Source organism: Monodelphis domestica, chromosome 4 (assembly GCF_027887165.1).
Source record: "Monodelphis domestica isolate mMonDom1 chromosome 4, mMonDom1.pri, whole genome shotgun sequence".
NCBI classification, from domain to species: Eukaryota; Metazoa; Chordata; class Mammalia; order Didelphimorphia; family Didelphidae; genus Monodelphis; species Monodelphis domestica.
The window spans coordinates 254,134,559-254,206,647 of NC_077230.1; the positions used below are offsets into that span (position 1 = coordinate 254,134,559).

At 36.4% G+C, this 72,089-nt stretch overlaps 1 protein-coding gene and 1 pseudogene across 1 annotated transcript; both read left to right on the forward strand.

Annotated features, from left to right (window-relative positions):
- Window positions 1–41,393: 41,393 nt before the first annotated feature.
- MMP7 (matrix metallopeptidase 7) lies at window positions 41,394–55,445 on the forward strand. Its single transcript, XM_007494974.3, has 6 exons — window positions 41,394–41,734; window positions 45,034–45,257; window positions 45,342–45,490; window positions 49,922–50,050; window positions 50,994–51,155; window positions 54,959–55,445. The coding sequence occupies exons 1-6, from the start codon at window positions 41,543–41,545 to the stop codon at window positions 54,970–54,972; spliced, it is 870 nt and encodes a 289-aa protein (XP_007495036.3). The 5' UTR covers window positions 41,394–41,542; the 3' UTR covers window positions 54,973–55,445.
- A 14,316-nt stretch (window positions 55,446–69,761) lies between these two features.
- Window positions 69,762–70,921, forward strand: LOC100618122 (RWD domain-containing protein 4-like; annotated as a pseudogene).
- Window positions 70,922–72,089: the final 1,168 nt, after the last annotated feature.

Sequence of the window (72,089 nt, forward strand, 5' to 3'; positions counted from 1 at the left end):
TGAGAGCCACTGCTCTAAACAGATCTACAGAGGGAAACCAGTGTTGGACGTACCAAGATTTGACTTTACTTGAGGCCAAAGAAAGGTTCTCTCTTAAAGCTCCTTCTCCCAAAACCCCCTTAACCTTCTAACTATTATCTGACTGCGTTTGATTAGTAATTCAAAGATGTTTAATATAAAATTAGCAAGGGGATTGTTGGGGAAAGAGGGAAGCAGGAAATCCCTAAGCTAAAATGTCCAGACTGGACTTTAGTCCCCGGTTTTGGCCAACAGCTGAAACCAGTCTGGAAACCAATTCTTTCTTTTCTCTTATGCTATATTATCTTGAACCAATGTCTAAGTAGTAGTTTGAGTTTTTACGGTATGTTGCCACCAAAGCAGATGCTTTATCTTCAGGACTGAAAACACAGCCTGCCTTCCATGGAACAATCCCTCTTGGGCTAAGTTGAAATGTCCAGCCAGTCCACTAAGATCTTGATAAGATGAGAATCAGAACTGTTTATAGACACTAAGGATGTTGAAGTCAATTGAGGACACTTCTGGGAAACAGATGGGATTCAAAATCCAGAGCTTGGGAAAATCTCTTCACCCTCCCAGGCTCAGAACCGAACCTCCAGTCAGTTGGTACCCTTCCCAGAAGTCCCCTCTCCAATGTTCCAACTCCCTGTCTGTCACTCATGTCTCTTGCCCTATTCCATTTCCACTCTGTATTAACATCTCCTCTTAACATGGAGGACACACCATTGTATGAGTCCTAAGCCCTACCCTCAAGGCATTCAAACTGGTGTAGAGAAGAAGGGGCACAAGTGTAAATATAGACCTGAATGTGAAGAAATTTTGGCATAACCAAAGTAACTAGAGGGAAATAGAGTCACTAAAGGAAAATTTCACAAAGTAAGTTGATTTAGTTTCAAAATGGGGAAATATATGGTATGGCTATAAATATAGAGAAGATTCCACATATGTATTTGAACCCAGACTGTTATTTACCTTTACAGACTGTAATATCGGACCAGAATGAGGTCACTTACACTCCCACTGGAGAACTAGTGAGAGAAGGGTATGAAAGAGCTAAAGAAATGCAGAGAGGGGAGAGTTGATCCTCCTCTCTCTTCCCCTTGGGGAAGGTAGCACAAATTGTCTTCTATAGAGATAGAATATGTCTCCTCAGAGACTGGGTTGAATATGGAGGTTAAAGACTAGAGCTAATTCTCCTCCTTGGGGAAAAAGGTAAGATTCCCCCCAAATCTTCAGTCCCCTTCCATGATGTTAGAAAACAGGTACACCTGATTTTAAACAGGATAATACTTTATTCTTGGGGACATACAAGGCAGGGAGAATGGGGTTGTTGGGTGAGGAAAGTAGGAGATGGGAATCCCTATAACTGACAATTGACCTCCCCCCACAAGTCTTGAGAGGTTCAGGCTATCTGCCTGCCCCTCCTTTAGGTCAGTTGTTGGGTATGTCCTTGCTCCTAAGTTGATCTTGCTATGAGATGAAGTCCAAGGAAAATTTTGGGGATAGAGAGAAATCTTCTTTAGTAGATGGTTTTCTACAAAGTCCCAGTCTACTTTTTGTCTTCAGCTGGAAACAGAGAGATTTAGGGGTATTACAGTTAAGATAGGGGTTCACTGGAAGGTAGTCAATGTCCAGAGCGATCCTCTATCTCAGAGGTCCTCTCTCAGACCATCCACTCCAGGAGGGCTCGCAAGAAGAAGTGATCTGGCAGTTTCAACTTCCCCAGCTCCTCTGTTCCTTTCTGGAAACTTGGATCTTTTTTTTCCCCATCTCTCACTTGGGCTGTTCCTTTGCATTGCTAGATCTGATTTTCTCTCTTACAAGACTTAGGCATAGGTTCCATATTCAATTATACTAAATTCTTTCTGATAGTCAGCCCCCCCCCCCAAGAATACACAGATTCATGAATACTAAAGTAGGTTCTAAATTTTTTTTTAATTTAACCTTTCCTAAAGAAGAAAATTACTCATTTACCTCTTCCTGGTATTAGTCTTTTGTTCCTTTGTTCTTTTGATTTTTTCTTCTGTTCTTCCTCATTCTTTCTAGCCCTGCCTATATCTTTATTACAGTGCTGATGGGAATCCCTTTAGAAGAGACTAAAAGACTCATTGCGGTATTATCTAATTTGCAAGATAAATCTGTCCATAAACAACTTTGCCTATATTTATCTCTAATGTTATATATTTCTGGTCTTTAAACTCTTTTAGAAAATAAGGTAAGGTGAATGACTTGAATATAAAGAAGGAAACTATAAGCAAATTAGGTGAACACAGAATAGTATACATGTCAGATCTTTGGGAAAGGAAAGACTTTAAAACTAAGCAAGAGCTGGAAAAAATTTAAAAATGTAAAATCAATAATTTTGATTATATCAAATTAAAAAGTTTTTGTACAAACAAAACTAATGCAACCAAAATTAGAAGGGAAGCAACAAATTGGGAAACAATCTTCATAACAAAAACCTCTGACAAAGGTCAAATTACTCATAATTTGACTAAAGAACTAAACCAATTGAACAAAAAAATCAAGCCATTCTCCAATTGATAAATGGGCAAGGGATATGAATAGGCAATTTTCAGTTAAAGAAATCAAAACTATTAATCAGCACATGAAAAAGTGTTCTAAATCTCTTATAATCAGAGAGATGCAAATTAAAACAACTCACCTCACACCTAGCATATTGGCTAACATGACAGCAAAGGAAAATAATGAATGCTGGAGGGGATGTGGCAAAGTTGGGACATTAATGCATTGCTGGTAGAGTTGTGAATTGATCCAACCATTCTGGAGGGCAATTTGGAACTATGCCCAAAGGGCACTAAAAGACTGTCTGCCCCTTTGATCCAGCCATATCACTGCTGGGTTTATACGTGTCAGCATGGAAATATAGAGATCCCCAGTTTATTTAGTTTGAGTGTAGAAACCCCAGGTTTTGACCTTGTCACCGGAGAGGTTTCCCCCTGAGGGAAGGTCCCTCTTCACCAGACAATAGACATCCACTTCAGCTTTGGTGCAGTAGGTAGTGCTTCAGTCTCCCAAGCTGAAGGTCTGGAGTTCAATCCTCAGTAAAGGAGGGTGTGATATACTGGGAGAAGACCTCCCCACCTGAAGTGGATATCTATTCTCTGGTGAAGAGGACCTTCCCTCAGGGGGAAACCTCTCCTGTGACAGGGTCAAAACCTGGGGTTTCTACACTCAAACTAAATAAACTGGGAATCTCTATATTTCCATGTTGACATACCCTAAGCAATAACAAGGAAAAAGATCTGTACAAGAATATTCATAGCTGTGCTCTTTGTGGTAGCAAAAAAATTGAAAAATGAGGGGATGCTCTTCAATTGGGGAATAGCTGAACAAATTGTAGTATATCTTGGTGATGGAATAATGGAGGAATAATTCCATGTGAACTGGAACGACCTCCAGTAATTGATGCAGAGTGAGAGGAGCAGAACCAGGAGAGCATGGTACACAGAGACTGATACACAGTGGTACAATTGAATGTAATGGACTTCTCCATTAGTGGCAATGCAGTGATCCTGAACAATTTGGAAGAATCTATGAGAAAAAACACCATCCACATTCAGAGGAAAAACTGTGGGAGTAGAAACACAGAAGAAAAACAACTTCTTGAATACATGGGTTGAGGGGATATGACTGGGGATGTCGACTCTAAATAAACATCCTAATGCAAACACCAACCACATGGAAATAGGTTCTGATCAAGGACACATGTAACAACCAATGAAATTGCGCATCAGCTGCTGAAAGGGCTGGGGGAGGAGAGGGAGGGAAATAATGTGACTCTTGTAACCAAGGAATAATGTTCTAAATTGACTAAATAATTTAAAAAAGAAAGAAAATAAGATGAGGATAGAACCAAGCAATGTGCTTTCCCTGTCATTCCCAAATATAGTGGCAGCCACCTAATGCCTCCAGCCCTTGCTTCTCTATGTTCTTTTAAGAATATCCTTTTAAAAAGTGCTGTTAAGTGTCTTTGTACACAAAAACACACAAAGACAATCGTCATCCTCGGTTACCGAGAGACTACTACCACCATCAGTTACTGTATCCTCTTTGCCCACATTTAATAAATTGCCAATTCTTACTGACTGGAGTTTTAGCAATAACTTCCTAATTGCTCCCTTCCTTTCTACTCCTCCAAATGCCCTGCTAAGCCTGAAATGCTTTCCCTCCTCATTTCTACCTTCTAATTTATATGATTTCTTTCAAGTCTCAGCTAAAGACCCCCTTCTGCAAGAAGCCATAAGATATGATGAGCAGGATAATTTTGGAAAAACAAGGAAAGACCTTCATGAAGTTATAAAGAGTGAAATGAGCAGAAACAACAGAAATAATGTTTGAAAAATGACTTCTGGATGTCCATCTCCAGTATGTTAGCCATACCTTCCCAGGTATCTAGCCCCATAGACTGGAGTTGAACTAGTGAGAGAAGAAACACCAGAAACAATCACTTCCCTGGTGTCTGAGTGAGAGAGACACAATGAGAACCTGAGGAGGGGACACAGAATGTTTATTCTCAGCAGAATGGCATGTATGCAGGGCTCCTTGAGAGTAGGAACTGTGTGTTTGTTTTTCGCCTTTCTTTGTATCTCCAGCACTTAGCACAGTGCTTGGCATATTGTAGGTGCTTAATAAATAGTTGACTGACTAATCCTTAGAACCTGATACCTGAATTATTATGATAGTCTAGTTAATCTCCCTTTAGAATCGTTGTCCTTTAAGCCATCTCACACATTATGTGAAACTAATTGATTAATCTTCATAAAGTCTTACTTTGTTTGACCTTGTTTTCAAATCTATACTATCTTTTAAAACATTTTTTACCTTTGTGATAACAAGTGCTCTGTATTTATTTAACTATTTATTTTCAGTTGGGAGGAAAGTGAGAAAAAAATGCAAATACTTGAAAAATTAAAAAATAATAATGATTTTTAAAATCAATATAATACTTTTTTTAAAAAGGAAAACCAAGTAGAGTGATATGTTCTATTCCTTAGAGGTAACAGAATAAGAAACTCTGGAATGGTTCGAAAGAGAAATAAAACTCCTAAAAGAAAAAATTAGAATGGTAATTAAGTTAGAAATCATAGTACTCAAATAAATAAATATGAGTAAGAAAGTAAATAGCTCTGAGCACACAAAATCCTGCAAAACAGAAGGGACTGGGGGCAGCTGGGTAGCTCAGTGGATTGAGAGTCAGGCCTAGAGATGAGAGGTCCTAGGTTCAAATCTGGCCTCAAACACTTCCCAGCTGTGTGACCCTGGGCAAGTTACTTGACCCCCATTGCCTAGCCCTTACCACTCTTCTGCCTTGGAGCCAAGTCAGAAGGGAAGGGTTTAAAAAACAAAACAAAACAAAAACCAGAAAGGACTGAACAGAATGGCAGATCTAGAACTCAGCAAGATAAAAATAGAAGGAAAGTTAGTTACCAGAAGAAAAGCAAAAGAGAAAAACTTTAAAATAACACATGAATCACATAAAGACCAAAAGGATTGACCTTCCTCTAAGACCAGATAAACAGACACCATTTAAGGATCATAGACCTACCAGAAAAAAAAAAAACTACAGGAAAGAATACAATAAAATTGCAAAATCCTAGAGAATTGTCTAACCTTTGCTTGAAAATTACTAATGGGAAATCTATTTTCTCCCAAGGCAGTTTATTTTACTTTTGGATAGCTCCAATTTTTAAGAATGTCCCTTAAATATGTACTAGAGATAATAATCACTAAAACTCTTCAAGCATAAATTGTATAATCACTTGTTAGCTCTATCATGGATGAATCTTCTATAAATGAAATCACAGATCCAGTCTCTATCCCTATCCTAAGTTACATGATCCATAGAGCTGGTCCATTAGCTTGTACATTTTGCACAAATTGATGGCTGACCAATGAGTTGGACCCAGAATAGAAAGAAGGGGTCAGACCTGAATCATCTTCAGGAAACTGCACACTTATTTTGGACCTCAAGCTTCTTCCTGAAATCAAGGCCCATCTTTTTGCCACTGATATTCTTCTATTGATGCTTTATGACTATGAGTTATAGAATACCAGTTACTAAAAAATTAAGTTTAGGATAACCCAAAAGACAGTTGATAAAAGTATGTCTGCAACATATTTTCTCTAAAAACTTACTCCAAAGAAGTAACATACAGGGTGAGAAATTAGAGAAATATATGACAAGAGAAGGTAGGCTGGAGAGAACTAATTTATATCATGTGATACTATGTGTATCAGGACCCAGGATAGTGTCTCCCAGGATAGTGGTTGGACTCTATGCTAGACAGAAAGGAGGATGTAGTTATAAACTGCATGGAGAATCTAAAGCTGCATGGAGTAAGAAGCCATGGATGGTTTGGGGTCTGTACCACCAAAAACAATGTACACAGATATGAGAACATAATTAAATAAAATTTTAAAGAACTGTTGTTTCACTTTGGCTTCTACATTCCATACTTATATGACTGATTTTTTAAAATTTAAATGTAGTACTTTACTTTAATCTCTATTTTCATCTATTTTTATTCATCCCATTCTTCTAAACCAAAGATTCTTAATTTGGAGTCCATTTTTTTATAGCTTCATATATATATTTGGATACAAGTGATTTCCCTTATAATTATATGTGTGTGTTATGCATTGTTATGATTATCTTGAGAAACTGATTTGGGGTAAAAAAATATCAGTTTATTGAATATATATTCATTTACTGGTTAGGCCAGCATCATAACTGATAAAGGGACATATTTGCCTGTAGCCCTCTAAAATAACTCCTGGTCTGGAAGCTGAGCCAGGCAACTTAATAAATAGTTTTTGATGCTCATTATTAAGCCCCTCCCTTAAACATCTCAAGACATTCATAATTGGTAGATAGCCAATTAAGAGGTAATCTATCAAACCATCCATTCTTCCCCATCCCTACAGGTAAACAGGCAAACAGGTGAGGGGTTTGTCACATTCACTGGAAAAGTATCTTTTCCCTCTTCATTTATTAACCAAATTCTGTTTAAAAGAAATCTATTCTTCAGGATTCCTAAGGACGAAGGAAGCACAAAAAGACAGTAGATTGGATGGAATCTCCGACCCAGACCCTAGACACAAAAATACACAATAATTCTCCTTAAGATATAGGAATTGATTTAGGACATTTCTACCCTAGAACCTTGATATAAGATTTTAATACAGTTTATGAAAAATAAATTCTCACATTTAAAGTATTTTAACAAAAATGTTTAACAAAAGAAAAAAATATTTAACAAAAGATCAGTTTCACTAGACTGGCAAAAGGGTCTATTGCACACAAAAAAAAGTTTAATAATCCCTGATCTATATTATGGGAATTTTTGGAGTCTGTCTATCATTGAATGGTGTTAGCTAGCCCTCCCAACTTTTTTTCATCTTCAAATTTTATTTTTCTTAATTTAAAATCCAATTATAATCAAATTAATGAATAATTAATAATAAATAATTATGCCACCTTCTTTTATATCACTGGTCAAATTACTGAAACCCTGCTCATTCTCAGTAGTGCTTTGATTCCAATTATCCTCCTCTTTCCAGTTATAAATATTGTTCTTTTTCTGAAATCTCTCCCATCAATGTCGGCAGATATTGACATCTCCCTTCTAGATGACCTCAAGGTTTCCTTACAACTCTAAATTCTATGATCTTGTGAATTGAATGTTAGTGTCATCTTAAAGATCTCTATTTAACTGAATATAGAAGTGTTTCATTCACCACAAATGAATGTTAACTGCCTTAAAATAACATCAGCCCTTTTTTTAAAAAAATGTAAATTTAGGATTATATATGTTGTTGCTTAGTTGTTTTAATTGTTTCTAACCGTGATGCCATTTGGGGTCTTCTTGGCAAAGATGATGAAGTGTCTTGCTATTTTCTTCTCCAGCTCATTTTACAGATGAGGAAAGTTAAACACAACAAGTCTGTGTCTAAGACCAGATCTAAACACTGGAAGATGACTTGAGGAGGGAGAGAAAATGAATCATGTAACCATGGAAAAATATTTAAAAATTAAAAAATAATTTTAAAATTAAAAAATAATAAACTCTGGAAGAGGAGTCTTTCTGACCCCAGGTGCCATTCTCTTTCCACTCTAGGACATAGCTATCCAGAATTACACACACACATTTGTGTCTATGCATCTGTATGTGTGTAATTAACATTCAGTTTAGAATCATACACACCCACACCTCTGTGTCTATGTGTATAATAAACATTCAGTTTAGAATTATATGCACATACACACACACATGTGTGGGTGTCTATGCTGAGGTTTAGAATTTTAGCTTCTTTTTTAAATGCCACTCATTTGGGGTAACAATTTAAAGGAACTAACTAGGTGGAGAGCATGAAGAGGAGGGCAACCAGAATGGTGAAGGACGTTAAGTCCCTATTGTGTGGCACCTAGTTGAAGGAACTGGAAGAGAGCAGTCTAGAGAAGCAAGACTTGAGGGCACTTGATAGCAAGCTATAAATATTTGAAGGGTTGTCATATGCAAGAGGAATTGAACTCTTATTTCTTGGTCCCAGAGGGGAGTATTAGAAGGAATGGGTTACCTTGGAGAGGTAGTGAGTTGCCCTTTCCTGGAAGCCTTCAAGCAAAAGCTGAATAATCATTTATTGGACATTTGGTCAAGGATGTTCTTATTCAGATATAAGTTGGACGGGATGGTGACTAAGGCCACTCTGATGTTCTGTGATACTGAAGAACGATTGGGGAAATGCAATTTGTTCTGAGTGAAGCAGAGGATTTTTCTCTAGTGTGTTTCCTAATTTAGTTATGACTCAAATTAAGGGGAAATTTTCAGAAAACATGTGATGCTCTCAGTAAATGACACTTTTTGGCAGTCAAGTGAGAAAGGAAGGGGAATTTGAAGACCATATCACTGTTGTCTTTAGCAAAGCTCCCCTCAAAATCATTCAACCAGTGACTGGAATTTTTAAGCATTTGTGGAAGCCTTGCAAAGACACCCATAAAATTATTTCTCAGATAGTGGATACTGATGTATTTTATATTCATGTTTATAATGACTTAATCCTATAAGTGTACATATATGTGATGGGTGTATACACATACATGTTTTATATATATATATGTATATATATATATGTAATATAGTCTTGCAGAATTCTTCAAATCCATGGAGAGGGACTTGCTATAGAATGTTGCAGCTCCTATCAAAAATATGTGAATTTTATACCAAGGGACACTCTATTTTAAAATTTCTGGAGATTTCAAAGCAGGAATAATTTGCTCATAGAAGATATAATCTACTTAGAAAACTTCCAGAACTCCAGAACTTCCAGGTAGGTATTATAATTATTCCCAGAAGAAAATGAGGCTGAGAGAAATTAATTGATTTGTTTAGGATCACAAAACTTTTAAATGCCTGACATATTTAATCCCATGTCTTTCTTATTCCATGTCCAGCACTCTATCCAATGTACCATCTAGCTGATTACCAAGAGAAACATTTTGGTAAAAACTGGGTAACCTTCAGTATCTTTTCACCAATCACTTAAAAATTGTAAAAATAGGATATAACCATAAATTTTGGTGCATAAAGTAAATATTATGAAGCAATTCAATTAAAGTGGGTGGTAAGGAGGATAAGATTGAGAAAAATGCTAAAAAGGTGGCTTTTATCTTTTGCAAAATCAAGAAACTTAGCAAACCTGGTGCTCAGTCATCTGCAACACTAGATTTAAGTGGAGTCATAGAACATTAGGCTGGAGTAAAGAAACTCTGAGTTTAAGTCTTTGTCTCAATCATTTACTACACTTCTAACCTTGGGAAAATCCCTCAACACAGATATCTTATAGCAACAGTGCTCAAGGTCTGGTCCTCAGACTCCTGGGGATACCCTAGACCTTTTTCTGGGGATTTACAAGGTCAAAGATTATTATTTGCATTTTTCACTCTCATCCTCTCATGAGAGTAAGTGAAGTTTTCCAGAGGCTAAGTGATCTGTGAATTAAAGATTTAAATACAAACATGAACACTGAGTTAATATCTTATCTACAGAATTGTATTTTTGCCTTACAAATGAATGAATCTATAGATATGACTGGACTTGCTATCTTCCTTGTATTCATCCAAAAAGATCTTTTATGTGAATGCTTGGCAACTTACAAAAGTGGTACAGAAATTATTGAATCTCATGGTTTATCCAGGAATTACTATGTTGACCTGTTTACTGATACAAAAAAAAATTGTCAATTTTACTTATGGATGACTTCCAAGAGGAAATGAAAATTAATGTTATTAAATCCTGACCCTTGGATGTATATCTTTTTAATAATCTATATGACAAAATGGTAAATAGATATAAAGTGTTTTTACAGAATACAGAAACATGATGGTTGTTTCAAGGGAAGCAATTTGTGCCTGAATTTTTGACTTAAAATCTAAATAATTGGTCACCAGAGATGATTCCCAAATAATAAAATACCCAAATCAGCTGGGAATTATGGAGATTTTAGTTAATATAGAGAGAAGGAATTAAGGAATAGAGAGAGGGGGGGGCAGAGAAAAAGAGAGAGAGAGAGAGAGAGAGAGAGAGAGAGAGAGAGAGAGAGAGAGAGAGAGAGAGAGAGAGAGAGAGAGAGAGAGAGAGAGAGAGAGAGAATTAATTTAAACTGCTCTGGCTCAGGCTGAGGCAGGCAGTAGTTAAAGGCCTTGGCCAAAGTGGCCTTCCTGAGTCTAAAGGAAAGGGAGTCAGTCTTATCACTCTACCACAAGATTGTCTCCAAGGAAGCTCCAGTCCTCCACTGAACTCAATCTCCTGAATCCAATTCCACTCCGAACTGAATTGCCTGAACTGACTTTTTTAGCCTTCTTTTAAAGAAATTTTCTCTTATGTCACCTCCCCTAAATTTTCACATCTACCAATCACAGTAGACGCTTTTTTCCAAGACTGCCCATTCTTAGTTCTCACCACTCTTTAGTTCTCACATTCTCTGGTTAGATTATATCTTCTGAGGACTTCACTCTTCTTTGTTAAGCTTGTCTTTTGTGAGTTACTTGAACTTTTTGTGATTAATTTATTATTGTATTAGATTATGGATATAGATATAGATTAGATTAATGTATTAGATCTAAAAATAGACCTAGCTTAAGGTTCTAGCTTCACTATAAGGTATGAGTTAAGTACCTTCATTCTTTAATCAGGAGTTTACAACTTTATCTTCCCCTAAAGTATGTCTAAGTATGGGTGGAGTAATGTAAAGTTCCCAAGGCATTCCTGATTATTGTTAGACCAAGTGTCTCCATTGTTACAATAAGGAAATAGCTCAATCAAATCTTCTAAAGTACAGTCTGAGTAGTTTTTAAGATTCCCAGAACATAACTTTTATTTGAAAGAATAACTGACAAACTATGATTATTCTGACTTGGGCATTCGGCAGACATTTTCTCAAAAATGAAAGAAAGAGAACTTATTCTTCAGAGAAAACAAATTATAATATTTGTTGCCAATAATAAATTTGAGCTTTGAAAAGAGAGTTAGAATTTTGGAAAATGTGTATTTGTCACATTGAGCTTGACAGTTTCTCAATCCTTAAAGACATTTCTGATGAGATCAGTAGTGATATTAATAAATGTGATTTAGATATCATACAGCAAAATATGTCAACATTTGGAAAAGCAATATAACTGGCTGAAGCAATATTTTTCAAATGACCAATGCATGATGTTGAAAGATCATACATGGGTAAAAGATCCAAACAAAACACAAGATAGAACAATGAATTTTAATATTAACAGAGAACAAAAAGTTCATTGCTGTTGTTTCAGATTACATATCACAGGTACTTATTAGGCAACTACTATTTGTCAAGTTGTGCTGCAGTGTTAAAGAATATTCACAATTATCTGAAAAGATTATTAAAATACTCTTCTCTTTTCTCCCTACATATCTGTGTAAGTTCAGATTTTCTCCATATATTTTAACCAAAAGTATCACAAGAGCTATCTTCTATTAAAGTATACATTAAGAAAATTTACCAAAAAAGTTTAAAATGTCATATTTCTTACAAATATTTTTATTTTTTAAATATAAAACATTGAATGGGTTTGTTATTGCTATTTTAAATGAATTTGTAAACGCTTTAATTCCTGCTATTATAGCATCAGTAGATATAACCCAAACAAAGTTATTTTAAGTCCTCAATTATATATATATATGTATATATATATATGTATATATATATATATATAATTTTATTTAGTTAATGTAGAACATTATTCCTTGGTTACAAGAATAATATTCTTTCCTTCCCTCCCCTCCTCCACCTCTTCCCATAGCCAACACACAATTCCACTGGGTTTTACATGTGTCTTGATCAGAAACTATTTCCATGTTGTTGATATTTGCAATAGGATGATTATTTAGAGTCTACATCCCCAATCATATCCCCCTGGACCCATGTAATCAAGCAGTTGTTTTTCTTCTGTGTTTCTGCTCTCACAGTGTTTCCTCTGAATGTGGATAGTGTTCTTTCTTATAAATCCCTACAAGTTGTTCTGGATCACTGCATTGCCACTAATGGAGAAATCCATTACTTTCAATTGTACCACAGCGTATCAGTCTCTATGTATAATGTTCTCCTGGTTCTGCTCCTCTCACTCTGCATCAATTCCTGGAGGTCATTCCAGTTCACATGGAATTCCCCCAGTTTATTATTCCTTGGAGCACAATAGTATTCCATCACCAACATATACCACAATTTGTTCAACTATTCCCCAATTGAAGGGCATCCCCTCATTTTCCAATGTTTTGCCACCACAAAGAGCACAGCTATGAATATTCTTGTACAGGTCTTTTTCTTATTATCACTTTAGGGTATAAAGCCAGTAGTGCTATGGCTGGATCAAAGGGCAGACAGTCTTTTAGTGCCCTTTGGGCATAGTTCCAAATTGCCCTGCAGAATGGTTGGATCAATTCACAACTCTACCAGCAGTGCATTAATGTCCCAACTTTGCCACACTCCCTCCAACATTCATTACCTTCCTTTGTTGTCATGTTAGCCAATCTGCTAGGTGTGAGGTGATACCTCGGAGTTGTTTTGATTTGCATTTCTCTGATTAGAAGAGATTTAGAACACTTTTTCATGTGGTTTTTAATAGTGTTGATTTCTTTATCTGAAAAATTGCCTATTCATGTCCCTTGCCCATTTATCTGTTGGGGAATGGCTTGATTTTTTTGTACAACTGGTTTAGCTCTTTATAAATTTGAGTGATTAGACCTTTGTCAGAGGTTTTTGTTATGAAGATTATTTCTCAATTTGTTGGTTCCCTTCTAATTTTGGTTGCATTGGCTTTGTTGATCCTCCTGATCTTCAGCTCCAATCCTAAATCAGCCTCCGCCCCAACCTGACCCTGATTGCTGTTGCTGCCCCTGCTGGGCTGATCACTGCCACTGAGAAGCTAGGAGTCCTTGGAGTCTCTCCTCAGGGCAGATGATTAAAAAAAACAACAACAACATGGAGTTTCTTTTTCCTTAGGCAATGATTAGCCTCCTAATTCTCTCTGAGGAAACTAGCATTTTACCTCAGGGGGGATGGGGAGAAGAAAGAGACTCTTCCAAACAAGAAGTTGATTACAATCATGGCGTATTCTATGAAAGAGTACTGCATTACCTATTTCAAACAGCTTCCAGCTTTAGGGTGTTTTTTCCTTCTACCACTGATCCTTTCAGTTATCTTGCCCGAGATTCAGGGGAGAAATTCATCTCCCTACAACCCTTTGCCATTTGGGCCTGCCCAGTCTCTAAGATTCATCCAGTTTGAGATTCCTAAAGCCCATGTTCTCCCTCACTGTGTGGGATCCCACCGTGCTGACAATAGGGATCTGAATTTTAGAAAAAGCAACTTTAAAGGATCTGGAGGTGAAATTTTAAGCCTTTTCAGACTCTATTTTTTTTGTGTGTTTTTTTTTATTTTAATATTATTTTATTTGGTCGTTTTCATACATTATTCACTGGAAACAAAGATCGTTTTCTTTTCCTCCCCTCCCCTCCCCCCCCCCCCCGCCTTTCCCTCTCCCATAGCCGACGCATGATTCCACTGGTTATCACATGTGTTCTTGACTCGAACCCATTTCCCTGTTGTTGGAGTTTGCATTATAGTGTTCATTTAGAGTCTCTCCTCAGTCTTATCTCCTCCAACCCTGTAGTCAAGCAGTTGCTTTTCAGCGGTGTTTTTACTCCCACAGTTTATCCTCTGCTTGTGGGTAGTATTTTTTTTTAGATCCCTGCAGATTGTTCAGGGATTGCATTGATACTAATGGAGAAGTCCATCACCTTCGATTGTACCACAATGTATCAGTCTCTGTGTACAATGTTTTCCTGGTTCTGCTCCTCTCGCTCTGCATTACTTCCTGGAGGTTGTTCCAGTCTCCATGGAACTTCTCCACTTTATTATTCCTTTTAGCACAATAGTATTCCATCACCAACATATACCACAATTTGTTCAGCCATTCCCCAATTGAGGGGCATCCCCTCATTTTCCAATTTTTGGCCACCACAAAGAGCGCAGCTATGAATATTTTTGTACAAGTCTTTTTGTCCATTATCTCTTTGGGGTACAAGCCCAGCAGTGCTATGGCTGGATCAAAGGGCAGACAGTCTTTTATCGCCCTTTGGACATAGTTCCAAATTGCCCTCCAGAATGGTTGGATCAATTCACAACTCCACCAGCAATGAATTAATGTCCCCACTTTGCCACATCCCCTCCAGCATTCATTACTTTGTATAGCTGTCATGTTAGCCAATCTGCTAGGTGTGAGATGATACCTCAGAGTTGTTTTGATTTGCATCTCTCTGATTATAAGAGATGTAGAGCACTTTTTCATGTGCTTATTAATAGTTTTGATTTCTTTGGCTGAGAATTGCCTGTTCATGTCCCTTGCCCATTTGTCAATTGGAGAATGGCTTGATTTTTTGTACAATTGATTTAGTTCTTTATAAATTTTAGTAATTAAACCCTTGTCAGAGGTTTTTATGAAGATTGTTTCCCAATTTGTTGCTACCCTTCTGATTTTGGTTACATTGGTTTTGTTTGTACAAAAACTTTTTAATATGATGTAATCCAGATTATTTATTTTGCATTTTGTAATTCTTTCTAATTCTTGCTTGGTTTTGAAGTATTTCCCTTCCCAAAGGTCTGACATGTATACTATTCTGTGTTCGCCTAATTTTCTTATAGTTTCCTTCTTTATGTTCAAGTCATTCATCCATTTTGAATTTATCTTGGTGTAGGGTGTGAGGTGTTGATCTAAGCCTAATCTTTCCCACACTGTCCTCCAATTTTCCCAACAGTTTTTATGAAATAGTGGATTTTTGTCCCAAAAGCTGGGATCTTTGGGTTTGTCATATACTGTCTTGCTGAGGTTGCTTGCCCCCAGTCTATTCCACTGATCCTCCTTTCTGTCTCTTAGCCAGTACCAAATTGTTTTGATGACCGCTGCTTTATAATATATTCTGAGATCTGGGACTGCAAGACCCCCTTCCTTTGTATTTTTTTTTTCATTAATTCCCTGGGTATCCTTGATCTTTTGTTCTTCCAAATGAACTTTGTTATGTTTTTTTCTAAATCAGTAAAAAAAATTTTTGGAAGTTCCATGGGTATGGCACTAAATAGATAGATGAGTTTGGGTAGGATGGTCATTTTTATTATATTGGCTCGTCCTACCCATGAGCAGTTAATGTTCTTCCAATTGTTCAAGTCTAGTTTTAGTTGTGTGGAAAGTGTTTTGTAGTTGTGTTCATATAGATCCTGTGTTTGTCTCGGGAGATAGATTCCTAAGTATTTTATTTTGTCTTGGGTAATTTTGAATGGGATTTCTCTTTCTAGTTCTTGCTGCTGAGCTGTGTTGGAATTATATAGAAATGCTGATGACTTACGTGGGTTTATTTTGTATCCTGCAACTTTGCTAAAGTTGTTGATTATTTCAATTAGCTTTTTGGTTGAGTCTCTAGGATTCTTTAAGTAGACCATCATGTCATCTGCAAAGAGTGATAATTTGGTCTCCTCCTTGCCTATTTTGATGCCTTCAATTTCTTTTTCTTCTCTAATTGCTACTGCTAGTGTTTCTAATACAATGTCAAATAATAGAGGTGATAATGGGCATCCTTGTTTCACTCCTGATCTTAATGGGAATGGATTTAGTTTATCCCCATTGCAGATGATATTAGCTGATGGTTTTAGATATATACTGTTTATTATTTTTAGGAATGACCCTTCTATTCCTATGCTTTCTAGTGTTTTTAGTAGGAATGGGTGTTGTATTTTATCAAAGGCTTTTTCTGCATCTATTGAGATAATCATGTGATTCTTGTTGGTTTGCTTGTTGATGTGGTCAATTATGTGGATAGTTTTCCTAATGTTGAACCAGCCCTGCATCCCTGGTATGAATCTTACTTGATCATGGTGGATGACCCTTCTAATCACTTGCTGGAGTCTTTTTGCTAGTATCCTATTTAAGATTTTTGCATCTATATTCATTAGGGAGATTGGCCTATAGTTTTCTTTCTCTGTTTTTGGCCTGCCTGGCTTTGGAATTAGTACCATGCTTGTGTCATAAAAGGAGTTTGGTAGGACTCCCTCTTTGCTTATTATGTCAAATAGTTTGTATAATATTGGGGTTAACTGTTCTCTGAATGTTTGATAGAATTCACTGGTGAATCCATCAGGCCCTGGGGATTTTTTCTTAGGCAGTTCTTTGATGGCTTGATGGATTTCAATTTCTGATATGGGATTATTTAAGAAAACTATTTCTTCTTCTGTTAGTCTAGGCAATTTATATTTTTGTAAATATTCATCCATATCACCTAGGTTGGTATTTTTATTGCCATATAGTTGGGCAAAGTAGTTTTTAATGATTGCCTTAATTTCCTCTTCATTTGAGGTGAGATCCCCCTTTTCATCCTTGATGCTATTAATTTGCCTTTCTTCTTTCCTTTTTTTAATTAAATTAACCAGTACTTTGTCTATTTTGTCTGTTTTTTCAAAGTACCAGCTTCTAGTCTTGTTTATTAGCTCAATAGTTCTGTCACTTTCTATTTTATTAATTTCTCCCTTAATTTTTAGGATCTCTAGTATGGTTTTCTTCTGGGGGTTTTTAATTTGTTCATTCTCAAGTTTTTTTATTAGCATTTCCAATTCCTTGGTCTCTGTCCTCCCTAATTTGTTAATATATGCACTCAGGGATATGAATTTTCCTCTAAGTACTGCCTTGGCTGCATCCCATAAGGTTTGAAAGGATGTTTCGCCGTTGTCATTTTCTTCAACGAAATTGTTAATTGTTTCTATGATTTCTTCTCTAACTATCCGATTTTGGAGTATCATGTTATTTAATTTCCAATTAATTTTTGATTTGGGTCTCCATGTACCCTTGCCGATCAATATTTTAATTGCCTTGTGATCTGAAAAGGCTGCAGTTAATATTTCTGCTTTTCTGCATTTAAGTGCCATGTTTCTATGACCTAGTGTATGATCTATTTTTGTGAATGTGCCATGTGGTGCTGAAAAGAAGGTGTATTCTTTTTTGTCCCTATTTATTTTTCTCCATATGTCTATAAATTAAATTTTCTAAGATTTCATTCACCTCTTTTACCTCTTTCTTATTTATTTTTTGATTTGATTTATCTAAATTTGATAGTGGTTGGTTCAAGTCTCCCACTAATATGGTTTTACTGTCTAATTCCTCCTTCAATTCTCCTAGTTTCTCTATTAAAAATTTGGATGCTATACCATTTGGTGCATACATGTTGATTAGTGATATTTCCTCATTGTCTATACTTCCTTTTAGCAGAATATATTTACCTTCCCTGTCCCTTTTGATCAGGTCTATTTGTACTTTGGCTTTGTCAGATATCATGATTGCAACTCCTGCCTTCTTTCTATTGGTTGAGGCCCAAAAGGTCTTACTCCAACCTTTAATTCTAACCTTGTGAGTGTCAACCCGTCTCATATGTGTTTCTTGAAGACAACATATGGTAGGGTTTTGTGTTCTAATCCAATCTGCTATTTGTCTGCGTTTTATGGGTGAGTTCATCCCATTCACGTTCAAAGTTATGATTGTTATTTGTGGATTCGCTGGCATTTTGATGTCTTCCCCTAGTTCTGACCTTTTTTCTTTAGCTTTCTCCTTTTGAACCAGTGATTTACTTTAGGTCAGTCCCCCTAGTCCCCTCCCTTGAGATGCTTCCCTTTCTAGCCCCTCCCTTTTTATGCTCCCTTCCCCTACCCCCTCTCCTTCCCTCCCTTTTTGTACTCCCTCCCCCCTCCCCCTCCTTAATTTTCCTTTCTTTCTTGCCCTAATGGATAAGATAGAATTCAGGATCCCACTGGATCTAGATGTTCTTCCCTCTCAGATTTGATTTCACTGAGAGTAAGGTTTAAGTAATTCCACTTCACGCTCTCTTCCTCTCCTTCTCATATGAGAGTTCTTCCCCTCCCCTTCCCATGTGTATCTTTATATGGGAAAGTTTATTCTATTGATTCCCCCCCTATTTCTTGAAGTTAATCTTAGTATTATCACGGTTCCCCCCTTCCTTTTCCTTTTTTTGCCCCAACTTTCCCCAAATCTTCTTAATTCCCCAATCTTTCCCTATGCATGTTCCTTCTAACTACTCTTATGATGATACAATTTATGAGAGTTACACAAAACATTTTCCCCACATATTAATATATATAATTAGATGTAAATGTAGTCCTTATAGAAGAGAGTTTGACTTAAAGAGAAAGATAAGATTTATCTCCTTTTCCCTTTCTTTCATATTTACCTTTTCATGTTTCTCTTGCTTTCTGTGCTTGGATATCGAACTTTCCACAGAGCTCTGGTCTTTTCTTAGCAAATGCTTGGAAATCTTCTATTTTGTTGAATGCCCATACTTTCCCCTGGAAGTATATAGTCAGTTTTGCTGGGTAGTTGATTCTTGGTTGGAGACCCAGCTCTCTTGCCTTTCTAAATATCGTGTTCCATGCTTTGCGGTCTCTTAGTGTATTAGCCGCTAAGTCGTGTGTGATCCTTATGGGAGCCCCCTTATATCTGAAGCTCTTCTTCTTGGCTTCTTGTAGGATTTTCTCCTTTACTTGGAAGCTCTTGAATTTGGCAATTACATTCCTAGGCGTTGTCTTTTGGGGATTTAGTATAGAAGGTGTTCTATGAATCCTTTCTATTTCTATTTTGCTCCCTTGCTCCAGAACGTGGGGGCAATTTTCTTTTATAATCTCCTCTAGAATAATATCCAATTTGTTGTTTACCTCTGGTTTTTCTGGGAGACCGATGATACGGAGATTTTCTCGTCTTCCTCTGTTCTCCAGGTCCGTGACCTTCTCAGTGAAATATTTTATGTTTTCTTCCAATTCATTAATTATTTGGGTTTGCTTTATTGATTCTTGCTGTTTTATCATCTCACTTTCTTCGAGGTGCTTAATTCTGGTCATTAGGGACTGGATTTGCTTTTCAGCCTTGTCTGCCCTTCTATTGGATGCTTCGAGTTCTTTTTCCAATTGAGCAGTCTTATCTGTCAGACAGCTGATCTCTTTCTCCCATTTTTCTTTCCAGAAGGTTTCCATCTTTTGGATAAGTTCCAGTTTGAGATCTTCCAGAGCTTGTTGATAGTTTCCATTTTGGGAGGCGTGTTCTGAATTTTTTTGGATTTCCTCCTCATTCTCCTCTTTTCCTTGGGTACTTCCACCATAAAAGTTTTCAATAGTCACTTTTTTCCCTTTCTTCCTGGAGGCTTGATTTTGGGCCATGTGAGCCATCCCTTTGGTGGTTTTATTTCCCTTTCCTTTTTGGTCTGGGGTCTGGGTTATAAGAGCGGTTTTTCTGTGAATTTAGGTTGCTTCAGACTAGTTCTTCCCAGCCTCCGAGCCCAGGTATTCAGCTCCGCCCAGATAATCAGCGCGCCTTGTTCAGCGCAGCCCGCCCCAAGTCCAGGTCCGCTGGATTCTCCAGTGAAAGCGCCCTGAGACGTTTTTTCCTGGCAGTCCCCAGATCCCAAGGACCCTGGAGTGCCCCCCCAGACAGAGACGCTCCCCACTCACTCGCTGTCCCGGTGAGCGCTCAGGTAGCTCACTCTGGTTTAGTGGGGGAGGTGGGGTGGGGGAAGGGCGGCTCAGTTCACTTTTCTGTGCAAGCTTTTCCTTCTTATTTTAGTGTGGAAATGTTCAAGCCCCACGTACCTTTGCCTCTGTGGGGTACTGGGGAGTCCTTCTGTTCCTCCAAAGGTGATTTTATGCTCCTTTGATGTAGTCTATTTCGTTCGGTGCTGGGGAGAGGAAGCGTGCGGCGTCTAGATTGCAGCCATGATTACCCGGAAGTCCAGACTCTATTTTTTTAATGAAAGTCTCTATCTTATTGTATTTTGCTGATTGTTTTGTTTAAGATTTAATATTGTTGTTTTAAGTTCATATATTAATGTATTTGATACTGTTCTATTACACTGAATCATTTTAATCTACTGTGTTTTAACTATTAGATATATTCTGTTACCTTTCCCTTATGACTACTGAGCAAAACTATTGTAAAATATTGTAAAAGCCCATAAGCAGTCTTTTTTTTCCCATTTTACATTTATTAATTGTCACATAGATGATGGATGGACTCAACCTGGCTAACAACCTTTACAGAATTTAATAAGCTAAGAATTTAATTGTAATGTTAATGAAATAATTCTTTTTTATATTGATATTTTAAAGAATGCTGTATTAAAGGTAGAGAAACAAAAAAAAAATGTTCCTAACAAGGTATTTCTATGAAGCAGGAATCCAAAAAAAGCTCCTGCAAAATTCTTCAGTTTAATTGACTTCCACCAGAACAATCTAGATTTCTTGGTGATGTACTAGACCCAAATAAGTTTTACTTAAAAATATATTTACTGAGGTTGAAACATTTGCCAAATCTGGAAAAATTGTGACAAATATCCATCAGTTCATAGTTTTTTTTTTGTTTGTTTGTTTGGGGGTTTTTTTGTCATAGAGCAACTTATATGAAATATGATAGTGGTTTCATTTGCTATTGTAATTAAATGGGCTATTATAACTCTGGGGATATTGATACTTTTTGAATGTGCATTACATGTTGTACTATTGTTCTTTATAAAAAACTGTTACATTGTGAAAATCATTTGCTTTGCACTCACAGTGGATCATGGCCAGGTATGAAGAGGAAATGGATCTCATTTTTGGTGTGAAACCTTGTATTCTACATTTCCTTAGCTGACACAGTGTGTCAATGATTTTAAATTACATATTTTTAACTCTTTTATTATTGTTTTTGCTTGCACCTGCAATATACTATTTCAGTTTTATTTTTTCTTTCCTTTTTGTATTTGAAGCACATGTCACCAGCATTGAGATTTTCTTTAACTTTTTTGATTTTGCAGTAATATAAGTTTAAAATATATTTGCTATGATGTCAATGCATACCCAAAAAGCTTTAGACTATAAAAATAATGCCACTGATTGTTTAAAAAAATTATAGGACTTTGCTTAATAATTCTATCTGATTCCAGGACAAGAGAATACAAAAAGAACCATTACATAGTACCACAGAAGCATAAAGCTAAATTGCAAGTTGCCAATTGAACACAAGGTCAAAGAGAACAACCAATTCCAATGGGATTCATGAAAATTTTGAGCTAGGACAAGAGGACTTGAATTTGTTTGGGTCTCGAGGTTGCAACTGTTTAACATGTGTAAAAGGCAGGTCTTCCTTGTCCCACATTCTACCAAGTATCTCAAATTTGGCTCCTATCTGGCTCCTATAATCTAGTCCCTTTTCTGTCTTTCATGGTGGGGCAAACTTTCTATAGTCCTGGTTACTGATTGGGTAAATGCATAATTGCTTAAATCACTTTAATTGGGCCCTGATTCAAGAACCTGTTATGAACTTATTTTTCCTTTACTTAGAATTTTTGCACATAAGACTCTGATAGTAAATATTTCATCCAGAACTTATTTTTTTAATTTGGATTTTTAAAAATATTTTTATTTCTTGGGAGCAGTTGGGTAGCTCAGTGGATTGAGAGCCAGGCCTAGAGATGGGTGGTCCTAGGTTCACATCTGGCCTCAGACACTTCCCAGCTGTGTGACCCTGGGCAAGTCACTTGACCCCCATTGCCTAGCCGTTACCACTTCTGCCTTGGAGCCAATACATAGTATTGGCTCCAAGACAGAAGGTAAGGGTTTAAAAAATATATTTTTTTTATTTCTCTTGCCAATTGATTCATATACCTCATAACTTAGCCATGTATCCCTAAGTGATCCCTGTGTTTTTCAATCACCCTCTTCAGGGGGGAATGTATTATTATTATTTTAAATTGCAAATTTTAAATTCTTCTTGAGAGTAATTTTAGGTTAAGAAACAGGATACCTCTCCAAAGCCAGAAAATGAACTCTTCTTAGAAGGCACAATGAAGATGCCTCCACAGACCACAGGCTACATCAAGAAGATCCAGAATGAACTTTGGATGTGGATGATTGAACTGAAGGTTGATTGAACATTTAATTTTAATATATACTCTTATGTCAAAAGTATACTGCCCCTTAATTGGCTTTTTGTCAATGCACCTAGCAATTATTGGTTTTGTTCTCTTTTCCTCTTATCCACAAATTATTGCAATTTCAAAGTTGGTATGTTTAAAAGACCCACTGGAGAGACTAGTCTTCTGCGGGTCTCAGGGTGGAATGTATGACTAAAAATCTGTTACCCTAAAAAAGAACTACATATCCCAAGAGCTCACTGACTTCCTGTCATTACGTACTTCCTGTAGACAGAGGATGAAAGGCATGAGCTTTGGAGGCTCCTCCTCTCTGATGTAGAATCAGCAGTGATGGTGGTGAGTTGAGATGGATAAAAATGGCTAACCAGCCATTGGCACATGGTCTTTATTTTGTATCTTCTTTATTCCTTGATTTCTAATGATCATCAATAAGTCTCAAAATATAATATTATTATTGAGATTTAATTTTAACTTTTTCACTGAGTACAAAAACTTTTTAATTAAATATAAAAATTATTTATTTTATATTTTGTGTTTTTTTCTAACTCTTGATTGGTCTTAAAATCTTTCCTGTCCCAAAGATCTGACATATATACTATTCTGTGTTCACCTAATTTACTTATAGTTTTCTTCTTTATATTCAAGTAATTCACCCATTCTGAGTTTATCTTGGTGTATGGTGTGAGGTATTGATCCAAACCTAATCTCTCCCATACTGTTTTCCACTTTTCCCAGCAGTTTTTATCAAATAGTGGATTTTTGTCTCCAAAGCTGGGATCTTTGGGCTTATCATAGACAGTCTTGCTGAGGTCACTTACTTTCTGTCTCTTATCCAGTACCATATTGTTTGTTTGTTTTTAACAAAACTCTTACCTTCCATCTTTGAAACAAATACCTCATATTGATTCTGAGGCAGAAGAGCAATAAGGGCTGGGCAAAGTGACTTGCCCAGGGCACACAGCTAAGAAGTATTTGAGGTCACATTTGAACCCAGGATCTCCCATCTCTAGGTCTGGTTCTTAATCCACTAAGCCACCTACCTTACTTCCTTTAGTAATGTTTGAATCCCTACCTTACAGAGTTGTTGAAACATTCAGAAGAAATAAAGAACTTTGAAAATTCTAAAGTGCTTTATTTATGGGGATGGAAATAGGGTTTAGACCCTTTAAGTTACCCAGAAATATTTAGTGTTACAAGGCTTTGATTAGAGTGTCTCTGTTGTCTCTTTATCTCTCTTTTTGTCTGTTTCTGTCTCTTCCTCTCTTTTTCTGCCCAAAGCAGGGTAGCTAATTTTTTTTTCCTTTATCTTGATGGCTACCCTCACAAGGTTTAGCCAGCCTGTGGAAGCCTTTGCCCAGGGTGTGGCCACTGCCGCATGTTAGCAGCTACTGGGAGCCACAAGTGAGAGCTGGATGTCAGGTGGGGGTCAGAGGCTGGAGAGCTGCCCTAGGGCATGACAAGCCCTCCATACCAGAGATACTACCCCTCCCTGAGCACCCCATACACCCAGCATATCTCTCCTACTAAGCTGGTAGCTCTTTGAGGGTACAAATATTTATCTCTGTAAATCCTTCAAATTCAAGTACCATTTTGATATATTAGCCATCCAAATAATACTAATGGAATGAATTGGTGAGGTCAAGAAATACTCACATCATAGAAGAAGTCAGGTAATGTGATAAATTAAATTCATCTCCTCGGAAGGGTTAATCATTGAATCGTGTTAAAATGAGAGAGTTGGAAGGGACCTTAGGATCAAGTTTGGTCACAACAATTTACAAAGGAGAAAACTGAGTCCTAAAGAAGTAGACTGGTCCAAAATTCTCAATCCAGCTCCAAATCACGCACAAGTGTTTTTGTGCACACTCATCTACACCACAGATGAAAACGCACAAAGACAATTGTCATCCTCGGTTACCGAGAGACTACTACTACTACCCTTTAAAAAGTAGAGGAATCAACATTGTTTTCTGAATCTGATTCCCACTGATAAGGTAGAACTGGTTTGTAGACAGAAATGAAGGAAATCTTATAGGTGAATGATGACTCCTTCTAAAAAGTGATGATAAAGAAGGGGATGGAAGTTGATTGGAGTAGAGTGGAATTTGGAGGGGTCAGAAAAAGGACAGTCAAGAATCAACTTCTGCAAAAGAAGTTAGACAGGAGGAATGAGAAGATCTCCAAAATGAAATTTCTAAAGTAATCATTCCTGTGAGGATGAATACCCCTAAGCTGCCTAAAGAGATGTGTCAGTATAATGGAACTAATTTAGCAATTTAGATTTCAAGGATATGTGACCAAGATGAAAGCAAGGGTAGTGAATAGCAAATGAATGCAAAAGTGATTTCATCTAGTAAGATTAGTATATAGCCTAGTAAAACCAAATTTAGAACCATTTACCATTAATAAGGAAAGCTAAAGACAAAAAGACTCAGTGGATCAAACACTAGACCCAGAATAAGACGACCTAAATTTGAATCTAACCTGGGATATTTAACTATGTGAGACTAGGCAAGTCATTTAACCTCTATCTGCCCTGATTCCCTCAGCTGTAAAATGGGGATCAGAATAGCATATATCTCATAGGGTTGTTGTGAGGTTCAAATGAGAAAATCATTGTTCAACACAGTACAGTATCTGACTCATAATACATATTGAATAAATATCTATTCTATTCCCCTCCCTAAGCTATCTTGTGGGAAAGAGAAATAACTTAGGAACAATTTCTGTCCAAATAATTATCTTTCCTAAAATTTGTAATCCTAGCTTTATTAAATATTCATCTCTATTTTCTAATTCTTTTTCTGCCCAAAGCAGGGTAGCTAATTTTTTTTTCCTTTATCTTGATGGCTACCCTCACAAGGTTTAGCCAGCCTGTGGAAGCCTTTGCCCTAATTCTAATTTAGAATTGTTCTAATTCTAAATTCTCCAATCTGTTCCATTCTATTTTTTTATTCCATATTTTGTAATAGCTACTTAATAATATATTTTGAGATCTAGTAAGACTTCTGGACACTTTAGCAGCAGCAGCATCCAGTGATAATTTTGTCATTCGTAGCAACTCACAAAAACTCTTACCTAAGGGATAGGGGTCCTAGACTCTATTGGAATAGGAATCCATTGAAATCATGGATCCTCTATTTTTATCAAAGCTTTTTTCTATATATGTTTTCATACTAATTTGTAATTGATTTATTCTACTAGCAATTTTCCTGATATTGAAATGCCTCTGAATTTCTGGTGTAAATTCAGTTTATTCAGGTTGAGTTGCTGGTTTGTTGTTTTTTGTTTGGTTGGTTTTTTTTTACATTTTGCCACATTAACTACCATTATGTGGCACAAAACAAGGCAACAAACATTTGTTCATTTCATCAGGTACTTTTTCTAAGCCACTGAGGATACAAAAACAGTATAAACAAAAAAGACAATCCCTGCCTTGGGGACATCACATTTTAATGTGGAAAAAATACACCAAAGGGAGAGGAAAGAGAAAAGGGGGAGAAGGAAGAAAGGTACCTCCATGATGTCAAAAGGAATTTGCATAGAGATGGCAGCTGATGCAGGGTGGCAAAGTCCAGAGAGCAAGAAATAGACCTGGAAGGGCACAAAATTTATGTTAATTTTGCAGAGCTATACATATGTGCTGTTGTCTAGTAGTTACTGAGGGTTTTTTTCCTATTTCATGTTTATCAAGCATATTATTCAAATTCATATCTGTCTACTTGAAGGAATTGGATAAAAAGTATTTTTCTTCTCTATACAAAATAGCTTCTGTAATATAAGGGTTATTTATTACTTGAAAATTTGGAAGACTTCATTTGAGAATCCATCTGGTTCCAGTGACTTTATATAGCATTCTTTCAATAGCTTATCTGATTCCTCTTCAAATTAGTCTATATAGGTTATCTATTTCTGGTTTTGTCACATTGGATATTTTGTAATTTTATAAATACTAAGCCTCCCTTTTCAATTCCCAATTCTATTAGCATATAACAATGCTTAGTATTCTCTGACTAACTTTCTTAATTTATTTGCCTTTGTTGTAATCTCTCCTTTCTCATTTCTAATTTCAGTTCCTTGCATTATGTCTATTTTTTCAATAATTATTTGTTGAATTTATTGGAATTTTCAAAAATAACTTTCTTTTATTTATCCTTTCAGTTCTTTTATGTTCCATCCGATTCATTTCTGTGCTTAACCTGACAACTTCTCATTTTCTGCTAAGTTCAACAGCAACATTATGACTAAGTGGGATATATACCAGAAAATCAAGTATGTTTCAATATGAGGGAAATTTTCAGTAATATAAATCTTTTTTTTTAATATACATATAATCCAAGATTTGTTTGGCCTAGAAAGAATGAGAGAAAAATCTATAAGACTTCAGCAGTGATGTCAGAGCTGGAAGGGAGTGTGCAGTGCTCTATGTGATTGATCATGAGCACCATAACTAATTATACTTTACAAATAAGAGTTCCTTTTACCCTCACTTCACCCTGTGAAGTAGGTGCTATCACTAGTCACAGGTCAGGAAACTGAGATGGAGGGTAAGTGACTAGCCTAGTGTCACAGCCAGTGTCTGAGGCTGGATTTGAAAACTCATCTTGTGCTCTGAATTTGAACAGTTGTATGCTATGCACTTCTCCACCTGGTGGTTGTTTTCATAAAAATCAATCCTTTTTTGTATCTTTTTCCATGTTAGAGGAGTGGCAAAGACAAGCCCAGGTGCCTTAGAGAAAGAGGTCCTCATACTCCCGGAAGGATCTATTTATAAAGTTCCCTTACCAGCTGTAACTGACTGATTAACCAAACCTTTGCCTTTCCACCTCCACAGTTATTCCAGCTCCCTGGTCTGCACATCCACTGGTCCTAGGCTGCCCTACCATGGAGAGTGATTTAGCACAAAAATGAATTGTCAGCCCTTTCTTCTTTTTTTGCCTTGGAAAAAGTAAAATAAAGTAAAAAATAGTATGCTTCAATCTGCATTCAGATTCCAATAGTTCTTTGTCTTGGAGGTGTTTAGCAGTCTTTGTCATAAGTCCTACAGAATTGTCTTGGATCATTGTATTGCTGAGACTAGTGAAGTCTTTCACATTGATCATTACACAATATTGTTGTTTTGATATGCAATGTTTTCCTGGCTCTGCTTATTTCTGCATCAATTAATATAGATCTTTCTAGGTCTTTCTGAAATCATTCTGCTCATCATTTCTAATAGTAAAATAGTATTCCATCACAATCATATAACACAATTTGTTCTGCTACTCTCCAATTAATGGACATCTCTTCAATTTCCAATTTTTTGCCACCCAAAAAGAGCTACTATAAATATTTTTGTACAAATTGATTCCTTTCCCTTTTCTTCAGTCTCTTTGGGATACAGACCTAGCAATGATATTACTAGATTAAAGGATATGCACTGCTTTATAGCCCTTTGGGCATAGTTCCAAATTGCCCTCCAGAATGGTTGAATCAGTTCACAACTTTACCAATAATGCATTAGTATCCCAGCATTGCCACTTTCCCTCCAACATTTATCATTTTTCTTTACTGTCATATTAGCCAATCTGAAGGGTGTAAGGTTATTTTAATTTTCATTTCTCTAATCAAGTGTGATTTAGAATATTTTTTCATATAACTAAAGATAGTTTTGATTTCTTCATCTGAAAACTGCCTGTTATATCCTTTGACCATTTGTCAACTGGGAAAAGACTAATATTCTTATAAATTTGAATTAATTCTCCACATAGTTGAGAAATGAGGCCTTTATCAAATAAATTTCCTACAAAAATTTTTTCCCTGTTTGTTGTTTCCCTTCTAATCTTGGTTGCCTTGGTTTTGTTTGTATAAAATCTTTTAATTTAATATAATCAAAATCATTTATTTTACATCTTGTAATGTTCTCTTTCTTTTGCTTGGTTATATATTGCTCCCTTCTCCATAGATCTGATAGGTAAACTATTCCATGCTCCCTTAATTTGCTTATGGTATCACCCCTTTTATCTAAATCACATATTCATTTAGACCTTACTTTGGTAAAGAATGTGAGATATTGTTCTATAAATAGTTTCTTGCCATATTGTTTTCCAGTTTTTCAAGGAGTTTTCATCAAATGATGAGTTCTTGTCCCCAAAAGCTGGGATCATTAAGTTTGGCAAACACTATTTTGCTTGGTCATTTACCTATCTAATCTATTTTATTGATCTGCCATTCTATTTTGTAGTCAGAACAAAATTGTTTTGGTGATTATTGCTTTATATTGCAGTTTGAAATCTGGCATGGCACTCAGGTAATCTTTTTACTAGCCTTGATTCACCTCTTCCCCCAACCCTGAAGCAGTAATATATTTTCATAGTCAAAACCATAATAAATAAATTAATAAATAGATAAATTAATTAAAATAAAATGCTAGTTACATCTCTGTTATGATTAATCCAAGAAGGTTTAAAGTAAAGCAAATATGTTGCCAAACGTTCATGTGTCGGTGGCATTTGGACCTCAAAGTATATTTTGTTTTCTATTTCCTTCAATTTCCAGGTCAAACCTTATTTAACCAGTGATTAACTGCTTGGAGCCTAAGGTCCTCACTTACCTTATTCTTCTCACTTCTGGATAATTTCAACAGTCTTTCTTACCAATTCCTCCACCAATTAGTTTGAGAGATTAAACTAAAACCAATTAATTTTGCTACTTGTTATAATAGATGTTGGTAGAAAAAAATTACAAACAGAAAAAGTAAATATTGAGTAAAATGCAATCTCTGCACTTATCTCTGAATTTCAAATCCTGTGATCTTTCTGAGTTTCTTATTATTACAGAAAAGCAGAAGTTAGTAATACTTTATTTAAAATAGATCTGACTTCTAAGGTCATGGGAGGTAAGAGAAGGGTGCATTTAAATGGGATGTAGTGAATGATAGGTACAAGAGGTTTATTATTGTCTGCTTTACAGACACTTGAATCAAGAATAAGAAGAAAACATTCTGGCCTTATCTTGGGTAATGCATGTTATTAGCAAACATGGTGCTCTGTAGTTGAAATCTTTTCCAAATGTCAGGTTTATCTTGCACATCATTGTTTGAATTTCAGCTCTGTCCCAAATGCATCTTTTGATAACTTTATAGTAGTTGAATGAGTGAGAAGAATAAGAAAACCTTGACTCTACAATGATTGCTCTTATAAAGATACAAGTTCAGACAATAAGTATTTCTAAAAGATTAAAGCTGAAATGACTTCAAATGCTGGACATTTCCTTTTTATAAGAGTCTGTCAGATTAATGAGTATCCACAATGAAAGTTTAGCCAGTTTCATTCATTCATTGAGTCAACAATTATTAAGCCCTATTTTGTGTATTACACTGTGATAATTAGTAAATAATAACAAAAAATAAACTAGAAGAATAATAATATACTTATGTTTTATTTTACTACTTATGGACCATTTTCCTTAAAATAAAGCCAACAAAATGGATGGTAGTGCAGGGATAAAAGAGCTATTGCTCAAAAGTTAGAGTACTGGACCTGGAGTCAGTCCAGCCTGAGTTTAAATGTGGCTTCAAATACTTCCTGCATGACCCTAGATAAGTCACTTATCTTCTGATTACCTGACAGAAGCATCCAGTATCCTTGCCAAGTAAACCCCATGCATAGCTATCATCCATGGGGTCATGAAGAGTCAGACAGGACTGAAAGACTGAACAACAACAGTCTAGGCATTACTATTCCCATTATATAAATAAGGAAACTGAGACTCTGAAAAATGAAGGGATTTTGGCATAGTCACACATCTAGTGAATGTCAAGGTTCAAATTTAGGTTTGCTTAACTTCAGGGATCTTCCTTCAGTCACTCCCGAAAGACTAGACAGGCTGGATAGACTGTTGCGCCTGGAGTCAGAAAGACTTGAGTTTGATTCGAGCCTCAGACTTACTACTTGTGTGACAAACATTTGGCAAGTTACTTAGCCTCTCTCAGTCTCCTTGCCACCTTGACAGATAAGGGAGTATATTCTTCACCACAACCATTATTCCTAGTTCTAACCCTAAAAAACAAGAATAAGTCTAATTCTTCTTCCCATGAGAGTCCTAAAATCTTGTAGACAGCTATTATGGCACTTCAGACTTTTCTCTTTTCTGTGTTAAAAATCCCCTTCAACATGTCTTCATATGACCTCAGTGCTCTCAACCATCCTAATCAACCTCCTCTGGATGTTTTTCAGTCAAAAATCTTCCAAAACTGTGATACTCAGAAATGAAAACAAAACTTCATTTATGGATCTGACCAGGGCAAAGTATAATAGAATTATCACTTCCCTCTCTGGATACTCTGCCTCTTTAAAATACAGTCTTAGATCACATTAGTTTGGAGATATATTGACCCTCACTGGTGACATGTATCAAGCTTGCAGTCTACTACAACCCCCAGATCTTTATCAAGTGAGCCATACTTTCTCAATATAGCCACACCTTCCTCATCATATACCTTAAAATTATTTTTCCAGATTGGATATTGATACAATTTTCAATAATTGTTTTTTGACGTTTTGTAGTCCACAATCTCCCCCTCCTTTTGCCCCCCCACAAGATGATAAGTATTATGATATTGGTTGTACATATGTTATCATACAAAACACAATTCCATGTTCATCATGTTGTGAAAGAAGACATATATCATTTAGAGAAAAATTCATGAAAGAAAAAAAGGGAAGAATGGTAAACTCCAATCTACATTCAGACTCCATCAGTTCCTTCTATGGCAGTCAATAGCCTTTTTTAGTCATGAGTCCCTTGGAGTTGCCCTTGAATTGTTGATAATATTTAAGTCATTCAAAGCTAATCATCACACTCTGTTGTTACTATGTACAATATTCTCCTGGTTCTGCTTATTTTATTTTATATCATTTCATATAAATCTTTCCAGATTGATTTGGGTTTTTTTTTTTTTGTGAGCCTCTTGCTCATCATTTCTTATAGCACAATAGTATTCCATTACAATCACAACTTGTTCAGCCATTCCCCAATTGATGGACCTTCCTTCAATTTCCAATTCTTTACCACCACCAAAAAAAACCACTATAAATATTTTGGTACAAGTAGGTCCTTTCCAGCAATGCAAGGATCTAGAACAATTCTGAAGGACTTATGAGAATTAATACTATCCACATCCAGAGAAAGAATTATGGCAGTAGAAACACAGAAGAAAAACAACTGCTTGATCACATGGGTTGATGGGGATATGATTGGGGATGTAGACTCTACATGACCACCCTAGTGCAAATACTAATAATATGGAAATAGGTCTTGATAAATGACACATGTAAAATCCAGTGGAATTGCTCATTGGCTACGGGAGAAGGTGGGATGAGGGGAGGGAAAGAACATGATTCATGTAACCCTGGAAAAATATTCTAAATTAATTCATTAAATAAACAAAAAAACAAGTAGGTCTTTTCCCCCCTATCTTTGATTTCTTTGAGATACAGACCTACTAGTAGTAATTGCTAGATCAGAGAATACAGAGTTTGGTCACCCTTTGCACATGGTTCCCAATTACACTCCAGAATGACTGTATGAGTTCATAGCACCATCCACAATATATTAATGTCCCAATATTTTCCAAAACTCCACCAATTTAGCATTTTTCTTTTTTGCCAAATTACCCTGTCTGACAGGTGTGAGATAGAATCTCATCGTTGTTCTAATTTGTATGTTCCTAATTAATTATTTGGATTTTTTTTCATATAACTAACAATATCATTTACTTTAAGTTTGTTTTAACTTTGTGTAATACTTTATTCTTATCCTTACTGAATTTCATTTTTTGCATTTAGATCAAAATTATTAAGGTGTTTTGAGATCTCGTGTCAATTTAGCTGTACATACTTGTGTATTTCCTCACCCATACCTCTCTACCTTGTCCACAAGAATATCATGAAAGACATGTCCAAATGCATTACTAAATGTCAAAGCATTCACCTGGTCTACTAATCAAATATTCTAGTCAAAAAGGAAATTATATTATTCTAGCTTGTTCTTGTTCTTGATGAATAGGCCTTTTAATCTGCTTCCCTTTCTCAATATCCACTAACCATCTCTTTAATAATACATAATAGACTTCAAGCCAAGATAACCACCTGAACAGGAGGGAGAGCTTCTGCCTAGTTCCTTCATACTGATTCCAGCCAAACCCTGAAGTTCATGCCAAACCAAATAATGTCAGTGCCATCTCATTGTAGCCTCTTACTACAACCAAAGATAGATTAGAACATTCCCTAAAAACTAAAACGAAGTAAACAGAAATCAATGACTCCATGAAACAGCAAAGAATACCCAGAACGCACTTGAAAGATTGCTATATTTTAATATAATTGACATTACTGGTATCTGATTGATACTAATTGACCAATTGATATCTGATATTGTTTATTAATTAATATGTAATATAAAAATTACTAATCTGGAACAGATTAGAAAGAGATCATTCAAGAATCATTAAAACCACAACTTTTTAAAATCTTAGACCCTGTATTTCAAGAAATCATGAATGAAAACTACACTTAACTATTAGAATGAGAGGGAAAAGTGCAGATAGAAATAAAAAACCAACCAGGTTCTAAATTTTAAAAAAGGAAATATCATTGCCAAAATCCAGCACTTTAACATCAAATAAAAAATTCTACAAGCATTCAGAAAGAAGCAGTTTAAATGCAAAGGAAGCAGTTCGGATCATATTCAAATTGGCAACTTCTACTAAAAATAAAGGGAAATTCTGGAATAGAGTATAACATTACAAGAAGCAAAATATGCAATAATCCAACCAGAATGACTTACCCCAGAAGTTCAATGTAATCCTACAAGGAGGGAAATAGATCTTTAATGGAACAGAGGATTTGCAAGCATTACCAGAGCTAAGTAGGAACTTTGAAATATACTCATAAGAATTAAGAGAAATTTTAAAAAGTAAATTTGAGCAATTGGAAGGGATTGTATGATGATATAATACTAGTGTTCTAATAGGAAAAGAAATATGTTCCTTTAGAACCTCAGTATCTTCAAAAAGTACTGGGGGAGTAAAATAAGAAAAAGGGTGGATTTGGTTCTATTCTGAAGAAGGTTTGAAGAGAAGTCTGAAGAGGGACAGGTACATGAAAAACATAATAGTTCAAAAAGAAGGAAGAACAGGATGAAACTTACAATATTTCATAATTGGAATTCATGAGAAGAAATACAATCATGAAGAAGGGAGTGGGTAGAAGGCATTGAGATGAATCTCGTGAACTAGACAAAAGTTAGACACAGATAGCTTGGTGTAGAAATACATCAGATAATCAGGATAAAAGGAGATTGGCAGAGGAGGATAAAAGGGAAGTTAATAAAGGAAAAGTAATAGTCACAAGCAAAATAAACTTCGTTATCCTGAAAAGGGAATTAAAACGGAATAAAGAAAAGAGTAAAAATCAAAGTGAATACTTTAAATTGCCTCTTAGACAACTAGATAATGGCTAAATAAATTGTGATATATGGATATAACAGAATATTACCCTACAGTACAAAACAATGAAAAAGACAACTTTGGAGAATTCTGGGTAGAATGGGCTGAAACATTGTGCAGTGAACAGAACTAGGAGACAAATTTGTATAAGGACAATATTGTAAAGAAGAACAGCTTTGAAAGGTTTAAGGACCCTGCTCAGAGCAAAGGCTGACCATCTCTCCAGAGGGCCTATGATGAAGCATATTACTCACTTTCTGACAGAGTTAATAGACACAAGTTAGATAAAAAATTTTGGGACATGGCCATTGTACAGATTTTCTTCAACTATACTATTTTTTCCCCCTTTCTTAAGATTTATTCAAGTAGGGCTCTTAGGGAGCAATACCTATGCTTTTTTTTTTTAGGCCATTGTGAAGTATTTAAAATACACACAAAAGAACAAAAGGAAATTCAGAAAGAAGCACCCACAAAAAGTTTAGTGACTTACCCATCTGATTCCAGTTCCAGGCCTCTTTCCACAGCACAAGCTATTCCTGGAATTAGTTTCAGGATGTAATTCCAGGATGAAGGAGCTAAGGCAGATCTAATCAGGAATTCCAAGGCCCTCTTGCTGCAAAAACAAACAAACAAACAAAAACAAAAAAACAACAACAAAATGCCTAGCTTGTGCCTTGAGAATCAGAGGAACTTTGCAGGTGAACTGAATCAACCAAGACAATATAAATAAATGTTTCAGATTTTTAAAATATGACTTGCAGTAATATAATTCAGATTGCCTTTGCTAATAGCTTGAGCATGTTTACTTACATGAGGAAATTGAATCCAAGAACTGCTCTTACTAGAAGTTTCAAGTCTGTTCTCATAAAAACCATTCCCACCAAAATTTCCAATCAGACACTCTTTGCCATGTGAGTCTAGATGTAGCTTAAAATGACCCTTTCCTAAAATTTTAACTTTTTATTATTTTTTCATTCTCTCAATAGAGTCCTCCTCTGATGCCTCATCCTAGCGAGGACTGGACCCCGGGTTGATGAACACTAGCCTGGTAGGTGCTAAGGGCTGAATCACCTTCAAGGATTGCCCAATGATAGGATGTCTGGGGAACAGCCTTGTTATATAGGAAGAAAACCATTATATGGTTAGTCACAGGGTAATGAATTTCTTGACTAAAGTCATTGTGGAAGAACATAGAGGCAAAGTGATTAATGTCAATGGAAGTAGTCACACACCAAGGAATTAAAGACGCACTAAAGTACATTTTAGTCAACTCAAATAGTTACCTAAAATGAAAGTAGTTTGTGTTTAGTGCTGTTATTGTATAAGTTGTACTGGTTCTACTTGCTTCATTCTACATCAATTCATACAGATTTTCTCAAGTTTTTCATCATTTCTCAGAGCAGAGTAATATTCCATTATGTTAATATAATCATCATTTCTTTAGCCATTCCCCAGTTGCTGGACACCCCTTTGTTTCCATTTTTTTTTCACTTTCCTAAGGCTCTAATTATGAGGAAGTTTTTTCCTGCTGCCAAACCTCAAAGTGCTTTTTTTTTTCATTTCTACACATTGTTCCTGGTTCTGCCCTCTGGGACCAAATATTTGTATACTTAATGCAAAAGTTTAATCATTAGTACACAATATGTTACCAATTATAACTATTCATTTGAGTTGTTACATCCATATTTCAGCCAATGATAACCTTTATTGGATTCAGCAGAATTTTGTCATTCATAGTGCTCTTATGAAGATTTGTTTCTACAATATGTTATCCTTAAGATTTTGAGGCATTCTAAAATCAAGCTTCCAGTTCTTTGTCACTACAAAAAGAGCTCCTATAAATAATTTTGTACAAGCAGTTCCTTTTCCTCTACCTTTGATCTCTTTGAAATATAGGCCCAGTAGTGGTATTATTGGGTCAAAAATCCTTCTTTGGGCATACTTCCAAACTGTTCTCCACTATGGTTTTATCAATTCACTGCTCCACCAACAGTCCCACATCCCCTCCAACGTTCATAATTTTCCATTTTTTGTCAGATATATCAGTAATGCTTTAATATTCTAGTTCCCAGAATAGAAATGTCTAGATGAGATGGCAAGTGTCAGATCAAAAGATGAATCTTTCATATTTCTTCATAGGATGCAAAAATCTGTTTCTAGGGTTTCAGGAACTAGAGGGCCACCAAAAAAACCTATTTCATCTAGATTGATGTGAAAATCATTTTAATTTTGGATCTGGATTTATCTTCCCAGACAGGTAGTACCTGACAACCAGTTGTAGAACAAATCATCCCAAGTCAGAATAGCATTTCAGAGTTGTCCTTTTCATCTCTAAATAATTTGACCACTATTAATGGAAATGGTCTGAAAGCCTGTTTCTTTTAAAGAAAGGACAGCATACCCTTTACTCTAAGGAATCATAGCACCTCCCTGATATATTTCTATTTACTCATACCAATTCATTTATTAAAAGTGAGGGTAGCATTTACAGTTAGAAATTCCTAAATAATAAACATTTCTTTATATGCATTATCAAAAGGGATGTAGAAATTACAAACCAGACATCATGGAATGTATTCAGCAGTCTAAACTTTGTTGGCAATACAAGAGCTTTGAAAGGCAAACAAAGGAACTTGGGTTTTGTCCCAAGGAAAAGAGGGAGCCATTAGAGCTTCCAGAGCAGGGGAATGATATGCCTAGATTTGTGCTTTTGAAAAATCACTTTGGTAGATGTGTAAGAAATGGGTTGGAGAATCTGAAGAGAGACCAATGAGGATGCTATTACAATATAGTACAAGCGAGACATTATTAGAGAACAAAACAGGATGATGTCTATGTGAGTAGAAGTGATAGATTTGAGATACATTATGAAAGTAAAATCAATAAGTTAGTTCATTTATGTTTATGATAGCAAAAAAACTAGAAACAAAATATGTGACCATGACCTGGGAAGTGGTTTGATAAATTGTGGTACATGAATGTAATGGATCATTATTTCACTAGAGAAGAATATGAACTGATGCAGAGTAAATAGAGAGCAGTTTAAGTAACAAGACACTATTAATGGTGATAGGAAGAAAGCTTGGAAGAGACAACAAGGAGGGAAAAAAGTATGTTGACTCCTCTTTGTTGCCCACCTGGAATGAATGAAGATAAATCCAGTGTTGAAGAGAGCAGACAAGTTCATATCCTTGATTCTGACCCTTCCCATCTGACCCTTCTGACCCATCATGCTCAATATTCAACCATTGCCAAGTAGTGTTGCTTTCTTACTCTACAAAAATGTTAGTCATCCATTTCTCTCACTTGGATTATTGTAATAGCTTAGTCTTTCTACTTCTGTTCTTCATGCTATCTTCACTCTAGCCATCATCCACAACTCTTCCCCAAAGGAATCATGAACTCTGTCCCAAGTAATCCCCTTGAACTCTAATTAGAGGTAGCTAAGTCATGCCATGGATAGAGCACTGGATCTAAGTTAGGAAGACCTGAGCTCAAATCCAGTTTCAGATGCTTATTAGCTATATTACCTTGGCAAGTCAATTGTGCCCCTCTCAGTCTTGGTTTCCTCATCTACAAAAGGGACTAATAATAGCACCTTGCTCTCAGGATTGGCAAATTTAAGTTATAGTATAATCTAACTATCCTTACTTTATAAGACTTATTTTTCATATTTCCCTTTCTGAAATTAGACTAGTAAATGTTTTCTGAACTTGACATTTAACTTCCTGCCTCTAAGCCATCTCTCAGATCTGGAATGCCCTCTATCCTCTTAGCTGCCTTTTAGAATCCTTAGTTTCCTTGAAGGGTTGGCTTAAGAACTGTATTTTTTTCTGACTTTTACCTCATCTTCCCATTTGTTAATGCTCTCTTCCTTCTTAAATTACTATGTACTTACTTATGTATTCCACTAGTTAATATAAGTTCCCTGGAGAGTGTTTTGTTTGTGTCTTTGTATCCCCAGCACTTAACATGGGATTTTCTACTTAGGAAGTTAAATGGAATTTATTGAAAGATGCCCTGCAGACATAATATAAATATTTGCTTTATGAAATTTTAGACTTTCCTTAGGGAATGGGCATAAATTGAATTGATTTTTTAAATCAGTAGTAAGAGAGACAGCTAGGTGGTACAGTGGATAAAACCCTGGGTCTTGAGTCAGGAAGATTTGAGTTCAATTCTGGCATCATACACTTATTAGCTGTGTTCCCCTGGGTTAGTTGTTTAACCTCTCTTTTCTCAATCCACTGGAGAAGAAAATGGCAAACTACTCCAGTGTCTTTACCAAGAAAACCTCTTATGTCCTGGGTTTCTAGTCCCACTTCTGATTAATACTGTCAATATGACCCTGGGCAGGTGATTTAGTATAATTCCCAAGTTATCATTCAATAAATGTTCATCTAATTGAATACCATCTTACGTTTATCTAATGTTTTACGGATAAAAATTTTACATTGAACCTTGAGCCAAAAAAAGAACCTTTAGGAAAAATTTATGACCAAATAAGAGGTAAAATGAATAATTTTGACTATATTAAATTTAAAAGCTTTTGTACAAACAAAACCAGTGTAACCAAGATTAGAAGGGAAATGACAAACTAGGGAGAAAGTTTATCACAGATTTCTCTGATAAAGGTCTCATTTCTCAAATATAAGAGAACTAAGTCAAATATTTAAGAAACCAAGTCATTCCCCAATTAATAGTCAAAGGATATGAATAGGCAGTTTTCAGATGAAGAAATCAAAGCTATCAATAACCATATGAAAAAATTTCTAAATGACTCGATTAGAGAAATGCAAATTAAAACAATTTTGAGGTACCACTTTATACCTAGCAGATTGGCCAATTTGACAGTAAAAGAAAGTGATAAATGTTGGAGGAGATGTGGCAAAGTTGGGACACTAATACATTGCTGGTAGAGTTGTGAACTGATCCAATCTTTCTGGAGGGCAATTTGGAACTATGCCCAAAAAGGCTCTGAAATAATGCATGCCCTTTGATCCAGTAATACCACTACTAGGTCTGTATCTCAAAGAGATTTTAAAAAAGCAGGGGGGAATGATCTACTTGTACAAAAATATTTATAGCAGCTCTTTTTGTGTTGGTAAGGAGTTGAAAATTGAAGGGAATGACTAAAAAATTATGATATATGTTGGTGATGGGATAACATTGTGCTATAAGAAATGATGAACAGGATGATTTCAGAAGGGACCAGAAAGACCTACATGAACTGATGCAGAGTGAAATAAGTAGAACCAGGAGAACATTATACACAGTAACAGTAATATTGTGGAATGATCAGTTGTGAAAGACTTAGCTACTCTCAGCAATACAAAGATCCAGGGCAATTCTGAAGAACTTATGGCAAAGAATGCTATAATCGGAAAGTAGATCAAAGCATATGATTTTTCACTGTAGGTTATTTGAATTTTTATTTGAGAATTTTTGTTTTATATGATTATTCTCTTACAAAAATGAACAATATGGAAATTTGTTTTGCATGATAATACATGTATAACCCAGATAGAATTGTTTGCCAACTCCTGGAGGGAGGAAGGATATGAAGGAAAAAAACAATTTTGACTGTATAATATCAGAAAAAGTATGTGGAAATTTGTGATAAAATTAATTGTATTTGTAATTGATGATTAATTAAAATAAAATTGATAAAATAAAATATCTTTACAAAAAGAACCATTAGGAATGATTTAATCCAACCCTTTCCGTTTAGCTGGGACAGTTAGCTGATTCAGTACCTAAAGTGCTGAGATGAAAATCAAAATACACCTAATTCAAAACCAGCCTCAGACACTTATTTAATGTATGACCCTTGGCAACTTGTAACCTCGGTTCCCCCAACTGTAAAGTAGGTACAATAATAAACATCTCCCACCAAGGCCAGTACAGATGAAGTGAGGTATCATTTGTTAGGTGCTTAAGATGATACCTGCTACAAAGTAGTCACTTCATAAATTCCTGTATCCTTCCTTCCTCCTTTTCTTTACAGAAGAGGAAAAGGGCTTACAGAATAGCAAAGCCAACATTCAAACCCAGGTCCTCCAACTACATAACAAATGGGCTTTCCAGAACCATATATAGCCTCAAAGCAGCTCTATGTAAGGTAAAAGTCATGCCAGTTTTATCCTAGATTGACTGCTGAGGAAACCAAAAGATTAAATGATTTAATCAAGTTATACAACTCTCAGTTGTAGCATTGGGATTCATGCCTAGATCTTCTAATGGCAGTCAGATGGCACAATAGATAAGAGTGCTAGACCTAGGGTCAGTAATTCCTGAGTTCAAATCCAACCTCAGACATTTACTAGTTTGTGATTCTGGGCAAGTCATTTAATCTCCGTCTGCCTTAGTTTTCTCAGTTGTAAAACAGAGATTATAATAGCATCTCTCTCACAGGATTGTTGTGAAAGTCAACTAAGGCAATATTAATTAAACACTTAGAACTGAGCCTGGCACATAGTAGATGCTCACCCCCTTTCTTTTCCCCTTCTGATATTAAGTCCAGTCACTGTATTATGTTTCTGCTCATATGAAAAGATTATACCTGTCTAATCATTGCTGTGACAAGAATCAACATCTTGATACTTGGAGGCAGATAAATGGCTAAACATTTCCATTTTGCTGTATTTTTAGTGGATTATTGCATTATACAGACATAAATGCTATGAGAATTTATAAATCAGAGAAGGGCAGAGTTTATAGACTATGGAAGGAGGGAGGACAAGCAAATAAAACATGATACAAATATTGTACAGCAAGGGTACAAGTGACTACCATCCACAGAACCTGAAGAGACAGGACTGACTAAAGCCTGATAGAAAAAGTGCCCATTGATAAGCAAAGCCTTCAAAATGTTCTGACAATGAGGAGGAAGAGGAGGAGAAAGGCTATGCTAGGTAAGAGGAGGAGTTTCAAGAAGTCTTGTGTTAGATAAAAGAAACTAGTTGGAAAAGAGGATTCAAATCCATGACTATGAGTATTCATTTCATTCAAGGGGCACCTGGGAGCCATTGTAGGCTTCTCAGAAAGGGAATACCAATCACAGTGGCACCAAAGAAAAATGGTTCTCATTGCTTTGGATAAGGAAATCCAAAATGATGAATAAACCTCAGTGGCAAAAAAGAATCAGTTGATACTATTCCAAGTTCCCCTGCCTAACCTTTCCTTTCTAATGTATATGGGTAAGAAGGGAGAAGATTATCCTCAAGAATGTTCCTATTAACTTAATTAAGAAGAACAAGCCTGAGCCAATACAATTAATATAGTGATTGGCTGAAACCATAAAGCTTACAGGAAGAAAAAAAACCTCTAGAAAAACAAACACAAACTGAACATCCTGCTGATTCAACCTAATGCTTCCTCATTTTCATTAGAAAAAAGAAAACTATTTTGAAAGATCTAAAAAACAAAGGAACAAGAAAGTACTTTAAAAGATGAGTCACCTATTGACACACTCAAGATGAAAAACTATATAAACTTGCAGACTGGATACAATTATTGTATCAACTATAGGGTCTTGAAGAATAGTTTCTTAACAGCAAGTATGCTCTACTCTGCATTATGCATAGTGAGTCTCTGGACATGCAGCCTTGCTTTTCCACTGCTCCCTAAAATTAACAGGACTTATTATGAACAATGGGAAGTAGCCGAGGTAAGTATCTGCATTTTTTTCCTAAGACCCTCAACTAACTCAAAGAAGATACTGTAAGTATATTTGTACCAAGATGCTCTGGACCCATTTAGCTATACTGTTTGTCCTATTATATTTCTTTGTATGGAAGACAATGTTTGATCTGTTAGGGATTGTTTCCTTTTAATACTAAAGTCCACAAAACTATAATTTCTTTTTCCCTAAGATTGCAAATTACTTTTTAAAAATTTTATTTTATTTTTTGTTGTTAATTTTATGTTCCTATCTAAGGCTGTTTCCTCCTCCCTTCTGTACTAGAAAAGAACATGAAATATATTACCCATCAGATTTATGGATAGGCGAAGAATTTATGAACAAACAAGAAATAGAAAGCATTGCAAGATGTAAAAGGAATAATATTTATTATGTTAAATTAAGGATTTGAGCAAACAGAGCCAATATAGCCAAACTTAGAAGGAAAGCAGAAAACTGGAGAGGGGGATTTTTATAGATAGTTTTGCAGATGAAGGTCTCATCTCAAATACATAGAGAACTTTCACAAAACTACAATAAGCCAAATTAACAAATTAAGCAAATAAGATTAATCAGCAGGATTTGATCAAAGTGGCTTGAAAGTTATCCAAGCCCATCTTTGAACCCTCCTGTACCATAAGAGTTGGGTTATCATACAACTGTTGAGGGAACCCAGGATTATTGTTTAGAAGAATAAAATCTATACTAATTTAAGGGAAATTTTAGTGTCAAAGAAAGATATTAAATAAAGAGACAGCATAATATAGCACCATCTTCAGAACCATGCCCAGAAGATCTTGGTTTAAGTCCTATATCTGACACACAATGGTTGTGTGACTTTTTTTTTAAGGGACTTTTTCAAGTCACTTAATTTCTCTGTGTTTTAAGTAATGTTCTAATATTATAAGTTGCAAAAATGGTACCAACTTTCTTTGATAAAAGGAATTTCCTTAACCAGACATTTCCTCCTAATACTAGTGGAATCATAGATTCAGAACATATCCTATTCAATAATATTTTATTGGCATTTATTTAGGTTTGTTAAACAATATTCAAATATCACATTTCACATTCACAACAATATAGCTGAAGAAACTGAGGCAGACATGTTAAGTAACTTCCCTAGGATCCCATATCTGTCCCCTTCCCTTTATTCTGAATGTTACTCTAGTGACAACAGCCTTTATGCTGTTTCTCAAACACTACATTTCTATCTTTCACCTCCAAGCCTTTTCACTGCCTACTCTCCATGCTTGGAACTCTGTGTGTGTGTGTGTGTGTGTGTGTGTGTCTGTCTGTCTGTCTGTCTGTCTGTCTGTCTGTCTTTCTCTGTCTCTGACTGTCTCTCTCTCTCCAACTTTCTGACTCTCTCTCTCCCTTTCTGTCTCTCCATCTGTCTCTTTCAGTCTCTCTGTCCCTCTGTCTCTTTCTCTCCCTGCCCCTCTCTCTGTCTCTCCTCTCTGTGTGTCTTTCTCTCTGTGTCTCTTTCATTCCCCTTTTTCTATCTCTATCCTCTGTGTCTCTGTGTCTCTTTCTCCCCCCTCTGACTCTGTCTTTCTGTATGTTTGTCTCTCTTTTCCCTCTCTCTGTCTCTCTGCCTCTGACTCTCTCTCCCCCCTTTGTGTCTCTCCATCTGTCTCTCAGTCTCTGTCTCTGTATCTCTCTTATCTCTTTCTCTCCCCTCTTTGTCTCCTCTCTCTCTGTCTTTCATTCCCCTTTTTCCTATCTCTCTCCTTTGTGTCTCCGCTCTTTCTTTCTCCCCTCCTCTCTCTGTCTGTCTCTCTTTCACCCCTCTCTGTCTCTCTCTGTCCCTCTCTCTGTCTCCCTCCCCTCTTTGTCTCTCTTGCTCTGTCTGAAACTCTCTCTGCCCCTCCCTCTCTCTGCATCTCTTTCTCCCCCTTGATTTCTGCTTCTTGACTTCCATGATTTCCTTCAGATCTCAGATAAAATTTCACTTCTAGAAGAAGCCTTTGCCAATGTTTTAATACTAGCTCCTTCCTTCTGTTGATGATGCCTGTATAGATTTTTTTCTACATAATTGTTGACATGCTCCTTGAGATCAGGGACTATATTTTCTTTCCTTTGTAACCTCAGTGCTTAACACGATGGCCGGCACATAGCTGGTGCTTTATCTTAATAAATGCTTACTGACTGACTTACTGACTGACCAGTGTCTGAGGACAGATCTGAATTCCAGTTTTCCTAACTCCAGATTGAGTGCCAAATACCTAGCTACTAATAAACTATTCATGTTTGATTTAATGTCCAAAAATTAACCCTTATCTTCTATCTGATCTAAGACAGAAGAGCAGCAAGGGCTAGGCAATTGGGGTTAAGTGACTTTCATAAGGTCACACAGCTAGGCTAGGTCTGAGGCCAGATTTCCTTATTTTCCTTATAGTGTCATTTTAAAAAAGGGTACTGGATCTGGACTCAGAAGGTTTGGGTGCAAGTGCTGGCTCCTTCATGTATCTGGTATATGATCTTGGGAAAGTCAAATCACTTCTGAGATTTCATGGGGACAGTAAAACCTGCCTAAATTCATAGGATTATTGTGAGGATCAAACAAGGTCATATTTGGGAGAGAATTTTTAAATTGTACATTGCTGCAGAAATGTAAGATATGATTACTGAGGCAAGTAAGATTTTGTAAAACATTGATGTAATTACAAATACTTTGGGGAGGGGATAAGATGGAGAGGAGAGAATCCTGGTGACTCCCAGTTTAAATCTAGTTGAGTAGTTTAGAACTTGTGAAAAAAACATGGAATCATTTTATTCTCTTAAAGTCACTCTGGGAAACTAGGTGGCCCAATGAATGGAGTCAGTAAAACTCATCTTCATAAGTTCAAATCTGACTTCAGATACTTTCTAGCTGTGTGACCCTGAGCTAGTCACTTAACTCCCATTGCCTAGCCCTTACCACTCTTCTGCCTTGGAACCAATATAGAGTATTGATTCTAAGATGGAAGGTAAGAGTTGAAAAAAAAAAGGTATAGGAAAAGTTTTTTTCTGGATGCTGTGTTATGTCTTGTGGATCCTAGAGGGGTGAAATGAACTATTGTGTGGGTTGATTTTTAAAACAATTATTTATTCATTGGCTAACAGGCAACTCCCAGTAGGAAGGGAAAACATTACAATTCTGATTAAATCCTGGATTTTTAAAGAAAATAGCTTTTCCTTGATCCTCTTAGTGAACTAGGATTTCAGGGCAATGGCCAGCTGGGTATTTCAGTTTAAAGAGGACAAAAAAAAAACAGTAAAATTACTTTCATTCTTTAAAACAGGAATATCTCAATAAATTCTATGCATATTCTCCTGAACCACAAAAAAAACATTTTGAAAACAAAGTAAAAGAAATGCAAAAATTCTTTCGCCTAGAAGAAACAGGACTTTTAAATCACAAAACTATGGAAATAATTCAGAAACCTAGATGTGGAGTACCTGATGTACAAAATTTCCAGTTGTATCCTTTCACCCCTAAATGGCCTTCCAATGTCGTGACCTACAGGTTAGTTGTACTTGTGTTCATTTTGGTAAGACAATAAAAGCCATTTTACGAGGTATCAATATTGTTTTCTTGTCTGGCTGCCAGGATTGTTTCTTATACTTCGGACTTACCAAGATATAAAGTGGATCAGTTAGTAGAGCAGGCTTTAGGCAAATGGAGTGAAGTTTCAGCATTGACCTTCAAGAAAGTGCTCATAGGAGATGCAGATATTAGAATTGGTTTCGCCAGAGGAGGTAAGGCTGATCCTTTTAAACAAATCCATTTTTTTTTCTTTTTATGGTAAATTTGATAGATGTCAAACAAATGCAAGCATTTCCATATGTGAAAAACAGAAGAGAATTGCATATGAAACTATGAATCTTAATTACATTTGGCTGTTTTTTAGAGCATATCATAAACTGAGCACTTATTAAAATATTGCCATATTTGTCTGTGGGGATTTTTCCCCAAACTTCTCTTTTTTTCTAATATGTATATTTTCTACTATTTCACTGAGATATTTTTATTTCTTTTTTCCTTATTTTTGTCATCACTATTATTCCTCCCTCTCATAATTCTCCTGCCATCCTGAAACAAACAGCAAATCCATATTTTATACATTGTCAGAAACTACATTATTTTCCTTAATGCTATTGTAAATATTGAGAAATAACTGTTGGGTCAACTGGGGCTAAGATACACAGCCTCCTCTATCTAACTAAGGAACTCCAGTACCAGAAACATGGTCAGAATGAATTTCAGTCTTGGGAGAGCCTGATTTCAAAGAAGAAACTCTGCTCCCTTTTTTCCTGGTCCTTTTTTTTTCAACCCCAACCCTGAGGTCCTGGGAACAATTTACATATGACTTAGGGTGAACCTCACATCTAGGGTTTCCCCAAAAAAGAAAAGTAGAAAGGAATTCAATGGACAATAAGAATAAGGTATACAATCGGTATTCTTTTCTTTCACAAAAAATTATGCTAAAACAATGCACATGACAGTAAGAATTAAATTAGAAGAACAGCAATACTATCATATCTAGGCAAAATGTTGATGCTTAAAGCAATAAAAAACTAAAGCAGTTTGTGGGGCTACTGATTAAGCCTTCTATATTTCACCTTGGCTCTGCACTATCCAAAAAACTCCCAATACATGATTTCTGATTTAAAAAAAAACAACACATTTTTTTTTAAGCTCCGACTGATCCTCTTGTTGGTGGTCTTCTCTAAGAACATTGGAACAGTTGCTAGGGACTCTTCCTCTTGCCACCATTCAGCTCTGACCAAAAGGACTCAGACCCTTTAGACTCACAAGGTCTCCTAGAAGCTTGGGCATGTTTATCTAGGGAATAAATATTCCTAAGACCAGGAAAGAAGAAAACAGACATGAAAGTAGAAAAAACAGACAAGGTTCCAAGTAGCAATTCATCAGTTCAAATCCCTCAGCATTAGCTGCCATGTGGTTGAGGTCATCATGATTCCTAATCCCTTACTGGAAGTCTCAGAATTACATGACACCATGTAGACATTCAAAGAGAGGAGAGAGGGAAAGAAAAGAGGAGAAACAGAGAGGGGAAGGGAGACAGAAAGAGGGAAATGGAAGTGGAGAGAGAGGAAAGATAACTCCTCTTTTAACTCATAGTAGCCCATTGTTTTCCATCCACTGTTACAGCTAGGAAAGAGAATGAAGGGGACACTCAGGGTTTGTCATGTTATAGCAAAATATCAAGTCCTTTCAGTGCTGAATTCATGACATGACCAGCAGCATCCAGAGAGACCATCACATTAAATTCACCAAATATTAAGTCACACTCAGCTGGCCGAAAACAAGCAAGGAAGGTTCATGGATATACGTTTCTTCAATCCACATTACATTCATACCTTATCTATTTTGTTAAATTATGATAACAGTTTTTCTGATCAACAATTTTCTGTTGTATCTTTTTTCCTGTTGTATTTTGACAGGTCACAAGTAAAGAAGGTATATTGTCTGACTAATGCATGAATATTCTTATTCATTAGAGTGGTAGTTTAATTAACCTATAGATTGTAATTTTAAAATGTACAATTAAAATTTAACAGAGGTGACCAAGGCTAAAAAAAGTTAAGTGATTTGCACAGGGTCAAACAGGTCGTATGTGGGAAAGGCAGGATTTGAATCTAGAATTCTATCAAATGAGATTATGCTCATGAAACTTTTTGCCACAAAATTTTCTGTGAGAATGTCAATGATTATTATATTAACCACTATATCATGCTATTTCTTTAATAATTCTAGGCTATTTGTTTAATATGAACATTAAATTTTATGAAGAACAAAAATTTTTTACATGATAGGACTCAGAGACATGTCACTCATACATATAAATTGCTAATATTTGCTGTTCTCAAATAATGCGAGTTAAGCTTGGTTTTTCCAAGACTCAATGGTCTGGTGAATATGTCTATTAAGCATCTAAGAAGAGCATGAAATGATGGCTGGAGAGATAGCCTCTCAGTCAAGGACATCTGGATTTCAGTCGTGTCTCTCCCACATACCACTTGTACAACCCTGGGAAAGTCACTTAATCTCCACGACTCAGAGATAGCTTTCTGCACCTATTATAAGTGAAAGAGAAAGTACTAATCTGAATTGTTAGAAGTTTTTCAATGGGAGCTCTCTGTATCACAAAATCACAAGTCCAACCAAAAATATCTTTTTTTAAAGTTTGTATTAATTAACATAAACTAGTTCACCTTGAAACTTTAACTATGATATCATAAAGAAATATGAATCAGAAAACTACTCATGGTGTTCAGTGACCAAAATTTAAATCAATATATATGTACTAATTTCCTACTATTTGTGGGGAACTATATTAGAAAATGGTGAAGAAATAAAAGCTAGCTGAGACAAAAGTTCTTTTCTCATGTAAGTTAATAGAGCAATTACTCAAGACCAATAAGACATGCAATAAGCACATAAGAGATGTATAATAAGTATATAATAAGAACTAGCATTTAAATAGCATCTACTCTGTGCTAGATGCTGTATTAAGCACTTTACAGTTAAAATTTCATAAGATCCTCAAAACAGCCCTAAGAGATAGAATCTATTATTATCTCCATTTTACATCTGAGACCTGTGTTCAAGTGTTATCTTTTTTTTCTTTGTTTTGCCAGAACCTGGCACATAAGAATTTTCTGAACATCTGTCAATTGATTCTGTTATGGGGAATATTGATCTTGAATTGGTAGATGTCAATAGTCACCCCTGGCAGAGAGCTTCAGTTGATGGCAATTGATATCACTAGCTGGAGACAAGACTATTTTAAAAACCCATTTATTTAATTCATTCAAAGAGCAGGGACAGGAAAAGGAAAATATTGATTATTGATCCATTTACTTTAATCTGATCTATCTATCTAAAACCTGGATCCCAAATCTGTCTCTCACGAGACTTCTTCCCTGAAAAATCAGGGCTAACAATTATTCTGTCTGTCTGAATATAAAAATCTATCTTACTAAAGCTATTATTTATATTTCTACTTAAACTCTTTTCCTTCTAGTGTAGCTTCTAAGATTCAGTGTAGCTCTCTGTGTCTTTCTCCAGTCTCAGAAGATTCTCTGGGACAGCTTCAGAGATACTGCTAGCTATCTTGCTCTCCACTGCCCCTGTGGTGATTCAGGGAACAGCCTGAGCTTTTCTCACTCAGTCTCCAATTCTTATCCACTATCAAGATGGTTTTCCAGGCTAAACTGTCTCCAAAATCTTCTAAGATTTACAGAGCCAAATCCCTAGACACCTTTCCTCAACAAGGAAAATCTAGAGAGTGACCAGTAATCCAACTGCCTCTCCTGGGGGGAAGGGGGACGGGTTCTCTACCCCTGACCCTCTGAAAAGTCTCTTGCTGTTTAAAGGAGCCAAGGTGAAAAAACTTCTCCTAGCCTAAAATCCTTAATTCTTCCTAGGACTTCATCTTTAATGAAGCTAATTAATTATTATTTACAACTCATTGATTGATTGATTGATTGTCAATACTAGCTGTGAGACCTCTAAGAATATAAATAGTAGGGTATTTTCTGGTTTCTTTGGGAAAGGAACTCCCTGCATTCATAAAATCACAGGTCCAGGGCAAAAAAAAAATGCAAGACCATTCTTGGAAGGAAGTAGGGTATTTTCACTTCTTGGAAGCATAGATAGTCTTCTTACTTCTTCTGGGAAGGTAACAGGGTAGGTAGGCAGTTATTTCACTTCTGGGAAGGAAGTAGGGTAGGTAGTATTTTCACTTCTTCTTGGAAGAAAGCAGGGAAGGTCAGTAGTATTTTCAGTTCGCAGATCAGACTGACAGAGGCTTCCAGATGTGAAATGGTTTGCCTAAGGTCATACAGCTAGTAAGTCAAACGAGACCATAGAATTAGGGAATATTAGATTTAGAGTTGGAAGGAGCCCTAGAAGTTTTCTAATCCAACTGCCTTATTTTACAGATGAGGTAACTAAGGTTCAAATCTAGGTAATTTGCACCTCCATTAGGCTGCCCTCAGATTTCAGGCATTGCCCAATCCACTCTGCCAAATCTCTAGCTACATAGATTGTATAACTGGAATATTTTCATAGGTTAAGAAAAAAAAAAACAGTTCTTAGTGCTCATTTCTGTCTTCTTAGGCAGGCCAATGACTGTTTTTTTGTTGTTGTTTTTTACTTAGCTCATGGGGACTTCTATCCATTTGACGGACCAGGAGGAATCCTAGCTCATGCATTTGAACCAGGGATAGGAATAGGAGGAGATGCTCACTTTGATAATGATGAACAATGGAGTGATGGCAGCCAATTAGGTAAAGCTATTCCACGTTCCTTCCTGTCTAAAGTAGAAAACATGAAGGCAAAAATATGTCACTGGGTACCTAAAATGTGCCATTTAACTATGAAAACAAGAAAGTTATAGTATTAATTAATATGTTAAGCTGTAAGCTTCCTCACTTCCACTATGACTAATAAGGGGGTGGAGAAAGGTACCATGCATCCTATTCAATTCTATAATCATTTAAATACCTATAATGGGTCAGGAGTCAGACAAGGTATTGGATGATACAAAAACAAAAACAAAAAGGCAGTAGGTACAGCACCTTGTCCTCAAGGTGCTTCCACTCCACTGGGTAGAGTAGGGATAGGATCTAACATGTAACAAATAAGAGTGCTCAGTAGCAAGAACTTTGGGTTTCACAGGTAAGATGTCATAACATCTCAGTCTAATGAAAGCTAGTAAAACTTCACTATGCAAGTTCTAAACAGGAGAAAATGAAGAGCTGCTGCTGTTCATTTTCCCCAACCTCTTGCTCTGTTCGGGTATCTCCGTATATCCAAGTAATCAGCTCTCAGACAAATGCAAAGCAGTCCCAGTTTTGATGTCTCCCTTTAACCATGATGTCTAACTGGCTCACACCTTCCCATGAGCTGAAAGGACAGAAGTAAAATCTTTATTTTTATTTAGACCTCTTTCTTAGAAGCTGACTAGAGTTTATTCAGACATTCCAATTACCAAACTGAGTGTCATGGGTTACTCAGCCCACTTAAATTTTCATTTCAAGTTCTCTGAAATAAGGTTATTTGAGAAAGAAATCAATTGAAAAGTCAAGAACCCAAAGAGTGCTTGCTGAAGGACCACTCCATATCAATCTCCCTCCAAATACTGTTTAAAATTTTAAAATAATTGAGAATAATCTTTTTTGAGTTCTTGAATTGTTTTGTAATAATTTAATGTCCTTTCTTTTATTGTAGGAGTTAACTTTTTATTTGCTGCTACTCATGAACTTGGCCATTCCCTGGGGCTAGGTCATTCTTCTGACCCTAACGCTGTGATGTATCCTACCTATGATGCGTCCAACTCAGGGGACATAAATCTGTCAGAGGATGATATCAAAGGGATTCAGGCACTTTATGGTAAGGTGTAAGACTTTCAACACAAAACTACACATTTATCAGGAATTTAGAGAAATATTCATTGATAGATTTGAAGAGGAAAAACTGGGAAATGGGTATCCACTTGGAAAGTAAGCACTACAACCTAGGATTTTTTTTTCTTTTTATCATTGAGACCACAGATATTTATAACCTAATGAAGCTGATCTTTTTTGCCTAAGATGACTGATTCAGAATGTTTAATAAATGAATGTTTTGATCATTTAGTGAAACTAAACCATCTCACTGATAAAATCCAAAATAGCTCACCTTTAGGTAGAATTTGCTCACAATACTGTAAGTAAAATAATTTAAACTCCAGCCCTCTTTCATCTTATTTTCCTTTATGTAGTTTGTGATCCAGTGACTAGACTCTTTATTCTTCTTCACACACTTCTGACTCAAGGCATTTTCACTGGCTATCCTCCATGCATACAATGCACTTCTTCCTCTTTTCCATCTCCTAGTTTCCCTGATTTTATTCAAGTCTCAGCCAAAGTCCCATGTATTTCTCAGTCTTCTGTAATCTGAATGCCTTCCTTCTAGATTATTTCCAATTTGTTATACATAGTTGTTTGCACATTGTCTCCCCAATTAAACTGGAGGCTCTTTTAGCTGAGGCACTTTTCCCTGAGCACTTAGCATAGTGCCTGACCCTCAGCAGGCACTTAATAAATGCTAGTTGACCAACTGACTGACAGTTGGAAGTTATCCTGGAAGCCATCCAGTTCCACCTATCCCCAAAGAAAGATCCTCCCTACGATATCCCCAACAAGGACTCTTCCAGCCTCCACTAGGTGGCTACTAGGCCTCCCATGTCAGCCAGTTCCAATTTTGAATAGTTCTAATTGTAGGAAGCTTTTCATTATGTCAAACCTAAATTTACCTCTCTAATCTTTTATCCATTATTCCTAGTCTTTGGCCCTCTGGAGACAACCTAAGTAAGCCTAACCTCTCTTCCATCTGACAATCCTTCAAATATAACCATCAATTCTTCTTTCCCCCATGCTAAATATCCCCAGTTCCTTCCACTAATCCTCCCATGGCATGATCTGGGGGCTATTTACCAGCATCCTGATTACTCTCCTTCTGGATATGCTTCAACAGGTCAGTGATATCTCTAAAATGTAGCACCAAAACTGAATAAAATTTCAATATGTCCTGCCCAAAGTAGAATAAAGCATCCCTCCTTCTAGATATGATGCCTTTCCATATAGACTAATATAACATCATCTCTTTGACAACTATGGATTAATCATATTGACTTTATTGTAGCTCACTAAATCTCCCAGACTTTTTTTCATACAAACTATTATCTAGCCTTGCCTTGTCTTCTTTATTTATGCTTTTGAAGCCACTTCTTTGGTAGCACTTTTAAGTAGATGATAATTCTCCATAACAAGATTTGCATTTCCACTGATCCTCTCTGTGCACATATTCCCCTAATTAGAATGCCCAGAATTTATACATAGCCGAAGAGTAGTATGTTACCTGCCATCACAGTAGTAGAACCTGTCTTGGTTGCAAAATCTGGGTTTGTCAAGTTTATGACAAACTTTCTAGAATGCTCCCTTTCTTCTGGTGCATTGAGTCAGTCTCCTTATTAGTGAATTCAGAAAGCAAAAGCTGATTTTTTTAAACTCAAATGAAGACCTCTATTTGTATTTCCATTAAATTTCATCCTAGGAGAATGAAACTCCTTGCCTATCAAGATTCTTCTAAATCCTGGTGCTATTGTCCACAGTGTTAGCTATTTCTTCCTGCTTTGTGACATCAGCAAGTTGAAAAGCATGAAACCATATAGGCTTCATATCCAAGTCATTGGTAGACAATTTGAGCAAAATAAGAAAAGGCGAGTGATGATTGCTACTAAAAAAAACTCCCTTCAAGTTGACACCCATCCCTCTATCCATCCATCCTGGAATTGATCATTCAAATATTTACAAATGTACCAAACCACAATGTATCCTACCCTATATCTCTTCAAATGTTTTGCTAAAATATTTTATGCCATGTCTATAATATTCCCCTGATATAATAATAATGGCTTGAAAATAACTAGTATTAACATCATGCTTAAAGGTTCATAAAGCACTTTACAAATGTTATTTCATTTGATCCTTTTGATAACCCTGGGAAATAGGTACTATTATTATTCCTTTTATATATGGGGCAACTGAAGCAGACAGAGGGTATGGGACTTTCCCAGAGTCATAGAGCTAGTACAGATATGAATCACAATTAAAATTCAGGTTTTCCCTGGCTTCAGGTCCAGCACTAAATCTCTGGAGCCACCTAAGCTGCCTCTGTAGATGCACCAGTATGATTAATCTATCCAAAAAAAGGGACTGGGGGTTCATCTGGCATGGCCTTTCCTAGATAAAAACCATTCTTACTCCTGATGATCAGTCCTTCCCTTTCTAGATGCTAACAATGGCAATAACAATAAAAATATACACATTCTAGAATTTTGCTAGGAAATAAAACCTTACAAAAGAGGAAATTATGATTTCGATTTAAGTAACTGACCCAAAGTCATACAACTAGTAACTATTAGAGCTGAGTTTTAAACCCAGGTCCTCTGGCTCTTAATCCAGGTCTCTTTCTATTATATCACATTGTCTCACCTTGCATTATGCTTATGACAGAAATATTTCCCTTTACTAGCATGTAACATGACTGATGATGAAGCAAACAATGATTAAGTGCCTACTATGTGCCAGATATTGTGCAAACAGCTAGAAATACAAAGAAAATCCAAAAATAGCTCCTGAGCTCAAGTTCACAGACTAATGGGGAGACAACTTGCATACAGCTATGTACAAACAAAAAATAAACAAAATAAATTGGGAATACTCTCAGAAGGAAGGTATTAAGATTAAAGAGACCAAGGAAAGGCTTCTAGGAAAAGGTGAGACTTGAGCTGAGATCTGAAGGAAGCTAGGGAAATAAAAATGCAGAGATGAGAAGAGAAAGTCCCAGGCATGGGGGATGGCAAATGAAAATTGTTAAAATATAAATAGTTAAAGGATGTAGTATTGTGATGGAGAACAATGAGGCCAGTCTTCCTTTATAGAGGGGAACAAGATATAGGAGGTTGAAAAGGTAAGTTGGGAAGGGGACAGGTTATATGGGGCTTTAATAGCCAACCAGAGGACTTTATGTTTGATCCTGGAGGCAAAAGGGATCAACTGGATTCTACTGCACAGAGGTGTAAGATGTTTGGACAGCTTTTTAGATAGAGCAGTTTGACTGGAGTAGAGAAACCTGAGACAAGAGGCAAAAAGAGCTATACCAGGTTATACCACCAAATGACCATCTACTATAGAAAATTCAGCAAGACTGAAAGACCTCCAGCACAATGAGTGGACACCTTCTGGTGAATTTATAGGGTATGGACGAGAGCATGTAGGATGGGGGACATGAATGATATGCAGTCTGAATCATTAGAGGGAGCTTCAGTGAAATCATGAGTTTCAAGCCAGGACCTTTCCCTACCCTCCTCACTCCTAAGGAGTCTGTTCTAAATTGTTAGAAATGGTCAAATTGCCCATTTCTGTTGGGACATAAGCATGGAGGAAAAGAGTGACTGACCATGTTAAGACTGGTGGCTGAGTAGTTAGACCTTTCAAAAAGCATGTGCTTATGCTGTTGCCAGATCTCACAACTCTGGACTAGATGAACCACAGACCTACCTGGTCTGAGAGACCCTTAGTTTTTGTCTTTGTGGTTTTGTTTTTGTGTTTTACACAATGTCATAATGTTTTCTTCTGTTCTCTCAACAGGAAAAGGAGATTAATTTCAGAAGTTACAAATCTAAAAGAAAAACATGCATTCAATAGATTCTTCTACATTCCTACTCTATCAAGATGATTTAATTTTTTTCATGAATTTCTATAACAATCAAAATGTTTTTAAATTAATGGTTTTCTTTAAAAATCAAAGACTAAACACAAAAGTACAATGTATTGTTTCATTAATTCATTTATTTTATTCAGCAAACGCTTATTAAGCATCTACTAGAAACAAAGTACACTGAGGACTTCGAGCTATAGACTGTCTACATCATCAGGGAGGACTGGCCTCATTATTTTCCCTTCATATTCACTAGTGCTGTGATTAGTGCTAAAACCAGTGCTTCAAATCCTTCCTTATCATATCCAGAGCAACACAATCACAACTGAGTTGGTTGATGACCAGAACAAGGGCAGGTTTGTCTTAGAACAGAATCCAACCACTGAAGCCTCGGCTGGATGAGTGGCTTGCCCTAAATCATACAGCAAACTGGCTTCAGAACTAGAAAAAGAACTTGGATATCCCAAATCCTAGCCCAAGTTTTCATTCTACCATACTATTCCCCCACCTCACTTTCTAAAAAACATAGGGTCACCCAATTCGCTGCTATATAGGTATGTGCCAAATGGTGATGTTGTACCTTGACTGAGGAGGGATTCCAAATTTTTCTTTTACTCCTCCCAGAACAACCTAGGTCCACCTTAGAAATAGTCACCAACACACCAAAAGCATATAACAGTTTTTGCCAAACAAATGGAAAGGAAGGGCAATTTTTTAAATTTTATAATCATTGTCCCCGGCAACCTGACAAAATTTCTGTGTAGTTTGGGGAGCTGATTGTCTGTCACAGAAGCATACTAGAGATGGATTTGATTATTTCTAGTCTTTTTCTGTTTCCAGCACCATCATCCTACGAAGTGTGATTGGAAGCCACTATGCCAAGACTTTAATAAGTAAAGCTATAACATCACCAAGGAGCACTAAAAGTAACAGAATACTGAGTACTCTATAAAAGTTTTTAAGCTATTTAATTTGTATAAAAAAATTGATATGCATCTCTGACAAAGGTCTAATTACTCAAATTTATAAGGAGCTAAATCAATTGTACAAAAAAGCAAGCCATTCCCCAGTTGATAAATGGGCAAGGGGCATGAATAGGCAATTCTCAGATAAAGAAATCAAAACTATCAATAAGCACATGAAAAAGTGTTCTAACTCTCTTATAATTAGAGAAATGCAAATCAAAAAAACTCTGAGGTATCACCTCACACCTAGCAGATTGGCTAACAATACAGCAAAGGAAAGTAATAAATTTTGGAGGGGATGTGGCAAAATTAGGACATTAATGCATTGCTGGTGGAGTTGTGAATTGATCCAACCGTTCTGGAAGGCAATTTGGAACTATGCCCAAAGGGCGATAAAAGACTGTCTGCCCTATGATCCAGCCATAGCACTGCTGGGTTTGTACCCCAAAGAGATAATAAGGAAAAATACTTGTACAAGAATATTTATAGCTGCTCTCTTTGTGGTGGCAAAAAAAAAATGGAAAATGAGGGAGTATCCTTCGATTGGGGAATGGCTAAACAAATTGTGATATCAGTTGGTGATGGAATATTATTATGCTAAAAGAAATAATGAACTGGAAGAATTCCATATGAATTGGAACAAGCTCCAGGAATTTATGGAGAGTGAAAAGAACAGAACCAGGAGAACTTTATACACAGAAACTAATACATTGTGGCACAAATGTAATGGATGTAGTAGATCAATCAAATGTAAAGGATCACTTCTCTCCCCCTCAAGTCAGACTGTCCTCTAATAAAAAGCTGGAGTCAGTTCTGGGTCCTAGTAACAGAATTTATTCAAGGGAAACAGGAAAAGGGACAGGGCTGATGGAGGGTAAGAACTGAAATTCAAGAGGGAAGGAGGGAGAGGGGGTCTCTACTAGCAGCAATGCAATGATCCAGGACAATTCTGAGGGACCTATGAGAAAGAACACTATCCACATCCAGAGAAAGAACTGTGGGAGTAGAAACACAGAAGAAAAACAACTGGTCGATCATATGGGTTGATGGGGATTTGATTGGGGATATAGATTCTATAAACTATCTTGCAAATATCAGTAATATGGAAATAGGTCTTGATCAATGAAACATGTAAAATCCAGTGGAATTGTGTGTTGGCCTACAGGAGGATGATGGGAGGAAAGGAGGGAAAGAACATGAATCATGTAACCATGGAAAATTATTCTAAATCAATTAATTGAATAAAAATTTTCAAATAAAAAATTCATAGCCATGATCTTTGTGGTGGCAAAAAATTGGAAAATGATGGGGTGTCCCTGGATTGGGGAATGGCTGAACAAATAGTGGTATGTAATGATTATGGAATACTATTGTGCTGAAAGGAATAATGAACTGGAGGAATTCCCTGTGAACTGGAAAGATCTCCAGGAATTGATGCAGAGTGAAAGGAACAGAACCAAGAGAGCATTGTACACAGAGACTACATTATATATTATGGTACAATTAGATGTAATAGACTTTTCTACTAGCAGCAATGCAATGATACAGGACAATCCAGAGAAATTTAGGAGAAAGAATGTTATCCACATCCAGAGAAAGAACTGTGGAACCAGAAATGCATTAGAAAAATATATGATTGGGGGCAACTGGGTAGCTCAGTGGATTGAGAGCCAGGCCCAGAGATGGGAGGTCCTGGGTTCAAATCTGGCCTCAGACACTTCCCAGCTGTGTGACCCTGGGCAAGTCACTCAACCCCCATTGCCTTAAAAAAAAATATATGATCATATGCACATATGATCACACCTAGTGTGATAGGGATATGATTAGGGTTTTGATTTTAAAGGATCACTCTACTGCAAATATGAATAACATAGAAATAGATGATACATGTATAACCCAGTGGAACTGTTTGTTGGCTTTGGGGGAGGGGGAGAAGAATGGGGGATCATGGATAATGTAACCATGGCAAAACATTCTAAATAAAAATTAAAAATAAAATAAAAACTGATATGCAAAGAGGGAATGGAACAGGGTCTACTCACAGAATAGATGGTCACAAATTTGATTCTGGCATATTACCCCAGTATCAATTACCTGTGATGTCCCAATATCATTTGTCAGTAGCAGTTAGTATCACTCTAAGATCATTTAATCAGTTCACAGCTCTTCAATAATCAATTAACATCAATTAGCTTTCACAAAGGAATATTGACTGAGAAAATATAACAAGAACAGAAATATAAACCTAATATAAACAGAAATATAAACCCAGAACCAGAAATACATTCTTCCCTCTACCACCTCAGTCCCTGGGGAGAATAGACATGAAACTTAAAAGCTTCTACACAAACAAAATTAATGCACCTAAGATAAAAAGGAAAGTAGTCAAATGGGGGGGGGGGTGTTTCAGATTTTTCTGATAAGAGTTTAATAACCCAGGCATATAAAATACATATATGAATATTATATATGTGACCAAAAGCTATTCCCCAATAGATTAATAGTCAAAGATATGAACAGTTATCAAAAGAGTTGAAAACATTTACAATCAGATGAAAGAAAGCTACAAATTACTAATAAAAGAAGAAAATCAAAATAGCCTTGATGTATGACCTCACATCCTGCAATTTGACAAAGGATAGAAACAGTTTGTGTTAGAGAGGTGGGGGAAGACTATGTAATAAAGGAGAAAGGGTGAAGGGAAATGGAATCTTCTTCCTTTTAGGCGGAGACAGAGTGAGAGGGGATGTTGTTAAGACAAAGGAAAGAAGGAAGGTGGGTTTGTCTTTTACCACCACCACCACCACCCCAGTTCTCTCTGACTAAGCCCCCTCACTATGTTTGCCTTCAACTCCTAACTGCCATGTTCTCTGGGAAATTTGTGTAAAGAGGCTTGAGGTGGTCAGCCTCTTCCTTCTAGGAAAAGAAGGATCACTTCTCTCCCCCTCAAGTCAGGCTGTCCTCTAATAAAAGCTGGAGTCAGTTCTGGGTCCTAGTAATGGAATTTATTCAAGGGAAACAGGAAAAGGGACAGGGCTGATGGAGGGTAAGAACAGAGATTCAAGAGGGAAGGAGGGAGAGGGGGGTCCCTAGCTAGCTAATATCTTTCCCTCCAAAGTCAGGCAGCTCAGGTCTGACAACCTGAACCCCTTGGGACTCAGAGTAGAGAAACCCTGGTTTCTTGGCAGCACAGTGTACCAAGTTCAAGGTAAGAGAGGCTCTGAAGATCTTCTCAAAGTCCTTGTCCACTGGCTTGGCTTTGGGGAGGATTTTGGATCAGGGATCCAGGGAGAGAGATCACTCAGTTAAGGAATTCAGTCGGAGCCTAACCCCTCTGGTGTGTTAGTCTCAGATAGGAGTCAGGTTTCTCAACTGCCTGGCCAGATCTCTCACTCCCCTCACTTCAAGATTCTGAGTTCTTCCTGCCTAACCCCTGCTGCTTGCAGGGTTCTGCAGCTCTTCCAAGCTTACTTCCAAAGTTTCCAGATTTCTCTCTTACACATCAATGCAGTGTTGTTAGGCATTGGACATGTATGTTGGTATAACCATCTTGAAAAGAAATTTGGCATTTTGCAAATAGAGTAACTAAAATGTGCTTGTCCTTTGACTCAGTCCTAGGTTTATGCCCCCTATAAGGTCATTGATAAGATGAAATTCCCCACATACACCAACAGATTCATGGCAGCACTTTTTGTGATAGCATAGAATTAGAAACAAAGTAGGTGCCCATCAGTTATGAAATAGCTAGGCAAATTATGATAGATAGATGTAATAAAATTCTACTATATTGTAAGAAAACATGTGTATGATGAATACAGAGAAGCATAGAAAGATTTCCACAATGAAGTATGAGCCAAGAAAAAAAAATGCAATGACAAAAACAATATAAATGGAAAGCTCTACCACAAAAGAACCAAAGGAGAATGTTTCAAAATTACAAAGAACAAGGGGGCAGCTGGGTGACTCAGTGGATTGAGAGCAGGGCCTAGAGACAGGAGGTCCTGGGTTCAAATCTGACATCAGACACTTCCCAGCTGTGTGACCCTGGGCAAGTTATTTGACCCCCATTGCCTAGCCCTTCCCACTCTTCTGCCTTGGAGCCAATACACAGTACTGATTCCAAGATGGAAAGTAAGGGTTTAAAAAAATTACAAAGAACAAGAATAAAAGAGATGTGAGAAGATACTTCTAACTCACTCCTTTGCAGAGGTGGAAGATCCATGGCTGTGATAGTCTTCAGATTTTCATGCTTTTCTAATATATTGATCAAAATTAAAGATTTTTCCTCTTCTTTTTCTTTAAATACATTATTTTTATATGGGATAATTCTATAGAGGTAGAGGAAAACTAGAAAAAGTTTTGGTAATATAAAAAAATGAAACCAATAAGTTTTAAATGCATAATAGAAGAACTCATAAGAACACAAATAATTTTAGTACAGAGTAGACTTTCACAAAAGATCACAAGGTCACACTTATAGGTTTATAGATCAAAGGGACCTTAGAAACCATTTTTTCCAACCTCTGATTTTATATATGAGGAAATTAAGGCCCAGAAAAGTTCAATGACTTACCAAAGGCTCTAGGTATAAAATGGCAGTTGGAATTTGAATCCAGCTCTTCTAATTTCACATTCAGTCTCCTTTTCACTATACCACTCCAGAAAAGTGTTTTAAGACAATTTGATGAGAGAAGCAAAATAATGGTTGCAATTTCTGGAACACTTAAAGGTTTGCAAAAGCATTTAATATGAATCTATACATACATGCTCTGGGGGGGGGCACATACTACTAGGTACATATCCCATCTTTATAGATAAAGAAAATGAGATTAAAGATATGAAGGGACTTGCCCATGGTCACACACATTTTAGAGTTAGAGGCAATGGAATGTTAGAGGTGAGATTCAAATCCAGGTCATTGCTAACTAATCAATAGTTTTTCTACTCTATATCACAATGACTTTCAAAAGAGGGGGGCAAGAAAAGTTTTAGGGAGAAGATAGCACTTGAATTGGGTCATGAAAAAGAAAACTATGAGTATTATAATCTAACTCTCATCAGGTCTTAGATAAAGAGAGAACAACATACATAATTAGAAGAATAAAAATGTTCTTCTTATACAGAGAAATAAGAGGGAAAGGGGATGGGATAAGGGATCCACTGGGAGTTCCTTGGGAGACTAAGGCAATGAAAGAAGGAAGAGTTGATTAAGAGGAAGGAGGACAAGGGTTAAGGAAAGGGAGGGAAAACTAGAGGGGAGTGCAAATCAAAGGTAAGGGATTAACGTGAAAGGATAAGGGAATCAAGAAGTAGGAGGGCACAGTTGTGGCATAAGAAAGGGATTTGGGGAAAGGTGGATAACATAAGAATTATAATGCAAGGAAGAAAGATGTGACCTTTGGAAAGTTGGGCTAATTTGGAACCAGAAGCACAAAAGGAGAGGATAAAAGTGGATCTTTGGGAAGGGATGTGAATAGAAGAGGTATTGGTCAAAGGAAATTGAACATCTGAAAAGGGATACAGCAGAAAGTAAGGAAGAATGGGACATATGGTAAAGAGGAATAAAATAGATGGAAATACACAGCTAGTAACTATAGCATTGAGTATAAATGGGATGAATTCACCCATGGAAAGAAAATGAGTAGAAGAAATGCATCAAAAAACCAAGACCTGACAATGTGATGTTTACAAGAAACACACTGAAAATGAAAGACAAACAGAATGAAGGTGAAGATCTAGAGCAGAATGTACTATATGGCCTCAGTTGATCTAGAAAAGGCAAGGGTGTAGTCATGATATATAACAGAGTTAGGGCTAAAATGATTCCAATTGGAAGGGATGAACAGGAGAATTATATTATTTTGGGGATAGGGTTTACTGTGGATAATGAAGTATTATCAATATTGGACTTGTATGTGTAAAGTTTTAGCTGTAAAAATGGAGATTTGAACCCCAGATTTCAATCCCCAGAAGTGCGTGGCACTTCCCAGAATTCCCTAAAATCTCACCTGAGTGCTCACCTGGGCCAAGAACATAATTTGTATTTAAACTGACTCTCTGCCTACTTCAGGTCTCTCTGCTTCCGCTTCTAAGCACTTGCAGTCAAGGTGTAGGTTGCACGTGCTTTTCTTATTTTGTATTTTCTTTAATTCTTAATTCTAATAATCTTTAATAAACCTCTAAAAATGTAATACCTTTAAGCGAGAAACTAATTTAACTGTTACATAACAACCAGATTTTTAAAGGAAAACCTAAATGACATACAAATAGAAACAGATAAAAAAATTATAATAGTTGAAGACTTTAATTTTCCCCTCTCAAAACAAGATAAATATAATGAAAAAATAAACAAGAAAGAAGTTAAGGAGATGAATAGAACCTTCAATAAATTAAATGAGACAGATACCTGGAGAGCTCACAAACACCTGCATAAAGTTAGTAGTAGATTTAAACCCGAGCATACACATAATCCAAACATAATTTCTGGTGGGACAACAATGGCTGAGAGAGTATAAATATTCTGCAAAAGTCTTACTTTAAGATTCATCATGCTATGGAGGAAACCCTGCATTCATGAGGGCTATGGCACTGGAACAATTCTGCCCACCAGGTATAACCAAGTAGGAAAGACTAATTTTGGAACGAGTATGGTATCCTGGTATCAGATTGTCTCTGCTACCTAAGGACCAATCTAGCTAAATAGACTCATGGTAATATATGTTAAATAAGAATCAGACAAGCTAAAGTGATAAAATTAAATGCTGATGGGAACTTGGAGAAACAGGCCTTTATTACATTACAACATTACATTGCTATAGTAGCAATGATTTTTTTAAACAAGTCAGAAATATACATTAAAAGATGTAAAGCTGTTAATGCTCACCAACCTAGAGATCTCATTACCAGAGTTAGACATCAAGGGTATTATTGAGAGGGTAAAAAACTGAATGTATGAAAATACTCATGGAAGCTTTGTTTGCAATGACAAAATAACTGGAAAGGATACATATGTAATGACTGGAAGAAATGGCTGAATAGGTTATGAAATTTGAATATAATAAATTGTGTTATTAGAGATGACAAATATTGGAAAAATAAAGAAAATAAGGGAAATATATGAAGGGATGAAAAGAGAAGAAAAGAGATAAAAATAATAAATACCATGATTACATTTTTTTAAATATCAGACACAAAATCAGGAGAAAAAAAGTATTCAACAAAACAAATCCAAAAGGAAGTAAAAAGAAGAGGGTGTCTATATTAGTATACATATAATTTACATATTCTTAAACAGATTATAAAAAATGTGAAGTTTGTGATTTTTGCACCAAATTTTTTATGCATTTGTTCAGTTAAGTGTTTTTTGATGGTAGTGATTATTACTGAGTATATAATGATTAATAAAAAAAAAAAGAAATAACCTGGGGGAAAAGAGTAAATAACAAAAGACCATAAAAATGCACTCTAGTAAGAAGGAAGCTCAAGTCACAAACTGAAAAAAAAAAGGCAACATGAAAACATATGAAAAGTCTCAAGGGGAAAAATGTAAATTAGACATAATTCCAACAAGAATTCCTACAAGAGTTGAGAAAGATATAGAAAAGATCGAAAAACCAAATTTTAAAATAGAAGAAATATAAAGGAGGAACTAGGGAAAGAAATGAGAACAGAGCAAGAAAATTATAAAAAGATACCTACCTAGTAAGGTGCACCAAAAAAAAAAAACTGAAGAAAATATCATTTTAAAAAGCAGAATTGGTCAAATGGAAAAATAACTCTCTTCTGTCTCCTGGTTCCCCAATAACTCAAATTTGACTATTAGCGGAGAGACAGGATTTAACTCACATGCCTGCCTTAGGGATATTTGTAACTTAAAGTTGTTTTTTTTTTAGTAAGCCCCACAGGAAAATATAAAAAGGGCTAAGATTACAAAAAAAGAAAGAAAATTTGCAAGTCTTAAACACTAAACCTTAAATTTTCTCATTACTTTATCATTTGACTGAATTTAGCAAGCCTGATCTCCTCTGGACTAGATACTAGATCTTTCATTTGACAAAATTGAAGCTACATCTCAAACCTTCTAGACTCTGTTCCCTCAACCCAGCTCCAAAATGTAGAATTCATGTCTGCAATGAAGATTTCTACAAAATATTTATAGATGACTTTCTCACCATAGATTTCCTAGTGATGAATCTATATTAACCCTGCTCTGGCTAAGAAAGATCCTTTCTTTTCTTCAAGATTCAAGCTGCCCAGGAGCTGAAACTTGCCTTAATGCTCTCTCACTCACCTAGAGTGGCACTCTAGGACTCTAACACAAATTTCCTAACCATATATAAATGCTGGTTTGGTCCTTTATAGTTAGGATGGCTACTCTCCTCTATTCTATTACCCAGGTCTGAAATCTGTGCCCCTTCTACTCTGAAGCACCATGTAACTTTTATTTCCCCATATAGATGACCTCTCAACTTCTTCTTCACAAAGTTGTATCTTGGTGCAGCTAGATAATATAGTAGATAGAACACTGGGTCTGGGGTCAGAAAGATCTGAATTTAAAATGTGACCCTGTCATAAGGCACTTTGCCTCAATTTCCTCTTCTAATAAAATGGGGCTAGTAATGGCATCTATCTCCCAAGGTTATTATAAGGCTCAAATGAGATAATAATTGTAATTAGTTTAGTAGAGTACCTAGTACATAGTTAGCACCATATGAGTTGTTAGTTATTGCTAACAGTTAACATTTCATATAATGCTTACTATTATTTTTAGCTATTTCTGAGCCTCCCCATAAATTCCTCTTTTCAAGGGAAAATACTCTGCCACTTCATTTGCTAGAATTAAGAGAATAGACTCACTCTGAAGTCAATGAGCTCCATTAGAACTTAGAGAAGTCAATTAGTAATTCTCTCTGGTCGGGTTGCTCGCTCCATCCAACTCCCTCCTCTAAGGTTGATGAAACATCTTCACATGACTTCAGGATTCCCTAGAAAAGAGTCTGACTAGAACACCTTCAGCACATGTTCACAAGGGAAGGAAGTCCCTTGAACCTTCCATAAGTAATGATCAAATGCACTCCCCACCCCATCCCTGTCCACAAGGTCCGGGTAATGATGCGATGTAACAGCTTTGAAATGGATAGACTAAGGAAAACTCCGAAAGGGAACAAATACATAGTACTTGTTCTGATGCTAGTGCTGAAGTACAAGGATGGTAATTGTGAACAAACTTTCCATTTCTTAGTAAGATACATCTATGCAACTTTGTGCATAGGAACACACACATTCAGTTTACAATAAAACTTCTTACTGATGCGAACGCAATCAGCTTTTATTTGACTAAGTGGTGCTAGGTTTCAGCAAACAGACAAAAGATGAACCAGCGTTCAGTACTCCATTGTAGCAGAAATTACTCAACCTTAACAGGAAATATTTAAATCACTGACTCAGAGTTGGAAGGAACCTCAGAGTCCATCTAGTTCAGTCTGTACCTGAACAAGAATACCCTCAGCCACATCCCCAACATATAGTGACCCAATCTTTGCTTGATGACTATTTCCTACATAACCAACCTGTTCTACTCCTAGATCACTTCAATGAATAGGAAGTTTTTCTGATATCAAGCTTAAATTTCCAAGTCCTGCAGAGGTTTCTGATTCTTTCCAAACACAATAAGGTTGTTCTCCATTGTGGCAAAAATGGCTCAGCCCTAATATGAAATTTTAAATCACTGACTCTCAGATTTGGAAGGTACAGCATAGACCATCCAGATCAGTAGACCAGTACCTGAACAAAAATGTCCTCATTCATACCTCCAAATGGAGTGACCCAATCTTTGCTTGAGGACTAATTCCATTACCTACAAAGTCAGTCTCTTCTTATCTTCTTATCTCATATCACTCAGCTGGCTTTTGCCACTCACTCTTTCTTTATCTTTATCTAATCCTCTACACACATAAGTGATCCATTCCATCTCATCTTATCCAGCAGATTGTACCCTTTATAATTCCTGCTCCCTCATTGATTTTTCAAGCTCTCCTGGTCTACTGACTGCTTCCCTGCTATCTATAAACATATCCATGTCTCCTCCATTTTCAGAAAAAAACTCACTTGATCAGCCACCTTGTGAATGAGAAAATAGTAAAAAAGCCTACAGTACAGCTGAAGGGACAGGATTTGCAGATCTTTCAATAAAGGAATGCATTCTGTAACGGAATGGTGACTGGGAAGGACGGTTGAAGCAAGGAACAGTCAAACTGAGAGAGTTGGTCTCTTGCTCTTGGGACAAGAAGAATTAAGAACTGAAAAGATCCTGCTCTCACTGATTTCTCCCTTCAAGACTCAAGTGACTAAAATCCTCAAACTTGTTAGCCATCTTCCCAATTCAAAGACTCTATTCCACTATCCTTCAACTTTAGGAGTATTATACGATTAGGGAAACCCAAACCCTCTCTCCCATCAACTTCCCTACATTTCCCTTTCTCCTAAATAAACTCCTTGTTTAAACTTATCAAAGAGTGAGTTATCTGTCTGATATATCATGATACTCACTCAGAGCTGATTTCCAGAGATACCAATTGAAGAACCAACTGAGAGGGGAAGGGAGGAGGGAGGCAGAAAAGAGAAGAGGAAAGGAGGGAGAGGAGGTTGGCTGATCTGATCTTTCCATCAACATAACCCTCAGTGAATTCCCCAATACAACCTCACTACCTATCATCCCATCTCTTACCTTTGTGACTATATTACTTGAGAAGGCTATCTGTAGCTGTGCTTCTACTTCCCTTCTTCTCACTCTCTACATAATTTGGTCTGACTTCTGTTCTCATTATTCAACCAAAATTGCTCTCTCACCAGAGTTACTAATAATGTCTTAATTTCCAAATCTAATGGTACCTTCTCAATCCTCTTCCTTCTTGACCTGTCTGAAGCCTCTGACAATGTTGATCACCTTCTTTTCCTTGATATTCTCTTCTCTCTGGGTTTTCAGTACACTATTCTCTCCTGCTTCTCTTCCTAATAAATCTGACTATTCCTCACTCTCCATTAGGGGATCTTCATCCAAGTCATGTCTGCTAACCAGAGGCATCCCCTTCAGCCCTCCTCAACTCCTTCTATACTAACTATTTCACCTAGTGACCAAATGATCACCATCTGTGTTGATGGTTCCTAAATCTATTTATTCAGCCCTAACCTCCCTATGATCCTCCAATCATCTCCAATTGTCTATTAGACATCTCAAACTAGATATCTCATAAATATGTTAAACTTAACATTTCTAAACCTGAACTCATTATTTCCCCCCCAAAATTTCCCATCTTCCTAACTTCCCTATTACTTTGGGCAGATAGTGCCATCCTCCCAATAACCCAGGCTCACATCAACATCATCCCTGTTGCTGGAAGCAAATTTCTCTCTCCACTATGTCACCTTTATAAAAGTCATCTCTCAGTGACATGGAGGTCAAAGACCACTGAGTAAATTCAGGTATAGCTAAGCCCTCAGAGAAAGAAAGTTAAAGAACCAAGAGATCAAAGAGACAGAAAACTAATACTACAGGCACTTCCCCCTTGGCAGCCCAGGCAAATTAAGAAACTATGGTTGGTTCCTGAGAGCTAGAGGATAGAGAAAAGAGCTTATAAGTGGTGATCAGGTGGCCTTTGGGGGCTTCGAGCTAGAGTGTGGAGAGCAGAAGGAATGCTTGTCAGAATTAGCCACAGGCCCACCATAGTGGCCAATAGATTAGAAAGTTAAGTAACTCTCTACCTCTTTTCTACCATTCCCTCTCTTTACTACTCCTATTAATTTTATTTAATAAAGTTACTAAGCTACTATCTGCCTCATAATTTTAATTATTACACTAGTTATTCTCCCTTTCTCACTCTCCTATCCTATCCACTGAAAAGCTTATCAATTTTTTTTTTGCAACATCTCTCACAAATATTCCCTTCTCTTTTCTGATATTTTCATCACTGCTCTGATATAGGTCCTTATCACCCTTATCTATTGTACTTGCCTGCTAGTTGGCCTTCCTGACACAACTTTTCACTCAGCTCTCAAAGAGATCTTCCTGAAGCACAGATCTCACCATGTCTCACACACACACACACACACACACACACACACACACACACACACACACACACCTATTCAATCATCTCTAATGGTCCCTATTACCTCCAGGATCAAATATAAAATCCTCTTTGGGGCATTCCAAGCCCTTCAAACCTGTCCTCCTCACTCCTATACTCTGTATTCACTGACACTGACCTCCTTGCTGTCCCTCAAATAAGAAGCCTCATCTCTTGATGCCAAGGCATTTTCACTGGCTGTCCCCCATGCCTGGAATGGTCTCTTCCCTCATCTCTGCCTCTTTGCTTCTCTAGATTCTTTCAGGAGTCAACTAATATCTCACCTTTCATAAGAAGCCTTTCGTGTCTCCCTGCCTTCTAGCTTTAATGCTAGTACCTTTTCTCGGAGACTATCTCCAATTTGTTGTAGAAAGTATTTATATATTGTCCCTCCCACTGAGCTATGAGTTCCTTGGGAACAGAAACCTGATTTACTTTTTCTTTGTATCCTTAATACTTAGCACAGAGTATGGCATGGAGTAGGTGCTCAATAAATGTTTGTTGACTATTGACTGACTGATTGTCCTCCATGCCTGGAACATTCTACCTCATATACACCTCAAGTCTCAGCTCAAATTCTAACTTCTACAGGAGAACTTTCCTGATCCTTACACCCACCCCCAATTATTAAGGAAATAATTCTTCACATTTTTTTGTGTCACGGGGCCCTCTCCCTACTTGATGAGACTAGACCCCTTCTCAGAATGTCTTTAAAGACATAAAATAAGATGTATAGGATTAGAGGAAACACATTTTATAAAAAAACAATTATAAAGGGGCAGCTTGGTGACTCAGAGGATAGAGGACTAGGCCTAGAGATGGAGGTTCAAATCTGGACTCAGACACTTCCTAGCTGTGTGACCCTGGTGTTATAGGCAAAGTTAAGTGTGTGCAGAAAGCAGAGTACAGAGTTCTGGGATTCTGGGGTAGAGCAGCTGTTGTTGGAGAGAGACTAACAGTTAAGCCTAGGGGCTGTGGCTTTTCTCTCTGGGTGGGCCTGAGGAGATTAGCTTTTTCCCTGTGGCATTTGACTGCTTGTTCTTCACAACCTACCTGAAGTTTGGATTATCCTTTACCCTGTTGACCTTTTGACACTTGCTGAGTTCCTGTACTGCTCTTTTGACAATTGACATCTGATCCCATCATTGGGCCCTTCCAGATTTACACACAGACCCTTTTCCTTAGATTATCAAAGGGGGGTTCAGTGTTAGCTTAGTTGAGTATAGTAATTTTGTGGTTATAGAGAGAGTATAGGAATACAGTAGGGAAACCACTCAGAAGCAATCTCTGTGAAAAGATTTGTAGATCTGGGGAGGCATAGGTAATTATTAGAGTAAGGTAACCCCAATTGCCTAACCCTTATTACTCTTCTGCCTTTGAACTGAAATTTGGAATCAACTCTAAGACAGAAGGTAAGGGTTGTTTTTTTCTTAATTATCAAAATATCATTAAAAATAAGCTTATGGACTCCAGGTTATAAACCCCAGTTAGTACCATTCACTCTAAAATTACCTCAATTTACTTTGTATATATCTGCACATACTCATTTATTTGCACTGTGTCTCTCCCACTGAAATGTTATTTTGAGGCTAGATGATGTTAGGAGGTAACAGGACTGAGGTTTGAGGAGGTGAACGGGTTGGTCCACCCTCCTGGTGCTGACTCGCCTTGACCACCTCCTCTTCTCTCCCACAGCCACCTGCCTCCTGGTACTCTGTGCCAGAGTGATAAGTGCCAAAAAAGACCAAGAGATGGATCCGGAAGCATTGCATTCTGTTTATGAAGGTGGTGAAAGTTTCAGAGAACTAGGTCCAGTTTCATTTCAGCATAGGATAAGTAAAAATGGTAATCCCAGCATCTTCTTAATAGAAGTTTAGTACTGAAAAATATCCACAAACAGCTCCAATCACAAATATGAATGCTTTTTTCCTTTTTTTAAACTTCTGAACATATAGATTTATTTTTTATTTTATTATCATGCAAAACTCCCTACCATATTGGTCATTGTTATAAAAGCACCCTCACACAAAAACAAAAAACCCCAAAATAAAACCATAAATTATGAATGCTTTTTTAACACCTATTATCAGTCATAAAGCAAAATATTCTTGCTAAATTATTTTTTATTTTATTATCATGCAAAACTCCCTACCATATTGGTCATTGTTATAAAAGCACACTCACACAAAAACAAAAAAACTCAAAATAAAACCATAAATTATGAATGCTTTTTTAACACCTATTATCAGTCATAAAGCAAAATATTCTTGCTAAATTACAGGAAGAAGTTAATTTTGGAATTGCTATGACATATACATTGTTTGAATATGCCAAAGACAATAAAGAGCATCATGGAGAGTCATCATCCTGTTCATACTGTGATAACAATAAGCAATATTATTTCAGTTGAAACTCCTCATACAGTTTCCCCACATAAGAAAGAAAGATAGAAAAAAGAACAGCTTTCAAAAACCCAGAAATGGAAACTGGCAGATAAGCTAGATCACAAAGGTGAATCACAAAGATCACTTCCATGAGGCTGGAACTAGGTAGATGTAGTTAAGCATTTGAGCAAAACTGGTTCTAAAGATGGTGACTGATGAAAGAAACTTGATACAAGAAAACACCATCTTTTAATACCATAAACTCTGGTCAACATGTTTCTTTTAGTACTTTTCTTCTATTGAAATGGCATTTTATAAAATGTAAGTTTTTATATGTTTCCTAAGTAATTAGACCACAAGTTTATGCAGAGATTTGATGGTATTTCATTATTCTCATAAATTTCCCTTAAAGGAAGGTATCACAAGGAATGTTCAATGACCTTTCAGGAACCCATTAAGTTTTATAAATGATCAAATATTGAGAAGAGTAAATAATGATATATGCAGTGTTAATTTATACTGTCTTATTCCAGTGTGGTTTTTTTAATGAATGTAAAGCCAATTAGAATAAACCTGCTTACTAAGCATACTCTTTTCACGTTCTTGTTTCGTCTCGTAAATAGTAAGAGTGACTCTTTGAGCAGCATTATCTATATTAATAGATTCGTCACTTTATTTAAGGTCTTCATCTGTTCGTTCTCTTGAATCACTAATGTTTAAGTTGCTTCAAAGAAAGCTAGTGGTTGAATACCACTATGATCTTTTGGTATAGTTCACATCTGTATGTAGTTACGCAGAGAATTGCTGTCTTCTCACATATAAATCTAAATTGTATTTTTCTCAATATTGATGTATTGAGAGGCTTAAATGTGATAGTTTTTCATGAGACATTAGATAAGAAAAAAAAACAATTCTGCCAATGCATTGGAAAGAATTTTGTGTAAATATCTTCTAGTATTTTTTTAAATTCTTAGTGAATACAAAGTAATGGAATAAAAGATGCCTTAATGTCATTTAATTTTTTTATTTTTGAAGAATTGATTTTTAATAAATTCCCATTTATTTGCCAAAAAAAAAGAATGTTAGCTCACTGAAGGCAAGATTTTTTTCTCTCATTATATCACCAGTGATTAGCACAGTGACTGGCACTTAATAAGTGCCTAATAAATGCTTTTTGACTGATTAATGAGGGAAGGTGAGAAGGATGAAGGAAGAAGGAAAAGAGAAAAGGAGCCAGGAGGTCAAAGGAAAAGGGATTAAGTAGAGGAAGGGAAATGGAACGGAGAAAAGGATTGACTACTGGGATTCTCCGAGTTGTGTTTGGCTGGTTTCCTTAACATATTCCACAGCTATTTTGTGGGTTTAATCAGTTGTTTAGGAAAGGTCCTTGAACAGGACAGAATACAGCATCACTCAAATATACCCATGTCTGAATATACTATCAGGTTCAACAAACAAGAGGTTCATCCTCATTAGTATCATTCACTCTGAAATCACCTCCCATTTATTCTCTATATATCTTGTACATACCCAGTTAATTGTCTGTTGTCTCCCCCATTAGTTAATTTATTGTTAGCTCAATGTTAG

What these genes read in the sequence shown, in the direction of transcription:
- MMP7 (XM_007494974.3), top strand. Translation starts at nt 41,543, where the DNA reads ATGAAAAACTATATAAACTTGCAGACTGGATACAATTATTGTATCAAC. An exon ending in AATTGGTTTCGCCAGAGGAG is followed by an intron (nt 45,491 to 49,921) that starts GTAAGGCTGATC and finishes TTTTTTACTTAG; the next exon opens with CTCATGGGGACTTCTATCCA. An exon ending in GAGTGATGGCAGCCAATTAG is followed by an intron (nt 50,051 to 50,993) that starts GTAAAGCTATTC and finishes CTTTTATTGTAG; the next exon opens with GAGTTAACTTTTTATTTGCT.